General features: G+C 45.5%; 2 protein-coding genes across 2 annotated transcripts; both read left to right on the top strand.

Annotated features, from left to right (window-relative positions):
• Positions 1 to 52,154: 52,154 nt before the first annotated feature.
• On the top strand, positions 52,155 to 53,933 carry LOC125549106 (esterase PIR7B). The gene is made up of 3 exons (XM_048712594.2): positions 52,155 to 52,583; positions 53,226 to 53,366; positions 53,529 to 53,933. The coding sequence occupies exons 1-3, from the start codon at positions 52,197 to 52,199 to the stop codon at positions 53,820 to 53,822; spliced, it is 822 nt and encodes a 273-aa protein (XP_048568551.1). The 5' UTR covers positions 52,155 to 52,196; the 3' UTR covers positions 53,823 to 53,933.
• A 10,662-nt stretch (positions 53,934 to 64,595) lies between these two features.
• On the top strand, positions 64,596 to 66,530 carry LOC125549105 (aspartic proteinase nepenthesin-1-like). The gene is made up of 3 exons (XM_087515947.1): positions 64,596 to 65,031; positions 65,067 to 65,208; positions 65,587 to 66,530. Exons 1-3 carry the CDS (start codon positions 64,596 to 64,598, stop codon positions 66,269 to 66,271), a joined length of 1,263 nt encoding a protein of 420 aa, XP_087372073.1. The 3' UTR covers positions 66,272 to 66,530.
• The last annotated feature ends 5,559 nt before the right edge of the window (positions 66,531 to 72,089 follow it).

The following is a 72,089-nucleotide window of genomic DNA, read 5'->3' as shown; positions in this document are numbered from 1 at the left end:
TCCACAACGGGCGGCAACCCAGAGGCTTATCAGGCATGCCACCTGGACTCCGCCGCGACGTTCAAACTTTTTTAGGGGGAAGTCGGCCTTAAGCAAGTCCGGCTCCAACTAGTCGGCTTGATAGAAGACGGCTAGCGAGGCGCAGATCCAACCGCCGAAAAGAAGAAACTGTTGAGGCTCCTTGACATATCGCCCTCGGTGCCTCACCAGCTTCGGGGACTACTCTCGGAGTAATGGGCCACGGGTAGGCTAACCCAGGCCCAGAACCTTTCAAGACATCGGGGTAGGCTGCACCCCTCAAGACCCCAGGACGAAGAGCCGCCTTATGAGAGTCGGCTGCGAGGCAGCCGACTGCCCACTCGCGGCCGAGTCCCGAGGACGACTTCAGGATGAGTTGACTCCTGACTGGCGACTTCCAGAGAAGCCGGCCATGGGGAGTCGGCCCGGGACGCCAACAACCCCCATGCCCTCATAAAGAGGGACGGGACAGGGAGTGGCCATATTAAGGTCCACTCCCACCCTTTTCCAAGGGCAGGTGTGGCCACAGTACGCCGTACCCGCGGAGATCTCCGCCCGGCGCGACACTGTTGCCATACTGGCCCTGACGTCAGCCCCAGAGGGCGGAGTCTTGTGCCCACGACGGCATGCCGGTATGACCCAGGGACGACGGGTCCCACCAGTCGGTGGGTGTACGGAAGACGGCGAGAGCGCCACAAGTCGGCCCAGTTGGGAGTCGGCCCCCAGGAGTCGGCCGGTCCCTCCCACGGGCCCCGCGCGCCATTAACCAGACGCGACAGGGAGTGGCCACAGTGATCGTCCGCCAGATGGCGGAGCTGTCGCCACGACCCCATGACCAAGCCCGCGTCATTAGAGGCACGGCTACAGTAATCTACAGCCGGCAAGACGCGCCCGTGGCGGACGCGGCCTGTCGGCTCCGTACCGAGCCAGTCGGCGGGCCCCAGGAGTCGGCGGATAAGATGGCGGCCAGAGAGACTGACGGCTGGGCCCGCGTCCAGCCGGATTACCATTGTACCCCTGGGGGGTAGGCCTATATAAACCCCCCAGGGCACCCATGCAAAGGGTTGGAATCCATTAGCATTAGACCAGATCATATAGGAAGGAGAGAGCTAGCCTTGCCTTCCCCTACCTCCAGGAAATAGCTCAAGGAGCAACCGTGTACACACTTTGCCATAGTGATCATGCGGAGACCCCGCAGAGCAGCAGTAGGGGTATTATCTCCACGGAGAGCCCCGAAGCTGGGTAAGATTCGCCGGCATGCATGCCTTCGCCTTATCCCGTTTCCAGGCACCGGCGACGTTCTACTCGCCCCCACCATGATAAGCCATCCTTTGGCATATGTCGCACCCAACCCCTGACAGACAAACAAGAAAAATGCTACAAAGAAGAAGCATCACCATCGCACGGGGTCAGGTGGCTACCTGAAAGTCCGGCCGTTGTGGGACAAGGCTGAGAATGACCTCATTGCTAAAGGGATCGAACCAGAGACGCGTCGCTGGCCAGACCGTTGCAGGACTTGGTTCTTCGGGGTTGGGGGAAAATTGGACCCTGTAACAAGGAAGTGTGTTTGGACCAACGAGCAGCTGAACACACCCATCGAGAAGCTTCAGGAGTATATCGAAAAGGCGCAGCAAGGGACGTTCGTTCCGGACAGAGAGAACGACGAGCTCACAGAGGCCCACGGAAATCCTGAGCACCCCGGACGGACACGAGGCACGCCAGGCTCCCTTTTCGTGGAAGGCTGGATTTCCCAACGCAGGCGGTTACAAACGCCAGGAGAGGAAGAAGAAAAAGGAGTTAACCCAACTACAGGCGCTGCACGCAAGGGTACAAGAGCTAGAGGAACGAGACGAGGCCCGCAACGCGCGACCTGCCGAAGCTGCTACACCCGAAGCTACCCCGCCATCTCAGCGAAGAAGCAGCGTGGCTTCCACGGAGCTGCTTGAGGAGCCTGTCTTCATGGCTCCTGCTAGCTACCCCGTGGATGCTATCACGGAGTCTCAGAATTGCCACCTTATGACGCAGTGGATGGAATTCAAAGTCAAGGCGGTTGTTGGCTCTGTTGCACCTCCTAAACCTGGCGCAACTTTTCACTGCCGGCCGATTCCAGAAGGATATGCTAGGGTGATGGTGGATGAAATCATAGAAGGATTTGAGGACCTCCAGCTTGACCACCCTACGGGTGACGGGGAGACTCGGCTGGGTTCTTGTCTGAAGACTCCATGCCTATGGCAGAAGGAGCTCAACAACCTTCGGAACTGGACGCCTCCGCCTCCTCCTCCTCCGGTGAGTCAGGGCACTCCGCCTCCTTCCCCGCCTCCTCCTCCGGCGAGTGATCAGGGCACTCGGCCTCCTTCTCCGGCGTGTGGCGGCACTCCACCTCCTGCTCCTCCTGCGCCGGCACGCCCGAGCAGCCACCAGCCTCCTTCTCCGGCGCGTGGCGGCACTCCGCCTGCGCCGGCGTGCCTGAGCAGCCACCAGCCTCCTCCTTCTCCGCCTCGCCAGCAAGGGCGGAAGAGACACGCCGCCGCCCCGGCTGCTCTGGCGCATCGTAGTCCTTCTCCTCTGCCTCGTAAGCAAGCACGAAAGAAGACAGCCGTAGCCGCTCCGTCTGCTCCGGCGTCTAGCAGTACAATCAGAGGCAGGCAATACAGATTCGGTCCACCTCTCAAGCCTCTAGAGAAGTTACCATACGAGAGGACCGTGGGAAGAAAATGCGAAGATCGTGGAAAAAGAAGTGAATGACTTCTTTGAAGGGGTGAAAGCAAAGAGACATACACCTCCGGAGGAGAAGGTAGACCGGGTGAAAGCAAAGCGCACACTCGATGCCCTGAGAAAACCACCAAAGTCTCCGCCGAAAACCAACTATGAGCGCATTACTGCAAAGGTATATATCGAAGCGGAGCGGTCGGGAAATACTATCAGTGATCGAAGGTTAGCAAAATGACGAGTTGGGGAAAAAATTGCCCAGCTCGGCGAACAAGCGGACCAATCGTGCCCCCCGCTCAAGGTGCCTAGCGATATCGTCGCTAATGATCCGGGGATGGTGCCCGGTTATAGCAATATTGAAGATTACCAGCCTGACAATGTACATTATGATTTCTTGGAGGAGGAAGAACACCAATACCATTACGGGAAGCCTGTTGTCAAAGATGAAAAATCTCTAACAACGATGATGCGAAGATTCCATGATTGGTACATGAAAACCTGTAGAGAGTCTGGGGGGACGAATACTTTGTATCTGAGAGTTAAAGAGGAGCACGATGATGTCTACTACACAACCTTCTTCTTGTAGACGTTGTTGGGCCTCCAAGTGCGGAGGTTTGTAGGATAGTAGCAAATTTCCCTCAAGTGGATGACCTAAGGTTTATCAATCTGTAGGAGGCGTAGGATGAAGATGGTCTCTCTCAAGCAACCTTGCAACCAAATAACAAAGAGTCTCTTGTGTCCCCAACACACCCAATACAATGGTAAATTGCATAGGTGCACTAGTTCAGTGAAGAGATGATGATACAAGTGGTATATGGATAGTAGATAATGGTTTTTGTAATATGAGAATATAAAAACAGCAAGGTAACTAATGGTAAAAGTGAGTGTAAACGGTATTGCAATGCGTTGAAACAAGGCCTAGGGTTCATACTTTCACTAGTGCAAGTCCTCTCAACAATAATAACATAATTGGATCACATAACTATCCCTCAACATGCAATAAAGAGTCACTCCAAAGTCACTAATAGCGGAGAACAAACGAAGAGCTTATGGTAGGGTACGAAACCACCTCAAAGTTATTCTTTCCAATCAATCCATTGGGCTATTCATATAAGTGTCACAAACAGCCCTAGAGTTCGTACTAGAATAACACCTTAAGACACAAATCAACCAAAACCCTAATGTCACCTAGATACTCCAATGTCACCTCAAGTATCTGTGGGTATGATTATACGATATGCATCACACAATCTCAGATTCATCTATTCAACCAACTCATAGAACCTCAGAGAGTGCCCCAAAGTTTCTACCGGAGAATCACGATGAAAACGTGTGCCAACCCCTATGCATAGGTTCATGGGCGGAACCCGCAAGTTGATCACCAAAACATACATCAAGTGAATCACGTGGTATCCAATTGTCACCACAGATACGCACGGCAAGACATACATCAAGTGTTCTCAAATCTTTAAAGACTCAATCCGATAAGAGAACTTCAAAGGGAAAACTCAATCCATTACAAGAGAGTAGAGGGGGGAGAAAACATCATAGGATCCAACTATAATAGAAAAGCTCGCGATACATCAAGATCGTGCCAAATCAAGAACACTAGAGAGACAGAGAGAGAGAGAGAGAGAGAGAGAGAGATCAAACACATAGCTACTGGTACATAACCTCAGCCCCGAGGGAGAACTACTCCCTCCTCGTCATGGAGAGATCCGGGATGATGAAGATGGCCACCGGAGAGGGATTGCCCCCTCCGGCAGGGTGCCGGAACGGGTCTAGATTGGTTTTCGGTGGCTACGGAGGCTTCTAGCGGCGGAACTCCCGATCTATTGTGCTCCCCGATCGTTTTAGGGTATATGGAGATATATAGGAGGAAGAAGTGCGTCAGGGGGGCACGAGGGTGGAAGGAGTGCCCAGGGGGTGGGTGCGCCCCCTGCCTCGTGGCCTCCTCGTAGATCCCCTGACGTGCACTCCAAGTCTTCTGGGCTTCTTCTGATCCAAAAATAAGTTCCATGAAGTTTCAGGTCAATTGAACTCCGTTTGGTTTTCCTTTTCTGCGATATTTTAAAACAAGGTAAAAAACAGAAACTGGCACTGGCACTGGGCTCTGGGTTAATAGGTTAGTCCCAAAAATCATATAAATGCATATAAAACATCCAAGGTTGATAATATAATAGCATGGAACAATCAAAAATTATAGATACGTTGGAGACGTATCCGCATCCCCAAGCTTAATTCCTGCTCGTCCTCGAGTAGGTAAATGATAAAAACAGAATTTTTGATGTGGAATGCTACCTAACATATTTATCCATGTAGTTCTCTTTATTGTGGCAAGAATATTCAGATCCATAAGATTCAAGACAAAAGTTTAATATTGACATAAAAATAATAAAACTTCAAGTATACTAACCAAGTAATCATGTCTTCTCAAAATAACATGGCCAAAGAAAGCTATCCCTACAAAATCATATAGTCTGGCTATGCTCTATCTTCACCACACAAAATATTTAAATCATGCACAACCCCGATGACAAGCCAAGCAATTGTTTCATACTTTTGATGTTCTCAAACTTTTTCAATCTTCACTCAATACATGAGCGTGAGCCATGGACATAGCACTATAGGTGGAATAGAATGGTGGTTGTGGAGAAGACAAAAAGGGAGAAGATAGTCTCACATCAACTAGGCGTATCAACGGGCTATGGAGATGCCCATCAATATATATCAATGTGAGTGAGTAGGGATTGCCATACAACGGATGCACTAGAGCTATAAGTGTATGAAAGCTCAACAAAAGAAACTACGTGGGTGTGCATCCAACTTGCTTGCTCACGAAGACCTAGGGAATTTTGAGGAAGCCCATCATTGGAATATACAAGCCAAGTTCTATAATGAAAGATTCCCACTAGTATATGAAAGTGACAACATATGAGACTCTCTATCATGAAGATCATGGTGCTACTTTGAAGCACAAGTGTGGTAAAAGGATAGTAGCATTGCCCCTTCTCTCTTTTTCTCTCATTTTTTTTATTTTTATTTGGTCCTTCTCTTTTTTTATGGAATCTTTTCTCTCTTTTTTATTTGGGCTTCTTTGGCCTCTTTTATTTATTTATTCTCGTCCAGAGTCTCATCCCGACTTGTGGGGGAATCATAGTCTCCATCATCCTTTCCTCACTGGGACAATGCTCTAATAATGATGATGATCACACTTTTATTTACTTACAACTCAAGAATTACAACTCGATTCTTAGAACAAAATATGACTCTATACGAATGCCTCCGGCGGTGTACCGGGATGTGCAATGACTCATGAGTGACATGTATGAAAGAATTATGAACGGTGGCTTTGCCACAAGTACGATGTCAACTACATGATCATGCAAAGCAATATGACAATGATGGAGCGTGTCATAATAAACGGAACGGTGGAAAGTTGCATGGCAATATATCTCGGAATGGCTATGGAAATGCCATAATAGTTAGGTATGCTGGCTGTTTTGGGGAAAGTATATAGTGGGTGTATGATACTGGTGAAAGTTGTGCGGTACTAGAGAGGCTAGCAATGGTGGAAGGGTGAGACTGCATATAATCCATGGACTCAACATTAGTCATAAAGAACTCACATACTTATTGCAAAAATCTATTAGTTATCGAAACAAAGTACTACACGCCTGCTCCTAGGGGGTAGATTGGTAGGAAAAGACCATCGCTCGTCCCCGACCGCCACTCATAAGGAAGACAATCAATAAATAAATCATGCTCCGACTTCATCACATAACGGTTCACCATACGTGCATGCTACGGGAATCACAAACTTTAACACAAGTATTTCTCAAATTCACAACTACTCACTAGCATGACTCTAATATTACTATCCTCATACCTCAAAACAATTATCGAGTATCAAACTTCTCTTAGTATTCAATGCACTTTATATGAAAGTTTTTATTATATCCCTCTTGGATGCCCATCATATTAGGACTAGTGTCATAACCAAAGCAAACTACCATGCTGTTCTAAAGACTCTCAAAATGATATAAGTGAAGCATGAGAGTTCATCTATTTCTACAAAATAAAACCACCACCGTGCTCTAAAAAGATATAAGTGAAGCGCTAGAGCAACAACAAACTACTCCGAAAGATATAAGTGAAGATCAATGAGTAGTTAAATAATTATTTAGCTATGTGAAGACTCTCTAAAATTTAATAATTTCAGATCTTGGTATTTTATTCAAACAGAAAGCAAAGCAAAAGAAAATGACATTCTAAGAATGGCAGACATCATGTGAAGAAGCAAAAACTTAGGATCAACCGAAACTAACCTATAGTTGTTGAAGAAGAAAGGTGGGATGCCAACCGGGGCATCCCCAAGCTTAGACGCTTGAGACTTCTTGAAATATTATCTTGGGTTGCCTTGGGCATCCCCAAGCTTGAGCTTTTGTGTCTCCTTAATTCCTCTCATATCACGGTCTCCCTAAATCTCAAAAGCTTCATCCACACAAAACTCAACAAGGACTCGTGAGATAAGTTAGTATAAATCAATGCAAAAACCTTATCATCATCTACTGTAGCAAATAAAAAAAATTATTATTCAACATTGCATACTAAATACCTCTGCATATTTAATAGTCCCATCCTCAAATAGAATCATTAAGGAAACAAACATATGCAAACAATGCAAGCATAACAACAATCTGCCTAAACAGGACAGTCTGTAAAGAATGCAGCTAGATCCATACTTCCCTAACTCCAAAAATTATGACAGAAAATTCCCACTATAGTAAATTTATCAGAGCTTAATATGCAAAAGGTTTCAACATTTTATCACATTCTGAATTTTCTAGGGAATTATTGCAACAGCGGTAAACTTTCTGTTTTCAAACAGCAACATGAAGACTTGTAAAATAGGCATTGTAAAGGCTATCAATGCCACTTTTATTGAAATAAAAGATGCAAAAAAATTGTTCTAAATAACAGCAAGCAAATCATAACAAAATAAATTGACTCTCCAAGAAAAACACATATCATGTGGTAAATAAAAATATAGCTCCAAGTAAAGTTACCGAAGAACGAAGACGAAAGAGGGGATGCCTTCCGGGGCATCCCCAAGCTTAGGCTATTGGTTGTCCTTGAATATTTCCTTGGGGTGCCTTGGGCATCCCCAAGCTTAGGCTCTTGCCACTCCTTATTCCATAATCCATCGAATCTTTACCCAAAACTTGAAAACTTCACAACACAAAACTTAACAGAAAACTCATAAGCTCCGTTAGTATAAGAAAGCAAATCACCATCATAAGGTACTGTAATTAACTCAGTATAAATTCATATTGGTGTAATATCTACTGTATTACAACTTCTCTATGGTTCATACCCTCCGATACTACTCATAGATTCATCAAAATAAGCAAACAACACATAGAAAACAGAATCTGTCAAAAACAGAACAGTCTGTAGTAATCTGGATCAAACGTATACTTCTGGAACTCATAAAATTCTCAAATAAATTTCTGGACGTGAGGAATTTATCTATTAATCATCTAAAAAAATAATTAACTAAATATCACTCTCCAATAAAAAAATGGCAGCTATTCTCCTGAGCGCTAAAGTTTCTGTTTTTTACAGCATGATCAACAAGACTTTCCCCAAGTCTTCCCAAAGGTTCTACTTGGTGCAAACACTAATTAAACACATAAAATCACATCTAAACATAGGCTAGATGAATTATTTATTAATAAACAGGAACAAAAATCAAGGAACAAAATAAAATTGGGTTGCCTCCCAACAAGCGCTATCGTTTAACGCCCCTAGCTAGGCATGATGATTTCAATGATGCTCACATAAAAGATAAGAATTGAAACATAAAGAGAGCATCATGAAGAATATGACTAGAACATTTAAGTCTAACCCTCTTCCTATGCATAGGGATTTTGTGAGCAAACAACTTATGGGAACAAGAATCAACTAGCATAGGAAAGCAAAACAAGCATGACTTCAAAACTTTGAGCACATAGAGAGGGAACTTGATGTTATTGCAATTCCTACAAGCATATGTTCCTCCCTCATAATAATTTTCAGTAGCATAATGAATGAATTCAACAATATAACCATCACCTAAAGCATTATTTTCATGATCTACAAGCATAGAAATTTTATTACTCTCCACACAAGCAAAATTCTTCTCATGAATAATAGTGGGAGCAAACTCAACAAAATAATTATCATGTGAGGCATAATCCAATTGAAAACTAAAATCATGATGACAAGTTTCATGGATATCATTATTATTTATAGCATACAAGTCATCACAATAACCATCATAGATAGCAACTTTGTTCTCATAATCAATTGGAACCTCTTCCGAAATAGTGGATTCATCGAAAAATAAAGTCATGACCTCTCCAAATCCACTTTAATAAATATAATCATCATAAATAGGAGGCATGATTTATAATAATAAATGTGCTCATCAAAACTTGGGGGACAAAAAATATCATCTTCATCAAACATAGCTTCCCCAAGCTTGTGGCTTTGCATATCATTAGCATTATGGATATTCAAGGAATTTATACTAACAATATTGCAATCATGCTCATCATTCAAAGATTTAGTGCCAAACATTTTAATGCATTCTTCTTCTAACACTTTAGCACAATTTTCCTTTCCATCATACTCACAAAAGATATTAAAAAGATGAAGCGTATGAGACAAACTCAATTCCATTTTTTGTAGTTTTCTTTTATAAACTAAACTAGTGATAATACAAGAAACTAAAAGACTCGATTACAAGATCTAAAGATATACCTTCAAACACTCACCTCCCCGGCAATGGCGCCAGAAAAGATCTTGATGTCTACTACACAACCTTCTTCTTGTAGACGTTGTTGGGCCTCCAAGTGTAGAGGTTTGTAGGACAGTAGCAAATTTCCCTCAAGTGGATGACCTAAGGTTTATCAATCCGTAGGAGGCATAGGATGAAGATGGTCTCTCTCAAGCAACCCTGCAACCAAATAACAAAGAGTCTCTTGTGTCCCCAACACACCCAATACAATGGTAAATTATATAGGTGCACTAGTTCAGCGAAGAGATGATGATACAAGTGGTATATGGATAGTAGATAATGGTTTTTGTAATCTGAAAATATAAAAACAGCAAGGTAGCTAATGGTAAAAGTGAGTGTAAATGGTATTGCAATGCGCTGAAACAAGGCCTAGGGTTCATACTTTCACTAGTGCAAGTCCTCTCAACAATAATAACGTAATTGGATCACATAACTATCCCTCAACATGCAACAAAGAGTCACTCCAAAGTCACTAATAGTGGAGAACAAACGAAGAGATTATGGTAGGGTACGAAATCACCTCAAAGTTATTCTTTCCAATCGATCCGTTGGGCTATTCCTGTAAGTGTCACAAACAGCCCTAGAGTTCATACTAGAATAACACCTTAAGACACAAATCAACCAAAACCCTAATGTCACCTAGATACTCCAATGTCACCTCAAGTATCCGTGGGTATGATTATACGATATGCATCACACAATCTCAGATTCATCTATTCAACCAACACATAGAACCTCAAAGAGTGCCCCAAAGTTTCTACCGGAGAATCACGACGAAAACGTGTGCCAACCCCTATGCATAGGTTCATGGGCGGAACCGGCAAGTTGATCACCAAAACATACATCAAGTGAATCACGTGGTATCCCATTGTCACCACAGATACACACGGCAAGACATACATCAAGTGTTCTCAAATCTTTAAAGACTCAATCTGATAAGATAACTTCAAAGGCGAAACTCAATCCATTACAAGAGAGTAGAGGGGGGGAGAAAACATCATAGGATCCAACTATAATAGCAAAGCTCACGTTACATCAAGATCGTGCCAAATCAAGAACACGAGAGAGAGAGAGAGAGAGATCAAACACATAGCTACTGGTACATACCCTCAGCCCCGAGGGAGAACTACTCCCTCCTCGTCATGGAGAGCTCCGGGATGATGAAGATGGCCACCGGAGAGGGATTGCCCCCTCCGGCAGGGTGCCGGAACGGGTCTAGATTGGTTTTCGGTGGCTACTGAGGCTTCTGGCGGCGGAACTCCTGATCTATTATGCTCCCCGATCGTTTTAGGGTATATGGAGATATATAGGAGGAAGAAGTGCGTTAGGGGGGCCACGAGGGGCCCACGAGGGTGGAGGACGCGCCCAGGGGGGTGGGCGCGCCCCTGCCTCGTGGCCTGCTCGTAGATCCCCTGACATGCACTTCAAGTCTTTTGGGCTTCTTCTGATCCAAAAATAAGTTCCGTGAAGTTTCAGGTCAATTGGACTCCGTTTTTCCTTTTCTGTGATATTCTAAAACAAGGTAAAAACAGAAACTGGCACTGGGCTCTGGGTTAATAGGTTAGTCCCAAAAATCTTATAAAATAGCATATAAATGCATATAAAACATGCAAGGTTGATAATATAATAGCATGGAACAATCAAAAATTATATATACGTTGGAGACGTATCACACGACCTCATTGGAATTGATTTGTTGACTGTTCCATTTGAGGAGTTCTTCCAGTGGTTCAATCAAAAGGCCGTCGATAAATTAACGGTCACTTGCTACTGTCTGTAAGTACTACTTCTGTCATTAAGTCTCTACATATAGCTCAGCTCTTTCATTGCATGTATATATGATTATCCTCACTATATTATGCAGATTGAAGATCGTCGAGTGCAGAAAAGAAGAAATGTATGATATTGGGTTCATTAACACAAATCTCATAGATAAATTTGAGGTTGAAAAGAACGCCGATGATGCTGAGGCCAACTTGCTCAAATCATTGACAGTAAATCAAAACAAAGATAAAATACTCTTTCCTTACAACTTCGCGTGAGTGTTACTGTCTTGTGCATATTCGGTTTCCCTTATTACTCGAGCGAGGTTATAGTAATGTAGTTGATGAGTTATGCATGCGTGCGCAGCTTCCACTATATTCTCCTGGAGATTAAGCTTGAGCAGGGACTAGTAATCGTCTTAGACTCGAGACGAAAATCTCCCGAGACCTATGCGGACATTGTTGGGGATCGTAGCAGAAATTCAAAATTTTCTACGCATCACCAAGATCAATCTATGGAGTAATCTAGCAACGAGGGGAAGGAGAGTGCATCTACATACCCTTGTAGATCGCTGAGCGGAAGCGTTCAAGTGAACGGGGTTGATGGAGTCGTACTCGTCGTGATCCAAATCACCGATGATCCTAGCGCCGAACGGACGGCACCTCCGCGTTCAACACACGTACTGTTGGGAGACGTCTCCCACGCCTTGATCCAGCAAGGAGGAGGGAGAGGTTGAGGAAGAAGTCCAACAGCACGACGGCGTGGTGGTGGAGGAGCTTGTGATTCTCTGGCAGGGCTTCGCCAAGCACCATGGAGGAGGAGGAGAAGGGGGGCCGGCCCCCCTAGATCCCATCTAGGGTTGGGGGGGGGCGGCCAAGGGGGGGAGGAGTGCCTTGTTGGGGAACGTTGCAGAAAACAAAACTTTTCCTACTCGTTTCACCAAGATCCATCTAGGAGTTCATCCAGCAACGAGTGATCGGATACATCTACATACCTTTGTAGATCGCGAGCGGAAGCGTTCAAAGAACGGTGATGATGTAGTCGAACACGACGTGATCCAAATCACCGATGACCAAGCGCCGAACGGACGGCACCTTCGCGTTCAACACACGTACGGGACGGGAGACGTCTCCTCCTTCTTGATCCAGCAAGGGGGAAGGAGAGGTTGATGAAGATCCAGCAGCACGACGGCGTGGTGGTGGATGCAGGGCGTCACAGTAGCAGGGCTTCGCCTATACTACAAGAGAGAGACGTAACGGGGAGAGAGGGAGGCGCCAGGGGCTGGTGTGTCAAGTCCCTTCTCTCCCCCACTATATATAGGAGGGCCAAGGGGGGGTGGTGCGCCAGCCTAGGAGATCCAATCTCCTAGGTGCGGCGGCCAAGGGGAGGTTTCCCTCTCCCCCAAGGCACCTAGAGGTCCCTTCCACCATTGGGACTCTTCCCTTAAGTGGAACCCTAGGCGCATGGGCTTTTGGGGCTGGTGCCCTTGGCCCATGCAGGCCAAGGCGCACCCCCTACAGCCCATGTGGCCCCCCGGGACAGGTGGCCCCACCCGGTGGTCCCGGTACAATACCGATAACCCCGAAACTTGTCCCGATGGCCGAAACAGCACTTCCTATATATAATTATTTACCTCCGGACCATTCCGGAACTCCTCGTGACGTCCGGGATCTCATCCGGGACTCCGAACAACATTCGGGTTACTGCATATACATATCTTCACAACCCTAGCGTCACCGAACCTTAAGTGTGTAGACCCTACGGGTTCGGGAGACATGCAGACATGACCGGGACGACTCTCCGGTCAATAACCAACAGCGGGATCTGGATACCCATGTTGGCTCCCACATGCTCCATGATGATCTCATCGGATGAACCACGATGTCGAGGATTTAATCAACCCCGTATACAATTCCCTTTGTCAATCGGTATGTTACTTGCCCGAGACTCGATCGTTGGTATCCCAATACCTTGTTCAGTCTCGTTACCGGCAAGTCACTTTACTCATACCGTAATGCATGATCCCGTGATCAACCACTTGGTCATCTTGAGCTCATAATGATGATGCATTACCGAGTGGGCCCAGTGATACCTCTCCGTTATATGGAGTGACAAATCCCAGTCTCGATCCATGTCAACCCAACAGACACTTTCGGAGATACCCGTAGTGCACCTTTATAGTCACCCAGTTACGTTGTGATGTTTGATACACCCAAAGCACTCTTACGGTATCCGGGAGTTACACGATCTCATGGTCAAAGGAAAAGATACTTGACATTGGAAAAGCTCTAGCAAACGAACTACACGATCTTGTGCTATGCTTAGGATTAGGTCTTGTCCATCACATCATTCTCCTAATGATGTGATCTCGTTATCAATGACATCCAATGTCCATAGCCAGGAAACCATGACTATCTGTTGATCAACGAGCTAGTCAACTAGAGGCTTACTAGGGACATATTATGGTCTATGTATTCACACGTGTATTACGATTTCCGGATAATACAGTTATAGCATGAATAAAGACAATTATCATGATCAAAGAAATATAATAATAATACTTTTATTATTGCCTCTAGGGCATATTTCCAACAGTCTCCCACTTGCACTAGAGTCAATAATCTAGTTACATTGTGATGAATCGAACACCCATGGAATTCTGGTGTTGATCATGTTTTGCCCTAGGGAGAGGTTTAGTCAACGAATCTGCTATATTCAGGTCCGTATGTACTTTACAAATCTCTCTGTCTCCATCTTGAACATTTTCACGAATGGAGTTGAAGCGACGCTTGATGTGCCTTGTCTTCTTGTGAAACCTGGGCTCCTTGGCAAGTGCAATAGCTCCAGTGTTGTCACAAAAGAGTTTGATTGGCCCCGACGCATTGGGTATGATTCCTAGGTCGGTGATGAACTCCTTCACCCATATTGCTTCATGTGCTGCCTCCGAGGCTGCCATGTACTCCGCTTCACATGTAGATCCCGCCACGACGCTCTGTTTGCAGCTGCACCAGCTCACTGCTCCACCATTCAACATATACACGTATCCGGTTTGTGACTTAGAGTCATCCAGATCTGTGTCGAAGCTAGAGTCGACGTAACCCTTTACGAGGAGCTCTTCGTCACCTCCATAAACGAGAAACATTTCCTTAGTCCTTTTCAGGTACTTCAGGATATTCTTGACCGCTGTCTAGTGTTCCTTGCCGGGATTACTTTGGTACCTTCCTACCAAACTTACGGCAAGGTTTACATCAGGTCTGGTACACAGCATGGCATACATAATAGAACCTATGGCTGAGGCATAGGGGATGACACTCATCTCTTCTATATCTTCTGCCGTGGTTGGACATTGAGCTGAGCTCAATTTCACACCTTGTAACACAGGTAAGAATCCCTTCTTAGAATGATCCATATTGAACTTCTTCAATATCTTATCAAGGTATGTGCTTTGTGAAAGACCTATGAGGCGTCTCGATCTATCTCTATAGATCTTGATGCCTAATATATAAGCAGCTTCTCCAAGGTCCTTCATTGAAAAACTCTTATTCAAGTAGGCCTTGATGCTGTCCAAGAGTTCTATATCATTTCCCATCAAAAGTATGTCATCTACATATAGTATGAGAAATGCTACAGAGCTCCCACTCACTTTCTTGTAAACGCAGGCTTCTCCATAAGTCTGCGTAAACCCAAACGCTTTGATCATCTCATCAAAGCGAATGTTCCAACTCCGAGATGCTTGCACCAGCCCATAAATCGAGCGTTGGAGCTTGCACACCTTGTTAGCATTCTTAGGATCGACAAAACCTTCTGGCTGCATCATATACAATTCTTCCTTAAGGAAACCATTAAGGAATGCCGTTTTGACGTCCATTTGCCATATTTCATAATCGTAGAATGCGGCAATTGCTAACATGATTCGGACGGACTTCAGCTTCGCCACCGGTGAGAAAGTCTCATCGTAGTCAACCCCTTGAACTTGTCGATAACCCTTAGCGACAAGCCTAGCTTTATAGATGGTCACATTACCATCCGCGTCTGTCTTCTTCTTAAAGATCCATTTATTTTCTATGGCTCGCCGTTCAACGGGCAAGTCAGTCAAAGTCCATACTTCGTTTTCATACATGGATCCTATCTCGGATTTCATGGCTTCTAGCCATTTGTTGGAATCCGGGCCCGCCATCGCTTCTTCATAGTTTGAAGGTTCACCGTTGTCTAACAACATGATATCCAAGACAGGGTTGCCGTACCACTCTGGTGCGGAACGTGTCCTTGTGGACCTTCGAATTTCAGTAGGAGCTTGATCAGAAGTATCTTGATCATCATGAATAACTTCCTCTCTAGTCGGTGCAGGCACCTCAGGAACATTTTCTTGAGTTGCGCCATTTACCGGTTCAAGAGGCAATACTTCATCAAGTTCTACTTTCCTCCCACTTACTTCTTTCGAGAGAAACTCTTTCTCTAGAAAGGATCCATTCCTGGCAACAAAGATCTTGCCTTCGGATCTGAGGTAGAAGGTATACCCAACAGTTTCTTTAGGGTATCCTATGAAGACGCATTTTTCCGACTTGGGTTCGAGCTTTTCAGGTTGAAGTTTCTTGACATAAGCATCGCATCCCCAAACTTTCAGAAACGACAACTTAGGTTTCTTACCAAACCATAATTCAAACGGTGTCGTCTCAACGGATTTCGACGGAGCCCTATTTAAAGTGAATGCGGCAGTCTCTAAAGCATAGCCCCAAAAAGATAGCGGTAAATCGGTAAGAGACATCATAGATCGCACCATATCTAATAGAGTGCGATTACGACGTTCGGACACACCGTTACGCTGAGGTGTTCCAGGCGGCGTGAGTTGTGAAACTATTCCACATTTTCTTAAGTGTGTGCCAAATTCGTGACTCAAGTATTCTCCTCCACGATCTGATCGTAGAAACTTGATTTTCCTGTCATGTTGATTTTCAACCTCACTCTGAAATTCCTTGAACTTTTCAAAGGTTTCAGACTTGTGTTTCATTAAGTAGACATACCCATATCTACTCAAGTCATCAGTGAGGGTGAGAACATAACGATAGCCACCGCGAGCCTCAACACTCATTGGACCGCACACATCAGTATGTATGATTTCCAATAAGTTGGTTGCTCGCTCCATTGTTCCTGAGAATGGAGTCTTGGTCATTTTTCCCATGAGGCATGGTTCGCACGTGTCAAATGATTCGTAATCAAGAGACTCTAAAAGTCCATCTGCATGGAGCTTCTTCATGCGTTTGACACCTATGTGACCAAGGCGGCAGTGCCACAAGTATGTGGGACTATCATTATCAACCTTACATCTTTTGGTACTCACACTATGAACATGTGTAGTAATACGCTCGAGTTTCATTAAGAATAAACTATTGACTATCGGAGCATGACCATAAAACATATCTCTCATATAAATAGAACAACCATTATTCTCGGATTCAAATGAGTAGCCGTCTCGTATTAAACGAGATCCTGATACAATGTTCATGCTCAAACATGGCACTAAATAACAATTATTGAGGTTTATAACTAACCCCGTAGGTAAATGTAGAGGTAGCGTGCCGACGGCGATCACATCGACCTTGGAACCATTCCCGACGCGCATCGTCACCTCGTCCTTTGCCAGTTTCCGTTTATTCCGCAGCTCCTGCTGTGAGTTACAAATATGAGCAACGGCACCGGTATCAAATACCCAGGAGTTACTACGAGTACTGGTAAGGTACACATCAATTACATGTATATCAAATATACCTTTGGTGTTGCCGGCCTTCTTGTCCGCTAAGTATTTGGGGCAGTTCCGCTTCCAGTGACCCTTCCCTTTGCAATAAAAGCACTCTGTCTCAGGCTTGGGTCCATTCTTTGACTTCTTCCCGACAGCTTGCTTGCCGGGCGCAGCAACTTCCTTGCCGTCCTTCTTGAAGTTCTTTTTACCCTTGCCCTTCTTGAACTTAGTGGTTTTATTCATCATCAACACTTGATGTTCCTTCTTGACTTCTACCTCTACTGATTTCAGCATAGCAAATACTTCAGGAATGGTCTTTACCATCCCCTGCATATTGAAGTTCATCACAAAGCTCTTGTAGCTTGGTGGAAGCGACTGGAGGATTCTGTCAATGACCGCGTCATCCGGGAGATTAACTCCTAGCTGAGTCAAGCGGTTGTGTAACCCAGACATAGTGAGTATGTGCTCACTGACAGAACTATTTTCCTCCATCTTACAGCTGAAGAACTTATCGGAGACTTCATATCTCTCGATCCGGGCATGAGCTTGAAAAACCATTTTTAGCTCTTCGAACATCTCATATGCTCCATGTCTCTCAAAACGCTTTTGGAGCCCCGGCTCTAAGCTGTAAAGCATGCCGCACTGAATGAGGGAGTAGTCATCAGTACGTGTCTGCCAAGCGTTCATAGCGTCTTGGTTCTGTGGGACGGGTGGATCACCTAGCGGTGCTTGTAGGACATAATCTTTCTTGGCAGCTATGAGGATGATCCTCAGGTTCCGGACCCAGTCCGTATAGTTGCTGCCATCGTCTTTCAGCTTGGTTTTCTCTAGGAACGCGTTGAAATTGAATACAACGTTGGCCATTTGATCTACAAGACATATTGTAAAGATTTTAGACTAAGTTCATGATAATTAAGTTCATCTAATCAAATTATTAATGAACTCCCACTCAGACTAGACATCCCTCTAGTCATCTAAGTGTTACACGATCCGAGTCGACTAAGCCGTGTCCGATTAACACGTGAGACGGACTAGTCATCGTCGGTGAACATCTTCATGTTGATCGTATCTTCCATACGACTCGTGTTCGACCTTTCGGTCTCTGTGTTCCGAGGCCATGTCTGTACATGCTAGGCTCGTCAAGTTAACCCTAAGTGTTTTTGCATGTGTAAAACTGTCTTACACCCGTTGTATGTGAACGTAAGGATCTATCACACCCGATTAACACGTGGTGCTTCGAAACGATGAAATGTAGCAACGGTGCACAGTTAGGGGAGAACACTTCTTGAAATTGTTGTAAGGGATCATCTTATTTACTACCATCGTTCAAAGTAAACAAGATGCAAAACATGATAAACATCACATGCAATCAAATAATAATAGTGACATGATATGGCCAATATCACATAGCTCCTTTGATCTCCATCTTGGGGCTCCATGATCATCCTGTCACCGTCATACTCATCGACATGTAAGTTGTGATTCCTTGTACAATAGCATGAACATCTCATACATCACATATAGATCATTCATCATTCATCACAACTTTGGCCATATCATATCACAAAGCACTTGCTGCAAAAACAAGTTAGACGTCCTCTAATTGTTGTTGCAGGTTTTACGTGGCTGAAGTAGGGTTCTAACAAGAACGTTTTCTTACCTACGTGAAAGCCACAACGTGATTTGTCAACTTCTATTTACCCTTCATAAGGACCCTGTTCATCGAATCCGCTCCAACTAAAGTGGGAGAGACAGACACCCGCCAGCCACCTTATGCAACTAGTGCATGTTAGTCGGTGGAACCGGTCTCACGTAAGCGTACGTGTAAGGTTGGTCCGGGCCGCTTCATCCCACAATGCCGCTGAAGCAAGAAAAGACTAGTAGCGGCAAGAAAGTTGACAAATCTACGCCCACAACAAATTGTGTTCTACTCGCGCAAGAAGAACTACGCATAGACCTAGCTCATGATGCCACTGTTGGGGAACGTTGCAGAAAACAAAAATTTTCCTACTCGTTTCACCAAGATCCATCTAGGAGTTCATCCAGCAATGAGTGATCGGATACATCTACATACCTTTGTAGATCGCGAGCGGAAGCGTTCAAAGAACGGTGATGATGTAGTCGAACACGACGTGATCCAAATCACCGATGACCAAGCGCCGAACGGACGGCACCTCCGCATTCAACACACGTACGGGACGGGAGACGTCTCCTCCTCCTTGATCCAGCAAGGGGGAAGGAGAGGTTGATGAAGATCCAGCAGCACGACGGCGTGGTGGTGGATGCAGGGCGTCACAGTAGCAGGGCTTCGCCTATACTACAAGAGAGAGACGTAACGGGGAGAGAGGGAGGCGCCAGGGGCTGGTGTGTCAAGTCCCTTCTCTCCCCCACTATATATAGGAGGGCCAAGGGGGCGTGGTGCACCAGCCTAGGAGATCCAATCTCCTAGGTGCGGCGGCCAAGGGGAGGTTTCCCTCCCCCCCCCCAAGGCACCTAGAGGTCCCTTCCACCATTGGGACTCTTCCCTTAAGTGGAACCCCAGGCGCATGGGCTTTTGGGGCTGGTGCCCTTGGCCCATGCAGGCCAAGGCGCACCCCCTACAGCCCATGTGGCCCCCCGGGACAGGTGGCCCCACCCGGTGGACCCCCGGGACCCCTCCGGTGGTCCCGGTACAATACCGATAACCCCGAAACTTGTCCCGATGGCCGAAACAGCACTTCCTATATATAATTCTTTACCTCCGGACCATTCCGGAACTCCTCGTGACGTCCGGGATCTCATCCGGGACTCCGAACAACATTCGGGTTACTGCATATACATATCTTCACAACCCTAGCGTCACCGAACCTTAAGTGTGTAGACCCTACGGGTTCGGGAGACATGCAGACATGACCGGGACGACTCTCCGGTCAATAACCAACAGCGGGATCTGGATACCCATGTTGGCTCCCACATGCTCCACGATGATCTCATCGGATGAACCACGATGTCGAGGATTTAATCAACCCCGTATACAATTCCCTTTGTCAATCGGTACGTTACTTGCCCGAGACTCGATCGTTGGTATCCCAATACCTTGTTCAGTCTCGTTACCGGCAAGTCACTTTACTCGTACCGTAATGCATGATCCCGTGATCAACCACTTGGTCACCTTGAGCTCATAATGATGATGCATTACCGAGTGGGCCCAGTGATACCTCTCCGTTATATGGAGTGACAAATCCCAGTCTCGATCCATGTCAACCCAACAGACACTTTCGGAGATACCCATAGTGCACCTTTATAGTCACCCAGTTACGTTGTGACGTTTGATAGACCCAAAGCACTCTTACGGTATCCGGGAGTTACACGATCTCATGGTCAAAGGAAAAGATACTTGACATTGGAAAAGCTCTAGCAAAAGAACTACACGATCTTGTGCTATGCTTAGGATTAGGTCTTGTCCATCACATCATTTTCCTAATGATGTGATCCCGTTATCAATGACATCCAATGTCCATAGCCAGGAAACCATGACTATCTGTTGATCAACGAGCTAGTCAACTAGAGGCTTACTAGGGACATATTATGGTCTATGTATTCACACGTGTATTACGATTTCTGGATAATACAGTTATAGCATGAATAAAGACAATTATCATGATCAAAGAAATATAATAATAATACTTTTATTATTGCCTCTAGGGCATATTTCCAACATGCCTCCCAAGTCAAGTGGAGGCCCTCCCCCTTAGGGTTTCCCCTCTCCCATGCGCATGGGCCTTGGGGGGGCTGGTGCCCTTGGCCCATTAAGTTTAGGGCGCCCCCCTACAGCCCATGCTGCTGTATTAGACGTGGTGGAACTTTTTCCGGACCTTCGGAATCCTCCGGAACCTTCCGGAAGCTTCTCGGTACAATACCGGAAAAAACCGAACTTTTCCCGGAACCCGAACAACAACTTTCCATATATAAATCTTTACCTCCGGACCATTCCGGAACTCCTCGTGACGTCCGGGATCTCATCCGAGACTCCGAACAACATTCGGTAATCACATACAAGTCTTCCTAATAACCCTAGCGTCGGTAACGAGAGGGGGAGGGCGCAGCCTTGCCCCTTCCTCCAAGGAAGGGTGCGGCCAAGGGGGGGAGGAGTCCATCCTCCCCAAGGCACCTCGGAGGTGCCTTCCCCCTTTAGGACTCTCCCCTCCTCTTGTCCCTTTGGCGCATGGGCCTCTTGGGGCTGGTGCCCTTGGCCCATATAGGCCAAGGCGCACCCCCTACAGCCCATGTGCCCCCCCGGGGCAGGTGGCCCCACCCGGTGGACCCCCGGGACCCTTCTGGTGGTCCCGGTACAATACCGGTGACCCCGAAACTTGTCCCGATGGCCGAAATAGCACTTCCTATATATAATTCTTTACCTCCGGACCATTCCGGAACTCCTCGTGACGTCCGGGATCTCATCCGGGACTCCGAACAACTTTCGGGTTACCGCATACTAATATCTCTATAACCCTAGCGTCATCGAACCTTAAGTGTGTAGACCCTACGGGTTCGGGAGACATGCAGACATGACTGAGACGTTCTCCGGTCAATAACCAACAGCGGGATCTGGATACCCATGTTGGCTCCCACATGTTCCACGATGATCTCATCGGATGAACCACGATGTCAAGGACTTAATCAATCCCGTATACAATTCCCTTTGTCTATCGGTACGATACTTGCCCGAGATTCGATCGTCGGTATCCCAATACCTTGTTCAATCTCGTTACCGGCAAGTCTCTTTACTCGTTCCGTAACACATCATCCCGTGATCAACTCCTTGGTCACATTGTGCACATTATGATGATGTCCTACCGAGTGGGCCCAGAGATACCTCTCCGTCACACGGAGTGACAAATCCCAGTCTCGATTCGTGCCAACCCAACAAACACTTTCGGAGATACCTGTAGTGTACCTTTATAGCCACCCAGTTACGTTGTGACGTTTGGCACACCCAAAGCACTCCTACGGTATCCGGGAGTTGCACAATCTCATGGTCTAAGGAAATGATACTTGACACTAGAAAAGCTTTAGCAAACGAACTACACGATCTTTGTGCTAGGCTTAGGATTGGGTCTTGTCCATCACATCATTCTCCTAATGATGTGATCCCGTTATCAACGACATCCAATGTCCATGGTCAGGAAACTGTAACCATCTATTGATCAACGAGCTAGTCAACTAGAGGCTTACTAGGGACATGGTGTTGTCTATGTATCCACACATGTATCTGAGTTTCCTATCAATACAATTCTAGCATGGATAATAAATGATTATCATGAACAATGAAATATATATACAATAATAACTAATTTATTATTGCCTCTAGGGCATATTTCCAACAGACATGACTAAAATGCTCGAGAAGTAAGTTCAATCGATCATTATCACACCATATCGGCAACTTTTTGTTCATTTCCTGATATCAAGTAATTTTTTTTGTCTCGCAGGGTTTGGAAAGTATTCACCGCACACCATATAGGGTGCATGACCATGAAAGGTATCATTCATGTAAACAGAATAACCATTATTCTCTAACTTAAATGAATGACCGTATTGCAATGAACATGATCTAATCATATTCATGCTCAATGCAGACACCTGATAACATTTATCTAGGTTCAACACTAATCCCGAAGGCAGATGGAGCGTGCGATGGTGATCTCATCAACTTTGGAAACACTTCCAACACACATCGTCACCTCGCCCTTAGCCAGTCTCCGTTTAGTCCGTAGCTTTTGCTTCAAGTCACCAATAATAGTAACTAAACCGGTATCCAATACCCAGGTGCTACCAGGAGTACTAGTGAGGTACACATTAATAACACGTATATACTTTGAAGTTGCCAGCCTTCTTATCTACCATGCATTTGGGGTAATTCCGCTACCAGTGACTGTTCCCCTTACAATAGAAGCACTTAGTCTCGGGTTTGGGTTCAACCTTAGGTTCCTTCACTGGAGCGGCAACTGGTTTGCCATCCATGAAGTTTCCCTTCTAGCCCTTGCCCTTCTTGAAACCAGTGGTCTTGTTAAACCATCAACACTTGATGCTCCTTCTTGATTTCTACCTTCCGCGGTCTTAAGCACCGCGAACAGCTCCGGGATCAACTCCATCCCTTGCATGTCATAGTTCATCACGAATATCTAGTAGCTTAGTGATAGTGTCTAGAGAACTCTATCAATCACTATCTTATCTGGAAGTTTAACTCCCACTTGATTTAAGTGATTGTAGCACCCAGACATTCTGAGCACATGCTCACTAGCTGAGCTATTCTCCTCCATCTTGTTGGCAAAAGAACTTGTCAGAGGTCTCACACCTCTCAACACGGGCATGAGCCTGAAATCCCAATTTCAGCTCTTGGAACAGCTCATATGTTCTATGGCGTTCAAAACGTCATTGGAATCCCGATTCTAAGCCGTAAAGTATGGTGCACTAAGCTATCAGGTAGTCATCAGAATGTGTCTGTTAGGTGTTCACAACATCCACAAACGACGTTGTAGGGGTTTGTACATCGAGCGGTGCATCAAAGACGTAAGCCTTCTGTGTAGCAGTGAGGACACTCCTCGGACTACGGACCCAGTCCGCATTATTGCTTACAATATCTTTCAACTTAATCTTTCTCTAGGAACGTATTGAAACAGGGAGCTACAACGTGAGCTATTTATCTACAACATATTTGCGAAGACAATTTAGACTATGTTCATGATAATTGAGTTCATCTAATCAAATTATTTAATGAACTCCCACTCAGATAGACATCCCTCTAGTCATCTAAGTGAAACATGATCCGAGTCAACTAGGCCGTGTCCGATCATCACGTGAGACGGACTAGTCAACATCAGTGAATATCTCTATGTTGATCGTATCTTCTATACGACTCATGCTCGACCTTTCGGTCTTCCGTGTTCCGAGTCCATGTCTGTACATGCTAGGCTCGTCAAGTCAACCTAAGTGTATTGTGTGTGTAAATCTGGCTTACACCCGTTGTATTCGAACGTTAGAATCTATCATACCCGATCATCACGTGGTGCTTCGAAACAACGAACCTTCGCAACGGTGCATAGTTAGGGGGAACACAATTCTTGAAATTATTGCGAGGGATCATCTTATTTAAGCTACCGTCGTTCTAAGCAAATAAGATGTAAAACATGATAAACATCACATGCGATCAAATAGTGACATGATATGGCCAATATCATTTTGCTCCTTATGATCTCCATCTTTGGGGCTCCATGATCATCGTTGTCACCGGCATGACACCATGATCTCCATCATCGTGTCTTCTCGAAGTTGTCTCGTCATCTATTACTTCTACTACTATGGCTAACGCTTTAGCAATAAAGTAAAGTAATGACATGACGTTAAGTTGACACGCAGGTCATAAATAAATTAAGACAACTCCTATGGCTCCTGCCGGTTGTCATACTCATCGACATGCAAGTCGTGATTCCTATTACAAGAACATGATCAATCTCATACATCACATATATCATTCATCACATCCTTTTGGCCATATCACATCACACAGCACATGCTGCAAAAACAAGTTAGACGTCCTCTAATTGTTGTTGCAAGTTTTTTTTACGTGGCTGCTATAGGTTTCTAGAAAGAACGTTTCTTACCTATGCCAAAACCACAACGTGATATGCCAATTTCTATTTACCCTTCATAAGGACCCTTTTCATCGAATCCGATCCGACTAAAGTGGGAGAGACAGACACCCGCTAGCCACCTTATGCAACTAGTGCATGTCAGTCGGTGGAACCAGTCTCACGTAAGAGTACGTGTAAGGTCGGTCCGGGCCGCTTCATCCCACGATGCCGCCGAATCAAGATAAGACTAGTAACGGCAAGTAAATTGACAAAATCGACGCCCACAACAACTTGTGTTCTACTCGTGCATAGAAACTACGCATAGACCTAGCTCTGATACCACTGTTGGGGATCGTAGCAGAAATTCAAAATTTTCTACGCATCACCAAGATCAATCTATGGAGTAATCTAGCAACGAGGGGAAGGAGAGTGCATCTACATACCCTTGTAGATCGCTGAGCGGAAGCGTTCAAGTGAACGGGGTTGATGGAGTCGTACTCGTCGTGATCCAAATCACCGATGATCCTAGCGCCGAACGGACGGCACCTCCGCGTTCAACACACGTACGGTTGGGAGACGTCTCCCACGCCTTGATCCAGCAAGGAGGAGGGAGAGGTTGAGGAAGAAGTCCAAAAACACGACGGCATGGTGGTGGAGGAGCTTGTGATTCTCTGGCAGGGCTTCGCCAAGCACCATGGAGGAGGAGGAGAAGGTACGAGGAGGGAGGGCTGCGCCAGGTTCAAGGGTCTGGCCACCCTCCCACCCCTCCACTATTTATAGGTGGGGGAGAGGGGGCCGGCCCCCCTAGATCCCATCTAGGGTTGGGGGCGGCGGCCAAGGGGGGGAGGAGTGCCTCCCAAGTCAAGTGGAAGCCCTCCCTCTTAGGGTTTCCCCTCTCCCATGCGCATGGGCCTTGGGGGGGCTGGTGCCCTTGGCCCATTAAGGTTAGGGCGCCCCCCTACAGCCCATGCTGCTGTATTAGACGTGGTGGAACTTTTTCCGGACCTCCGGACCCCTCCGGAATCCTCCGGAACCTTCCGGAAGCTTCTCGGTACAATACCGGAAAAAACCGAACTTTTCCCGGAACCCGAACAACAACTTTCCATATATAAATCTTTACCGTCGGACCATTCTGGAACTCCTCGTGACGTCCGGGATCTCATCCGGGACTCCGACCAACATTAGGTAATCACATACAAGTCTTCCTAATAACCCTAGCGTCATCGAACCTTAAGTGTGTAGACCCTACGGGTTCGGGAACCATGCAGACATGACCGAGACAACTCTCCGGCCAATAACCAACAGCGGGATCTGGATACCCATGTTGGCTCCCACATGTTCCACGATGATCTCATCGGATGAACCACGATGTCGAGGATTCAATCAATCCCGTATTCAATTCCCTTTGTCCAGCGGTATTGTACTTGCCCGAGATTCGATCGTCGGTATCCCGATACCTTGTTCAATCTCGTTACCGGCAAGTCTCTTTACTCGTTCCATAACACATCATCCCGTGATCAACTCCTTGGTCACATTGTGCACATTATGATAATGTCCTACCGAGTGGGCCCAGAGATACCTCTCCGTTTACACGAAGTGACAAATCCCAGTCTCGATTCGTGCCAACCCAACAAACACTTTCGGAGATACCTGTAGTGTACCTTTATAGCCACCCAGTTACGTTGTGACGTTTGGCACACCCAAAGCACTCCTACGGTATCCGGAAGTTGCACAATCTCATGGTCTAAGAAAATGATACTTGACATTAGAAAAGCTTTAGCAAACGAACTACACGATCTTTGTGCTAGGCTTAGGATTGGGTCTTGTCCATCACATCATTCTCCTAATGATGTGATCCCGTTATCAACGACATCCAATGTCCATGGTCAGGAAACCGTAACCATCTATTGATCAACGAGCTAGTCAACTAGAGGCTTACTAGGGACATGGTGTTGTCTATGTATCCACACATGTATCTGAGTTTCCTATCAATACAATTCTAGCATGGATAATAAACGATTATCATGAACAATGAAATATATATACAATAATAACTAATTTATTATTGCCTCTAGGGCATATTTCCAACAGACATGACTAAAATGCTCGAGAAGTAAGTTCAATCGATCATTATCACACCATATCGGCAACTTTTTGTTCATTTCCTGATATCAAGTAATTGTTTTTTTGTCTCGCAGGGTTTGGAAAGTATTCACCGCACAAGCTCCGGGACTGTCGGGGGAGCTGCGATGGACATACCCGAAAGTAAGTAGTACTAGCTAGCTAGTTCCGCGCATCTCGATCCCATTGATTCTAGCTACTTTCATCAATGCCATTTATAATGCTTCATTATCAGTTTGATTGACCTCTATTTCTCGTAAAGTGCTTGTGGCAGGAACATGGGAATTATTTCTGTGGATACTACGTGTGTGAATTCATCTACAACGCGACTTGCAAAGATAAGCGGGGCTACTCTAAAAGACAATTTGATGTGCATAAGCAATAATATTCACAATTTCATTTTATTACACCATCATTTCTGTTGAATTTCATTCATATATATGTATTAACCCCCTTCTTCAAATTAGACGTGGGAGATGCGGAATGAACTCCTACCAGAAGATCACATGAAAGTAATTCAAGAGGAATTAGCGGGATTCTTTCTTGACCACGTCATCAATAAAGCCAGAGAATACCATGTGGAACTTGATTTCAGATGCTAGGGGATTGTAGCAGATCTTACATATTGTATATGTATGTAGCCAGTAGCGTCGGATAGATAATACAAAAACTTGTTGTTCGACCAATCTCTCGGAGAAGGAGAGGTCGGTCACTTCTCTCGGTATGCATGACGAACTTCTGAACTTAATGGTTTCCTTCATTTTCTTACTAGCTAGCGTGTCGAGGGCCTCTCTATACGTATAGTACGTAGCGTCGACTAAGCACGGAGATAAGAGAGGACACTTCTCTCTATTAATTAATTAGCTACCTAACACAATATGTGAAACACCTTAATTAACCATACAAAAACCCCAAATTCATCCCCCTTTCAGAAAAAAATAATAAAAACCCTAGCCCCTGAACAGCTGACGGGTGGATGCCTATTGGTCCCGGTTGGTGCCACCAACCGAGACTAAAGGCCCTCCTGCCTGGGCTCGCCACAGCGGCCACGTGGAGGCCCATCTGTCCCGGTTCGTATAAGAACCGGGACTAAAGGCCAAGGGCATTAGTAACGACCCTTTAGTCCCGGTTCCGCAACCGGGACAGATGGGCCTTATGAACCGGGACAAATGGCCCTGTTTCTACTAGTGCTGGTGCTAGCCTCGAATGGGGCGACGACCGCTGCTGGACAAGGTTCTCCACCTATCCATAGTTTTTGGGCTCCTACCTCAAAATCCCAACCCACGAAATCTCTAGCAAGAGCAATAAAACAAGTACTTGGCCCAATTCTTGGGGTAAGTCTAGGTAAGGCCATGTGTGCTCCTAATTGGCACCTTATGTGCTAGTGATGGAAGGAGCGCCCGCATGCCGCCTGCTCATGGGCCGGCCGAATAAACAGGGTGAGCAGCTCACGCGGTTTCCCTGGTTCACTCATTTGGTTTCTAGTTGAGCGGTCGAACGCTCACTAGTGGCGTGGTTGAACATTGAATTTAAAAAATTCAGAAAATTCAGAGAAAGTTCGTGAGTTTGAAAAAAGTTTTGGAATTTGAGAGAAATATATAAAAAATGAACAAGTTCATGGATTTGGAAAAACTTCATAAAATTCTAAAAAAATCATAAAACTAAAAACTTTCGTAACTTCAAAAGAGCTCGAATATTTGAAGTTTTTCCATGAATTTGAAAAAATAGCTCACAAAATTTTAAAAATCCCGCGTATATGAACAAAAAAGAAAACAAAAAATAGGTCCATGAAACCAAAACGTCAAAAAGAAATAGAAACCGACTAGAAGCTTCCAAAAACCGGTTGGCACAGTTGAACATTGCCTTTTCAAATTTTTTTTCACAAAATTCAGACAAAGTTCACGAGTTTTGACAAAGTTCATGAATTTCACAAAACATTATGAAAATGATAAAAGTTCATGAATTTGAAAAATCTTCATATAATTAAAGAAGATCCTGAAATTGAAAAGGTTGATAACTTCAAAAGGAGTTCATGGCTTTCAAAAAAAGTTTGATAAAATAAAATAACAAAATTTGCGAAAAAGTTCACGAATTTGTAAAAGTTATGCGCTTTAAGAAAAACACACAAAAAATTAAAACTAAAAACTTGTCAAGATGACCAAAAGAAAAACTAAATCGACTAGAAGCTTCCCAAAACCTGTTTGGAAGCATCTGGCCTGAACGAGCTTCTCCATTAAAACTGCCTTAGATGGGCTACCTATTTAATCGGTGCCACTTATTGAAGGAACGCTCGCACGTCGGCCGCTCGTGAGCCGACCCAATAACTGGGGCCTAAAATCTAAAAATGGCCGCGCACTATTTGGTTGAATGGAGCGGCTGCGTTCCGCATGCATGTGACTGTTAATATTTTTTGTCTTTTAGTGCATGTGGATATTAGTATTGAATGTGTTCACACTGATTACTTTATTCCAAACAGAGCAGATCCATACATATTCATTTTGAAGTTTTAAATTTTAAAAAGTCATATCTTTCAAACCGCGCGTCGGAATTCAGATCCGTTTTCACTACTGGAACTCTTGTGACGAGATCTTTGAAACTAGATCCCGCATTAATATGTTTTGATGAAATTTTTTTGATGCCAACTTTGGTGCTATATGATGCAACTTTAGTACTGTATTGTGCAACTTTAATACTACATCGTGCAACTTTTTGCAAAACCAATTTTTGAATCTGCATGATTCAACTTTCTATGAGATTGCAGTCTAGCAACCATGACAACTTTAATGTTTAGTTGGCAGGACTATTGGCACACACATACGCTCAGTTTTCGCGGCAATGTAGTTTAGTTGCACACACATTGATATTTAGTTGGCAGGACTTGTTACACACACATATGCTCAGTTGGCGTGGCAATGTAGTCTAGTTGCACACATATTAATGTTTAGTTGGCAGGACTATTGACACACACATATGCTCAGTTGCCGCGACAATATAGTCTAGTTGCACACACATTGATGTTTAGTTGGCATGACTATTTGGCACACACATATGCTCAGTTGGCGCGGCAATGTAGTCTAGTTGCACATATATTGATGTTTAGTTGGCAGGAAGATTAGTTCGTCAACGTATACCCATGCGGGATCTAGTTTCGAAGAGCACGTCGTAAGGGTTCCAAAAGTGAAAGCGGATCTTAATTTTAATGTTTGGTTTAAAAATTATGGCTTTTAAAATGAAAATGAACTCTAATTTAATGTGTTTACACGTGGGTGTCTTTCAATCCGTAATTAAAAACATGTTGCATGCCTTTTCTACCCCTTTTTATGATGAGAAAGAATCTTTCCTTTTTTTGTTTAATGGGGACATAAACGATAAAAGTGACGGCCACTGCGGAGCGCTAGCGAGCGCCCTGCCACTCGCTAGACACGTCCTAACTGGGGCTAGTAGCGCACTCGATTCCGTGGTTCAGTCGGTTTACTCGTTGCGGGTTCACACGGTGCCTAGTTGGCAGGTTGACCATTTTTTGAAAAACAATTAGTGAAAATAAAAATGTTTATAAATACTGAAAAAATCGTGAAATTTTTAAAAATTCATAAATTACAACAAATCATGAAAAAATCACAAATTTGAGAAAAGTGCACACAATCATGAAATAAAAAGGTTCAAGTATTTCTGAAAAGTTAGTTGATTTAATAAAAGGTTCGAAAATTTGAGAAAAACTTGACGAATTAGAAAAAGTTTGCACTTAAAAAACACAAAGGAAATGAAAATTTAAAAGGAAAAAACCAGGTCCAAGAAAAAAACCAGACCATAAATTTCCCGAAACTCGCTCGGAAGCTACCTAAAACAAGATCGAGCTTCTCTGCTACAGCTGTCTTAGACGGGAATGCCCATTGCGATCGGCGCGTGAGCATTCACGCGCCATTCGCTCATCGGACGACCCAATAAACGGTGGAGCAGCTTGATCGGTTCACTCAGTTCACTTGTCTCTCATTCGTTCGGTTCCCAGTTGACCATTGACCAGTGGTGTAGATGACCATTTCACTTTCAAAAAAGTCATGAGTCTATTAAACATTTGTGAATTTGAAAACCAATAAAAAAAGCTGATGACTTTGAATAAAGTCCATATTTTAATAACAAATTGAAATTGGAAATGTTCATAAATTTGAAAAATCATGAATTTGTAAAAAGTTCATGATTTTTTTTAAAAGTCAGAGGTGCAAAACAATTGTTCGCTAGTTTATTAGAAAACCATGAAATAAAAAAGTTCACAAAATTTGAGAAAAGTCCGCGCTTTGTGCAAAAATAAAATCAAAGAAATGAATATAAAAAACCATTCCAGAAAACTAAGACGAAAAAAATAAAAATAAATGTCTGAATGCTTCCCAAAACCTGCTGCGAAGCTTCTGGAAGCTTTCCAAAACCGGGACGAGCTTCTCTGCTACAACTATTTTTAGATGGGCCTGCCCATTGTGCTTGAGTTTGGGTGCCACGAACGGTGTGATCGAAAAAAGGAGTTAAATTGGCCGAACGCAAGGTCGACGGGGTATGTGCGAGGTTGCGAGAACACTTTAGTTGGCGCTTAAGACGTTGAATACGGTTTGGCGAGGGCGTTGGTGTAAGAGCGAGCTGTAGACCTAAACAAGCTTGGCAGAGGTTCGTGAAGATGGAGAGAAGAAGAACAGAGAGCGGATCAAGTTAGAATATCCGGATTCTACCCTATTATTTCCAATAAAAGGAGTTCTAAAGGAGTGAGCTGTAGACCTAAACAAGCTTGGCAGAGGTGTGTGAAGATGGAGAGAAGAAGAACAGAGACCACGTGCATTTCCTTCTATGAATGCGGAATTCTTTGGGCCAATGGGGGACAATAACAAAAAACCGCCAACATTGAGGACATGAAACAGTTCATCTCCACATGTGCATTTCCTTCTATGGATGACCTTCACGGTGATCACAATGCGGACATGATCATCAAACACATGTAGCTGCGGATCACGAGAGTGTTCGACACATAGCTCCGCCGGATCAGTATAATTGCAGCAAATCTGTCAACTCTTCAAAAAGAACGGATGATGTGGTGGCAAACCAAAGATATCGGCACCAGAAAGGAGATTGTCCCACTGTCTTTGTTGTTTGTTCATACAGGAGAGACATTAAAATTGCTATGTCTAACAAAATTAGCCTGCACATTTAGACCCCGTTCGGGAGCTCTCCACGGCCAGCTTCCTGAAAATAGCGGAGTGAAGCCAACCGAACGCATCAGCTCCGAGAAGCCAGCTCCGGGAGAACAAGAGCACAGCAATGTTATTTTCTGGAGCAGCTGAAGCCGAGCTTCACGAAAACGTGAAGTAGGAGTTGCTCAAAATAACATACGACTGCCCTTCCGAAGTGCCATAGACGAAACGTTTTCTCACTACACCCCAATATGAATCGTTTTCTGCGGCTACAGCCTGGCCCGAGCGTGCCGAACGCTCGCTCGCTCCCCGAGAAGCTAGCTAGCGTTGGCTTCACCAGAGGCTGGCTCGTTTGGGAAGCCTCCGAACGGAACATCCCTCCAAATTTGTGGGCAATTACTTCATCTGACAAAGTGGTACTGACGTGTAGAAGCAGAACGGAACATCCCTCCAAATTTGTTTAGCTAGAATATTTTCCTATAATAATAAAGCACGGATTGTCTTTATGGGTTCACTGTCACAATACGCTTCTTCTCGTGAATTTACGCTTTCAGTTTTTCTCTCCAACACGTCTATATTTATTTTTCTATATCCAAGGTGGTCCTAATCTATCGATATATCCCCCGCTGCGTTGTTGTTTTTGTCCGCCCCGTCTCCCCGCTTGTGTTTGTTTCCTACACGATACACCAATCTCCACAACCCTAGCTGCCGCCTCTAACCATCCAATAAATACTGGCTCTTGAAAGAGAAGGCAAAAGGTGGGTCCGGCGGTAGAGGCGGGCTAGCAGATGGAGCCATCGGACGAGAGGAGGCATATGATGAGGCAAATTCCACAAGGTGTGCTTCATCCCTCCTATCGACCGTGAGCGAAAAGGATGGAAGACGAGGCCTAGGCGGCAAACATTCGGAACCACTTGAGAAGCGAGCCCAGAGGTCCGTGGCGCTTTCTGGCAACGCTCGAGACCGTCTGTCGCCTATGCGCCCGCCTAATCTATCGAGTGAATTAGCAGTTCTTGATTGGAGAGGAGGAAGAAGGGAACATGAGGACGAGACGTCCGTTGTCTAGCAGCAGACAAAGGGTTTGACGAGGATAGCGGGTGTGCCGCGTGCGTCCGGTAATTGTGTCCGGCGAGCGTGACGTGCGATACGCGCTCATGTGCACCACTCGGGCGGCAAAGCATGCTGGCTGGTTGCATGCATCTCTGTTGTCATGTGCATGACGTTTGTCCAGCATGCTAGGCTTGGTGTGCGTAATTATCTGATGATCTGCTCTCTACACAAGCCACGGTCCTTCGGCATCAAGAACAACATGCATCAAGAAGGAAGCATCTCTGGGGTTTTTTTTGTTCGCTTCAGTGCTCTGGTACGCATCTCTAATTGTGTGATTGCATAGTAGGAGACGAGAGGTGGGCTGTGACTTGAACATATGGTCTGGTCATCTTGGTGTCATTTGTGAACTACATTGGCTATATTTCTTTGTGTTAAAAGAAGCATGGAGTAGATATAGATAATAAACATAGGAAGTAACATGAGGGAGAATTCAGAGTCATAGCTTCAGTTCAGGGTATTGAGCATATATTTTACAAATTCTTTTTTTAATGGAATATATTTACAGATTCAATTCAATCCTAGGAAGCATCAAACATGTTAATATGAATTCCTCCAAGAAAAGATATTTGTCTATATTTTTTTTGATGAAATACGTTTTGATGCGAGTGCCACGCAAAAAATATATTTCTTAACTAAAAAGTATGAGCAGATTATGCTTGCTGCATTATTATTTTTGAATAGATGTTTTCTGCAACTATCACACTCGATTGGTTAGCTTGCTGCTGCTATTACTTCAGATTTGTTGATATTGCTATTTATTTCATGTTCTACTTTTAAATTTTAGAATGTACCACTAGTGCAGAACCGGGCAATAGCACCGGTTCATAAGGCCCTTTAGTGTCAGTTCGGTAACCGGCACTAAAGTGTGGGCACTAAAGGTCCCCCCTCCCTTCAGTATCGGTTCAGCACGAACCGGTGCTAAAGGGCAACCACGTGGCAAGAGCCAGCTCCGGGGGCAGGGAACCCTTTAGTACCGGTTGGTGACACCAACCGGTATTAAAAGGTTAAGGGGGTTTTGGGTTTTTCTTTTTTATTTAATTTTTTCTTTTCCATTTAATTCTTTTTCGTTTACTGATATTTTATGATACTACATATTGTACACGTTATGCATATATATAAATAGAATTTCTAGTAGAACTGATCATATATATATATATATATATATAGTGTTACTATTCATCACCCAGGATGCAGAATAAGTTATTCTTCACCCGAGGTAATCTTACGATCATTTCATAATTAAATTACATTTCGAATTCAAATAGTTACATTCCTATTAATTCACTACGTAAAATTTGACATAAAAAATAAAAATATAGGTCATAAGATAAGAAAATTTACAGTTTATGTGTATTTTAGATTATGTTTTTACATTTGTAATTTTACACAACATAAAATATTTTTTACGGTGATTACATATTTTCTTACTGTCCCTTTTTGCGTCGAAAATAAGACAAAACCTACGAAACGTAAAATTACGGTGCATTAATGGTAAAATAGAGGGGGGTGAAGAATAACTATTCCTCATCCAGGGTAACAAATAGTGTGACCCTATATATATAGATATATATATATACACACACATATATATATATACGTATATATATACACACACACATATGTCTCACAACCATATATATACAATTAGCTAGCTATATACAATTTCTCCTAATTGGTGCCTTCGGAGCACGATAACAATTAGAAGTGGTTCATGGGGGCGGTAGCGGGTAATAGTATTCTCTTTTGGGATCTATGACCTGGTCGAGCAAAAATCCCGCTATTTTCTCTTGAATTGCTTCTATGCGCTCCTTTTTTAGGAGCTTCTCCCGCACCTCTCTGAACTGTTAAGAAGAAGATCAATATGCATGTGTATTAGTTGTGTGACTAGATATATCGATAATGGTGTAAAAATTCTGAATAGTGTTCTGACAAACGTACCCACTCCTGTCTTTAAGATCTGCTCCTTTCGGACGCCATCATGCGAATGTTCTCGCAAACGTAGTATGCACACATATTATTTCCCGGCGCCTGCTTCAGGGCCTTTACGAGAATGGAATTTGATCAGATAATAATTAATCAAGCATGATAATTAAAGAGATGACAGCTAGCTAGTACTACTTAATTACTTACCTTGGGTCGATACCAATTTAGATTTCGTTTTCATTGGCCTGGAGTGACGCTGATGAACTTTGCCCAAACCCTGCCCGCCGACAAAGAAAATGAATAAATGGGTTATTAAATAGTTGTTATCAGGAAATGACGAACTAATTAAATAGGCCGAGATATAGTTAATAATGATTGAAATTACCTGTTGACTATCCCCTTCACGATGGTGTAGTCACTTGCTTTTTTAAGTAGTGAGTCTAGTACTTCAACTATTCCTTCATCAACTTTAATGATTAACAAGATCGAGTGAAATCTGCATGCACACACGTTTGTATGTCTTAATTAAGCGGGCATATGTAAGAAAAAACATGTAGCTAGCTAGTAGGCAAAAACAGAATTTGTAGTACAAGACAGTGTGACTCACTCGAATTTGTAAGGAAGTAGTATATCTTCATTGTATTTGAGGCGCTTGAAGAACTCTAGCATGCTTTCCTCTACACTTTTTTCGTAATATGGATCTAATTTCCATGTGTATTCATTAATGGTATTTGGGTCAACAAACCCAATGCCATAGCGTCCACCTTTTTTTATTTCATAAATCTTCATCCTGCATAATACCACAGAAAAGAATATAGTGAGGATAATTACAGGTAATGATTGATCAAAATGATCACTACAGCTAGCTTGAGACTTAAATTACAGAAAGAAATCACTTACAGACAATAGCAACTGACGATAGATTTGTCGAGTGCGTCTTGATTGTATAACTGAAATAGTTCTGAATACTCAACGGACACATCTTTCTCATGGTAGTAATGATCCTTCTTGACATTCACCATGAGGGACTCTTGATTGGAAATCTTTGTAATGTCCATGTACCATTGATGCAATTCATACATTCTCGTTGGGAGCTTCTTGGCATTGTCTGGCTCGACCAAAGGTTGGCCCTGGACATATTTCCGTTTTATTTCCTCCTCTCTAAGCGGAGGCATGGGCTCGATGTCGAGGAGTTGTCCAACAGTGATCTTGAGGATTTCAGCCTGCTCAATATGCTCCTCGGTTATTACCACATCGCCCAGCTCGAGAACGTAAACGGTTTGCCCACAATAATATTGGGCGTGCCTACTCTCATGTGTTGTTGGCACAACAAGCGAGGGGATTGATTGCGCCGCCTGTTCTCCCAGCTGGGGAACGGTTTTACCGCATGTTTTGCCAGCTGATTTGCTCGAACTTGAGCTCGCCTCTTTCTGTAGACGTGCTCGATTTAACTTCCTGAGGTGGCGCTCATAGTCTGTGTCAACAGGCTTGAGAGCTGGTGGTCTAGCCATACGAATGAAGTGGAAATCTTTTCCTCACGCACTTTCTCCCTTGGCGGCGGTGGCGGTTTCGGTGCAAAATGGGCTTCCACCTCGGCCTTCGATATGGCTGTGTTTTCCTCCTCGGACTTGTCGTAAGGCCTCTGCGGAAGAGTCGCGAGGCTGCTTGGACCATATTGAAATCGCTTGCCTCCGCCTGTACCTCCAGTACTACCTCGACTTGTACCGCTACGCACCATAGATGAGGCGGCTCTCTTCCGTGAATGCTGAGGCGGCGAAGACGGCTGACGTGGCTGAGTTGGAGGAGGAGGAGTGGCCTGAAGCTGTGTCGGACTTGGAGGAGGAGTGGCCTGACGCTTTGCCGGACTTGGAGGAGGGGAAGTGGCCTGAAGTTGTGCCGGACTTGGAGGAGGAGTGGCCTGACGCGTTGGTGGACTTGGAGGAGTGGGAGTCTACTGACTCGGTGGCGGACTTCGACGAGGAGTCGGATGACGCGGTGTCGGTGGCCTTCGAAAGATGATGCAATCCTTTCTCCATAGGATGATACGATGGTTGGCCTCTCCCAGTGTGTGCTCCTCGTCACCTCCAGGAATGTCAAGCTCTAGCCCCGAATATTGGTCCACCACCTCATCAACCAAGACACGAGCATAGCCCGCTGGAATCGGGTTGCAATGGAAAGTTGCCTCGGGGGGATTTGTAAAAGCAACGGCGTCCGCCACCTTCATGGATATGTTCTTCATTTTGAAGTGTAGCTCGCAGTTAGTGTTCTCCATGATGTCATCCACTGGGTAGCTATCCAGTAATGCGTCGCCCGGGGCGGAACCCACGCTGCTTCTCGGCATGGATGGGACGGTGCTATCCAATGCTGGATCATCCGCTAGCTGCTGCAGCTGCTGAGACCCCCCTTACTGGCTAAGTGAGTCGATCTGCTCCTGCTACCGCTGGAATTTGACTGTCAAGTCCGCGTGCGCTGATTCTAGGCCTTGAAGGCGTTCATAGTCCAGCTTCCTCTGCTGCTCCTCCATCTTCCTCTTCTTCTCCTCCGTAATCTTCTTTCTCGCACGGGTTCTGTAGTCGGCGTTCATGTCCGAAAACCCCTCATACCACGGAATAGCGCCCTTGCCTCGTGTTCTTCCCGGCTGTTCAGGATTTCACAGGGCACGCGTAAGCTCGTCGTTCTCTCTGTTGGGCTCGAACACCCCCGATCGAGCCTCTTCTATTGCAACAAGTAGCTTATCTTCGGCTCCGTCCAGACATGCCTTCTTCAAAACTTTGCCTGTCTTCGGGTCCAACTCCCCCCATGCGCATAGAACCAAGTCCTGCACCTGGGGGGCAGCTCAATGTTTCTGTAGTGACACCTGCATCCTCCATCTCTTTCTCAGACTTATCCCACTTAGGAATTCCCACCGCATAGCCACCCGGCCCCAGCTTATGGAACTTATCCTTTTTTGCGGCATTGGCCTTATTTATTCTCGACCATTCCTTAGATAATTCCGAATCCTTGAATTTCACGAAATCGTCCTAATGAGCACTTTGCTTCTCTAGTGTTCCCTCGAATACTGGAGTCTTCCTTCCTCCCTTGACGTACTTGTCCCATACACGATTCTTGTGGTTGTTGAATGCAACCGCCATCTTCCTAAGAGCAACGTCCTTGACTTTCTCCACATCTGCATCTGTGAAATGATCTGGTAGGGTGAAATGTTCCATGAGCGTTTCCCAAAGCAGAAGTTTTTGTCTGTCGTCGAAAAAAGTAACTCCTGGACGTGGCTTTGCAGGCTCTCTCCATTCTTGAAGGGAGATCGGGAGTTGGTCCTTCACAAGAACTCCGCACTGACGAATGAACTTGTCCGCAATCTTCTTAGGCGCTAATGGTTCGCCATTAGGTTTGATGGCCTCGATATTGTACTTTACGCCCTCCTTCAACATTTTTTCGGGCCTCGTTTCCTATTGCCTGAAGATTTGCTCGATCCGGATGGCTGAAAGAAGAAAGATCGATTCGTTAATATATCTTCAAGTCATTTAAAACATGTGATGATCACTAGATGCCTGCTTATATAAATATATATACCTCGCCGGTCTTTGTTGTTTCAAGATCAACATTTTCTTCGTCATGTTCATAGTTCATGACTTCATCAATTCGGTCGTCGCGATCGAATATCATATCACCCTCCCCGGTGTTGTTTAGATATTCGGAGCCGTCATAATCTTATTCATTCTGATCATCATCTGGCCCGCGAGGATTGCGTATGATATTGAACAGGGCCTCTTCTCCCTCTCTGTCGGTATTGTCCGCCATAGGTTTTATTTAACTAATGCAAAATAAATATATTCAAATTACAATGCATGGATGCAATCAATTAATAAGGAAAAACTGAATCAATCATAGTACATAATAAGCATCATCGAATATAATCTCGAATGAGTCGTCTCGAATAATAGATATAATCTCGAATACATTGTCTCGAATAATAGATATAATCTCGAATATATCGTCTCGAATAATAGATATAATATCGAATACATCACTAGCTAGCTAGCTAGAAAGCTAATAAAGATCGAATACTAGAGAGTAATCTAGGCCACTCGCGGTTCCTGAGGTGCGGGCGGTGGACACCCAAAGAGAAGGAACCATCACTGGATCATAGCTCGGGTGATCTCCCAAAAGAACCTGCCAGGTATTGGAGAACCTGACGTCCATAGCAGCCATGTAGCGATGGGCGTGCTCGTCCTCCTCCCTGACACGACGACGTACCACCTTCGGCGGGGCTGGCTCCCTCCGCACCGAAAGTGGCCCACACAAACGCCACCAAAGGAGATCAGGGTCAACAACGGGACCCGGGGCCGAATTCCTCACCAAGCGTCGCGCCCCTGAAGGTAGCACCTCCCAATGCCAGCCCGGCGGAGCCCAGTCCCGGACATGGGTCCTCTGAAGCAGGACGTCATCGCGAACGGGTCGACGGCGAGGATGCGGGCCGGGCATCGTCGACAAAAAATACTATATGCCGCAAAAGTAACATTTTTTAAATGATTGGATTGTGATTTCTAACATTTCTATAACTAAAATTGTATAACTAATTTTTCTTTAACATTTCTATATAACTAACATTTCTATAACATTAATACAGAAAAACTAGCATTTCTATATAACTAACATTTCTATAACATTAATACAGAAAAAAACTAACATTTCTATAGAACTAACATTTCTAACACAGTTCTATATATAACTAACATTTCTATAACATTAATATAGAAAAACAGAAAAAAAAAACTAAAAACTAAAAACTAAAAACATTGTGTGTGTGTGTTTGTGTGTATGTGTGTGTTTGTGTATGCATGTGTGTGCAGAGGCGACGGCGACGGCGACGGCGTCGGCGGCGCGGCGGCTTCGATTGGAAGGGGAGAGGGGGACAGGGGCTCACAGCGCGGGCGAGAGGTCGAGGCGACGGCGATGGCGACGCGGACCGGTGCGGGGACGGGGACGCGGGAACGGGGATGGGCCGGCGACGCGGACGGCGTGACGGGGGCGGCGCGGAGTCGACGGGGACGGCGCGACGGGGGTGGCGACGGCGCGGGACTGGGCGGCGGCGATGAAGCAGAGGGAAGTGGAGAAGGAAACTGATGAAGCAGAGGGCGGCGGCGAAGAAGCCAGACGATACCTTAATACTGAGCAGGCATTCAAACAAGATTTCCTTCTCTTCTTTGGTAAGCACTACTAGGAAAAGGCCTACTAATGGCGCACCGGTTTTGCCTACTAATGGCGCATCACTGGTGCGCCATTAGTAGCACGCCACTAGTAATTTTTACTAATGGCGCACCACTGGTGCACCATTAGTATCTGGTATACTAATGGCGCACCAACTAGTGCGCCATTAGTATGTAACAGCATGCGCCATTAGAGTGCCTCCCGGGGGGCCATACGTAAGCATGGCTTTGTCATACTAATGGCGCATTCTCTGTTGATGCGCCATTAGTATCCTTTGGCATACTAATGGCGCACCTGGTGGTGATGCGCCATTAGTATGAATATTTGGTTTTTTTTCCTTTTCTAATTTTTGCGCAGGTTATAAAATATATTATTAGACAGAATATAAAATATATTATTAGACAGAATATAGACAGCAACATCAGATTCATCGAATACAATAGAAGATTAATCTCCGAATACAATTCATCATATTAGTCTCCGAATTCAAAAGACCGAACAAAGATAAAACATTACAAGTCTCAAGACCGCGAGTATCGAGTTTGTCTTCACATTACAAGTCGATATCGATCATCTAAACTACCATCACATAAAAGAGAGCTGTGGTCATCACGATGAGCATCATCGCGATCAAACTGGTCTTCATCCGGTTCCTCCAACGCTCCCTCCTCTCTCCCGCTAGATAGCGGGCGTATCTAGATTCGGCCTCCGCCCTAGTGGTGTACCCTTTGTAACTATTACCGCTGAAACGGTGAACCTGTCTCCGACACTCCTCCCAGTCGTCGTAGACTCCGGGAACCTTACCCTTGTACACGACATACGACGGCATCTCTATGCACAAGCCAAACAACAGACAATACATAAGCAATATGTAAGTATGCAACAAAAGGATCGGAAGAGAAAAGCAAGACATTAATAGCACGATTCATGATCCTACTAATAAATAGCATCGATTACATCTAAGTTGAACGACTGTCCAAACCAAAGAGACATACGAATTCATTAAAGTATAATTACAACATGAGCCAATCAATGTTTCAGAACTACACATCACTACTTTCGACTCGACTCATCAGACAGGAACGTGGATGAAGCCGCCGTCTGTCATGATGGTCGTGAAATCGCGGTCGTTGTCACCCTGCATTTGTAGCATTTCATCTATCTCACTGTTGGACGGTTGATATCTGAGGAAGAACTGCCCCGAGATATGAAGGACATCTTGATGGATGATGTCCGCAAACTCCGACTGGATGCGAAAGAATTCTTGTCTGAGGTCCGCGTCCTAGACTGCCGACAAGCTCGTGGCCCAATCTTTGAGATTATCTGGTAGCAGAAGTTGATGATGGTCCCTTACGATCGCCCGCATGTGATGGAGGGCGTAGTAGGCATCCTTCTGACCGCCAGGCGGCTGCTTGACGCAGCAGAACTTCGTATTGTGTGAGAACATGTGCTTGCCGTACTTACGAATTGCCCTGGTGAAGGTGCCTCCAGATTTGGCGTAGGCGGGGAGAACATTATCAAGAACTTTCTTGACATTTGTGTAGTCTATCTTGGAGTTACGGTTCGGGTCTAAATACGTGGCCATGGAATATTTCGGGCTTAAGAGGATGAGTGTGCAATGTGTGTCACTGCACAGAACACGGAATGTTAGAAAAAAATGATCGAAATCTAAGAAATCATATGTTACGGGGCGGTTAAGGGATGACTTACTCGGGAAAGTAAGGCACAAGGAAGTTATCCTTATCTGGGTTTGCCAGAATGACGCCTTCGAGGTGTGAACTCGCAACTTGGCGGTCCCCAGCGCTGCTCAAGTTCTTGGCACGCATGTAGAAGGGGTCGACTATCACGATGTCCGGGGTCTTGTCTCTAATGATCCGCATCTCCATACTCAGCGAAAACAGCCGAACGAAGGTGTAATGCAGCGGATGAAGGTTAAACATAGCAAAGATGTCATCAAACCACAGGACGATCGTACCCCCGATGTCGCCATCCACAAAGCCCTTGCCCTCTGGCACCTTGGCCACGAAAACCGGGTATGCCACATCCTTCTCTCTGAGACGCCGCTTCTCCAAAGAAAGAACACTGTCGTGCAGACTCCGCATAGCACCGGTTGCAGCATTCAGCATATTTGGCGGTAGCATCGCCCTACCCGCCACATGCACCCTCCTCGAGATATCCTTAGGTGAAGGTGGCCCGTCCTGAGCACGGATCGAACTCGGTGCCGGCTGGCTCGCACCGGCGCCCCTGTTAGTCTTTCGTTTCCGTCCCTTCTTCTTGATCTCCTATAATGGGACCGAGTTCTGCTCACAGACCGCCTTCTTGAGCGTGTTGGGGCTGATAATATTTCGCACCTCAGCTATCTGAGGCTCGGTGAAGGCGGGAGCTGGAGGCGTGTCCTGAGAACTAAACGCCAGACGACGCCTGTTGCAATTGGATTTCTCCGCCGTACCAGCTAGATCGCGGTCGTCTTGGTTGGGTTCTTGAGAAAGAGGCCCGCAGAACTCGTTAGTGTACCCATGTTCGGCAAAGTACTTATCAACTTTGGTAAAAGTACCGTCGTCGTTGTCGTCGCCGTCCGGATCCTGTGCCATAGGGCTGTCCGGATCCTGTGCCATAGGGATGTCCGGCAGGTCCGGTAGCGTTGCGGCGTTCTTGCCATGGCTTGGCGCCGGCACGACTGGCGGTCTTGTCTGTGGGGTGGTGTCCTCGCCCCCAAACGAATCTGGCTCTTCGGCCAAAGCAGGGGCCAGTTTATGCAGGTGCTGAGGGTTATCTCATCTTCTTCGTCGGCCCCAGCAGGTCGAATCGGAGGTAACAGCTCGTCGCAGCCTGGCAGCACCTGAACCACTTCAACCCTATACATTGTGGGTGGCATCGGATTACCGTGGAACATGGGGTTGCCCGGTTGAACGATTCTGCCCTTGGCGACATCGACCAACTCGGCACCCACGAAATGCAGAAGAGTGCAAGGAACGTCAGCGGTGCCCTGCGAAAACATGTACAGGGCGTCAGGGATGCCCAGTCAAAGGCAAGGAGATGAAGTCATCGGCTGAGAGGCTTGGTTACCGTGATGCCGTCGAGCTCGGCTAATGTCGAGGCACCGCCAACGGCGGGCGTGCAACTGACGGAGGGGGCGCTTGCTGGCGAGGTGCCGGCCGGCGTACACCCGGGTGCATTAAGCTTCAATGCCCATGCCGGCGCCGGAGACACGAATACCGCCTCCGCCGGAGACACCAATGGCGCCGCCGCCGGAGACACCAATGGCGCCGCCTGCGCGCTGTGCGAGTTGCTGGCCGTGAAGCTGGGAATCGAGGGAGGCCCCTGTTGGCCGCCCGCAATCCACGTCGTCGGTCCATGAATCAACGTAGGCACCATGGCGTTGAGCGTCGTTCCAAGTTGTTGTTGCACTTGCTCTTGGACAAGCTCCGGAATCCGCGCCACTTGTGCCTTGAGTTCTTCAACCTCGCGCGTCTGGCTTTCCGAGCTGGTCTTTTTCTCCTTCCGCACACCAGCGGTATAGTATGACCCCCATTTTGTGGACAAGCCTTTGCCGGCCACACGACCAGCTGATGTCAGCTTAGTGAGCTTATCCTTGTTTTTCATTACGTTCAACGCCCTATTTAAAGGGGTGTCGAAAGGGGAGCTCTTAGACGACCCCGCGCTACTGCTTTCAGTTTCCTGCGAAAGGAACATGAACCATTTAGAAATATTGGGGATTAATTAGAGTGCAACCATATGGAGCTAATTACGCGGGGGTGTATTCCTTACCAGAAGAAGCTCAAGCGCCCTGGTCTTCGGATCCGTGGTAAGCTCCTTTGTTATCGGGTCCTCCTTGTACCGGGCCCTGACATAGTTCCTGGTCTGCTTGTCACCGCTGTATTTCTCGAAGCGGGGCGGTAGGCCTTGCTCGGCACGCTCCGCGTCCTCCTTGTCCCATATAGGCTCCGCCACTCTATAACCGTCGGGACCGAGTTTGTGTTCCCCTAAGTTCAACTCCCGCATTTCTTTCCCCCACTGACTTGATTCGGAGGTTGCGTTGCTCTCGCACTTGATCTTGAACTCCTTGTACTCATCTTCGCTCATCAAAGGATATTTCGCCTTGATCTTCTCATAACTATCACCTTTATCAATCATTTTCTTCACCGCGCTTTTCCAAGTAGACAGGGCCGTGCTCATCTTCGTGAAGGCGGCATTGTTCACTTTATTCCCTGAGAGGCGTGTGTTTTCAAATTCGGCGGGGAACTTGTATCGTTCGTGCAGCTTCGTGAAGAGGAGGTTGCGCAAATTCCCTCGGTCCTTATGCCTAAGGTTCTCGGTGTTGATCGAGGCGGTGCTCCGGAGAATGCACCCGAGCTGAAGCGAGTACCCCTTGACTATATGTTTGGGCTCCGTTGGATTCCCGTCGGAGTCCACTTGAGTGAATTCCTCCTTGAGGGTGCGGAGCGCATTCGGGCGCCGGTCCTTCCTTTGCTTCTTCGGTTGGCTGCCATCTGTGTGTGCGCCGCCATCATCAGTGGTGGCATCCTCGGCGGCACCATCAGTGGTGTCATCCCCGACGCCACTAGGGGTTGTGTAATCAGGATCGGTGTCTTCCGCGGCGTCCTCATAGCGGTGAGGTTGTTCCTCCATCTCCTGGGACAGCTCCCAGAATTTCTTGCTGCCCGAACCACCGGCCTCATCGTTGTGGGCCATGTTTCGCTCTAAATAGGAAAAAAGTTTGGTCAAAAAGTTGGTTATTGTCAAGGACCAAGATCATGGTCTCATCATTTAGGGTTTGTCGACACCGAGGCACCCTAAAAGCCTAAGCTTTCATCATTTAGGGTTTGTCGACGCCGAGGCACCCTAAAAGCCTAAGCGTACATCATTTAGGTTCTCATCGACACCGAGGCATCCGGGGCAGCCAAGTTAAGTTTTCATCATTTAGGGTTTATCGATGCCGAGGCACCCTAGGTTGGGCCTAATCACTTGGCACTAATCACTTGGCTCTATTGCCACCTATGGTTTAATGCAGTAAGAATAAAGGGGCAGTTGATCCTACTTAACTAAGTACTAAGATACCCCGGCCCATGCATTAGTAGCAAGTACCTCATATGTCCGATTTTTAGCAAAGTCATGCTAAAATTCACGGAAAATTTCAGCATGACCTTTGCTGAAAATAGGACATATGGAGTACCCGAATTTGCCGGAACAAAAGTTAATCGACATTCCGGCAAACTCAAGGGCCTCTCGGGGTACCTGCAAAATCATCACGACACAATGGTCGGAGACAAAACCTATCCATAGACCATATGGTCCTCTGCTTTCATATGGACAAAAATCAGCTCAACTTATGTGAGCTTCCATTCCAGATATAATATGTCACCCAACAAAAAATTATAGTGTATGGATCATGGCATTTTTTATTCTACATTTTTATTCTATGGATCATGCCAGGAAATTATAGTCTATGTCATTTTCTGAAACATATTTTTGCCATGGCAATTTTGAATCAATAGACATACTTCTCAAAAGATGCATGATGAAATTCTGGTGCCCTTGACTTACTAGTATTTATCTCTTATGACTGATGAATGTGCATTGAGTCCAGAAGCAAAGACTCTACAGTGAAATGAAAAAAACCTTGGAAATATATTTATGATAACTCTAAATGGATCAGAAGGTGCAGATGCACTTGTAAAAAAAAGTATGCATTTGCAGCAGCTTTGTTCTGATTATGACACCATTCTGTTAAGAAGGAAAAATAACATTATCATCCCAATTCATGGTTGACCAGTTCAGAACTAATGCACATTGACCACATAATATTATTTTGCAACCACTCAGTTTGTCCTTGACTGGGACACTTGAAGCACAAAACAACTAATGCAGAGCTAGGTCTACTTTGGTTCTGATGCATAGGTCTACTCTGGTGCATATGTGGGGTTTTTTACTTACAAAATACAAAACTTCTATTATTGTTTTTATTTTTAACCAGAGCCTAACCACCTCTACAGTTTACAAACTAATTCGGGTAATCACTAATCAAGAAGATTGGTGATACATATGATGGAATTGTCAGTTTAGTGTTCCACTATGATGCATTGGTTCACCTGTGATTTCCTGATGGCACCGGCCATACCTTTGGTCATTTTCGTTGTAAATATTCCAGAGTTTGACTGCAATGATGCTTAAACAGCAAGCTATTATCTTACTGATCTTGTACATATCTCCAAGTCTCTTGGGATCTTGTCCAATATTTTCTAAATGAGGCGATAGCTAAGGAAAACTAGTTCAGGCTTCTTGCTCCAGCTGGCAGACAAGTTAATGTAGAACTCTATTTTTTTCTTAGCTGGCACAAGTTTGTCTAGTGTGAACCTCAACTAATAAAATTGTTGTGTGTTAGGACCATACACTAGAAAGCCTCACTGTCTGGCTTTCAAACTGTTAACCTGTTGTACTGTAAGTATAAAAGATAACAAACTAACATATGGAGATTGTGAGAGAACCTAGAAAAATGCACTCCTCTTATAGTGATGCACAAACTAGAAACTGTATACCAAACACACAAATAGAAACCCAGCTCCGGGAACTAGAGTAGCATATTCAGTAAATCAACTTGTAGTGGGAAGTACAGCAAGTTAAATCAAGTAGTCAAAGACAATAGGATTAGTGTACTGAACCACGGAGCAGAGGTGGAGCGGAGACCGGAGTTGAGGTGGCCGGAGTTGAGGAAGACGACGGCGACCCGAGGAAGAGGACGAGGTGGATCTGGTGTTGTGCGGCTCCTTAGCGATGGCGGATCCGGTGCAGTCCCCCTCCTGGATCGGCTGCAATGCGAACAAGGACACTGTTACTGCTCTGCTCTGCTCTATGTAGCAAATCGACAGTAGCCAAGAACAGACCTTCCCAGCGGCGAGGTCCCGATGCGCAGCGCCGACGAGATGGCGGACCCGGCCTTGCTCCGCAGCCACGGCAGGAAAGCACCGTCCTCCTTCACCTGCGGGGCGGCAAATTTGATTTCATCGACATTCAGCAAAGGGGCGGGGGGGCGGGGGGATTTCTTCCTCTCTTTCTTTGCTTGCGGTGAACCCTAGCTAGCCCAGATAGCTCACCTTGGGGATGGCTGCGAGGGGAGCCGGAGCGGGTGTGGAGCGGGCGCGGGGGTCGTCGGAGCGGGCGCGGGGGAGCCGGAGCGGGTGTGGAGCGGGCGCGAGGGTCGTTGGAGCAGGTCGGGGCCGGCAGCGGTGGCGGCGGCTAGGAACCCTAGCTGTCGCGCTCGGGAGGGAAGTTGACGCAGGCGGGGCCGCGAGGGGAGGGGGGCGACGAGGGCGCGGGCGCGGGCGGAGGGGGGACGGTGAGGGAGGTGGTCGGGAGCGGCGGGGGAAGCGAGCACGGCCGGGGACGGCGAGCACGGGGGAAGTGGTGGGCGGTGGTGGTCAGGCGCGGGTGAGACGAGGCAGGGGAGGGATTAGAGAGAAATGAAGATTGGGGATTTTAGTGTGGGGGAGGCTTAGCAATGGCGCACCATCCAGGGGTGCGCCAGTAACTATTTTTTTTTGTATATCAATGGCGCACCACCCAGCGGTGCGCCATTAGTAATTATTATTATTATTATTATTATTATTTTGCATCGAATAAGTTTTTAGAAAATGAATATGAATATGGAATAGTAATAATTTTTTATAAAAATAGTAATAATTTTTTAAAAAATATCATCAAATTTGTTATTTGAAAATATTTATGAATATGAAAAAATATTATCAAATTTGTTATTTGAAAATATCATCAAATTTGTTTTTTTTGGATTTTTAGTTGCATTCATTTGTGAATTGGTAAAACATTTATGAATATGAAAAAATATCATCAAATTTGAAAAAATATTCATGAATTCAAAATGTGCCCATGAAATTTAAAAATATTCATGCATGAGTTCAAAAAATATTACTGTTTTGCAAAAAAGTAAAAAATATAAATATATATATACTAATGGCGCACCGTCTAATAGTGTTACTAGTTTAAACTAGTAATGGCGCATTGTGAAACGGTGCGCCATTAGTAGTTTTGCAAAAAAAAGAATAAGAAAAAAATTACAGTAATGGCGCACTCTCTGCCAGGTGCGCCATTACTAGTTAGAACTAGTAATGGCGCATTGTCTACCTGATGCGCCATTAGTATGTATGGAAAAATGGAAAAAAAAATTAATACTAGTGGCGCACCCTGTTTCTGGTGCGCCATTAGTGTCTTCCACACTAATGGCATATCACCAACAGGTGCGCCATTAGTATATAGTAGTGGCGCATTGCTTCCCTGGTGCGCTATTAGTATCAATCCTATCTATAGCCCTTTTCCTAGTAGTGAAGAGCGTAGCTTGCATGACCCTGATGTATGTCGTCTTTTCCGTGCATACGTTGCTGGTCCTCCCGTGCCTCAGGTGTATCTTTTGTCTTTCCATACACGCCCAAGAAGCCAAGCAGGGTCACACAAAGATTCTTCGTCACGTGCATCACGTCGATTGTGGAGCGGACCTCTAGGTCTTTTCAATAGGGCAGGTCCCAAAATATAGATTTCTTCTTCCACATAGGTGCGCGTCCGTCAGTGTCATTCGGAACAGGTTGTCCATCAGGACCCTTTCCAAAGACCACCTTTAAATCCTTGACCATATCATGTACATCAGCACCAGTACGGTGGCGAGGCTTCGTTCGGTGATCCGCCTCATCTTTGAAATGCTTGCCTTTCTTTCTTACGGGATGCCTGCTCGGAAGAAATCGACGATGTCCCAGGTACACATTCTTCTTACAATTAGCCAAATATATACTGTCGGTATCGTCCAAACAGTGCGTGCATGCGCGGTATCCCTTGTTTGTCTGTCCTGAAAGGTTACTCAGAGCAGGTCAATCATTAATGGTCACTAACAGCAACGCCTTTAGGTCAAATTCTTCCCCCATGTGTTCATCCCACGCACGTACACCTGTTCCATTCCACAGTTGTAAGACTTCTTCAACTAATGGCCTTAGGTACACATCAATGTTGTTGCCGGGTTACTTAGGGCCTTGGATGAGCACTGGCATCATAATGAACTTCCGCTTCATGCACAACCAAGAAGGAAGGTTATACAAACATTGAGTCACAGGCCAGGTGTTATGGTTGCTGCTCTGCTCTCCAAAAGGATTAATGCCATCTGCGCTTAGACCAAACCATACGTTCCTTGCGTCATCTGCAAACTCCTTCCCGTACTTTCTTTCGATTTTTCTCCACTGCGACCCGTCAGCGGGTACTCTCAATTTTCCGTCTTTCTTACGGTCTTCTTTGTGCCATCGCATCGCCTTGGCATGCTCTTTGTTTTGGAACAAACATTTCAACCATGGTATTATAGGAGCATACCACATCACCTTGGCAGGAATCTTCTTCCTGGGGCGCTCGCCCTCGACATCACTAGGGTCATCGCGGCTGATCTTATAGCGCAATGCACCGCATACCGGGCAAGCGTTCAAATCCTCGTACTCACCGCGGTAGAGGATGCAATCATTAGGGCATGCATGTATCTTCTGCACCTCTAACCCTAGAGGGAAGACAACCTTCTTTGCTTCGTACGTACTCTTGGGCAATTCGTTGTCCTTTGGAAGCATATTCTTTATCATTACCAGCAACTTTCCAAATTCCTTATCAGATACACCATTCTCTGTGTTGCATTGTAGCAATTTCAGTGTGGTGCCCAGCTTTTTCTTGTCATCTACGTAATTCGGGTACAACAATTTTTTGTGATCCTCTAAGATGCGCTGCAACTTCTTCTTCTCCAAATTTTGTGCAGTTTCTCTTTGCATCGGCAATGGCCCGACCTAGATCATCAAAGGGCTCATCCGATGCCTCTCCTTCAGCTTCTTCCCGCATTGCCGGCTCAGCTTCTTCCCGCATTACCGGCTCAGCTTCTTCCCTCATTGTTGTATCATCGTATTCAGGAAACCATGGCCAGGATAGCTGTCGTCGTCCTCTTCTTCTTCATTGTCTTCCATCATAACCCCTCTTTCTCCGTGCTTGGTCCAAACATTATAGTGGGGCATGAAACCAGACTCAAACAGGTGGACGTGAATGATTCTTGATGTAGAGTAATTGTGACCATTCTTACAGCCAGCACATGGACAAGGCATAAAACCATCCGCCCGCTTGTTTGCCTTAGCCGCAAGCAGAAAAGTATGCACGCCATTAATGAACTCGGGAGAGCATCGGTCATCGTACATCCATTGCCGGCTCATCTTCAATACACAGCACCGAAAACACCAAATTAATACAATACATAAAGTTCATACAACACTTAAATGCAACAAACAAATAACTCTCTAGCTAAAGAATTTAAATGCAACAAGAAATGCGATCAAGATCGCAACTAAGGTAACAATTGATCCAACAACATAATGATACCAAGCCTCACTATGAATGGCATATTTTCTAATCTTTCTAATCTTCAAGCGCATTTTCTCCATCTTAATCTTGTGATCATCGACGACATCGGCAACATGCAACTCCAATTCCATCTTCTCCCCCTCAATTCTTTTCAATTTTTCTTTCAAATCCTCGTTTTCTCTTTCAACTAAATTTAACCTCTCGACAATAGGGTCGGTTGGAATTTCCGGTTAAACTACCTCCTACATACAAATATCTATGTCAGCTTGATGGGCATAATTTGTCATAAACACGAAATGCAACAAATAGTTTTAGAAGAGAATATATCACATCCGAATCATAACAAGGGCGAGGGCCGACGGGGACGGATATCAAAACCATGGCACTATGTATAACAAACAACGTACGGGTAAGATAATTATACGAGTAACTATATATCCAAATCACACAAACATCAACTTTTTATATAACATTTCATGAACAAGTGGCTCACCACAAGGTGGTGCCGGCGACGGGACGGTGCGGGCGATCGACGGTGGTTACGACGGAGATTTAGAAAGCACTAAGTAAACCACACCTACATATGCAAACTAAGTGTTATTTTGACCTCAATTTGCATATAAATCAAATACTACCACATATAATTCCTCCCAAATTACTAAAACCCACAATAAATCACTATATAAACCAATGCAAGAGCTAATCTAGCAATGAGAGATGAAAGGACAAAGTTGCTAACCTTTGTGATCATTTGAATGGATGGGGGCCTGCAAATCTTGACAAATTTAGGGCAAATTTTGTGATGAACTCGAGAGAAAGAAGGAAAGAACAGAGGAGAGGGAGAGGGGAAAGAGGGAAGAACAGAGTGCTGGTGGACGAAGGGTTTATATAGGACGACCTTTAGTACTGGTTCGTGGCACAAACCGGTACTAAAGATGCTGGAGGGGCCCCACTCTGACAACATCCTGCCACCACTCTCATTAGTACCGGTTCGTGGCACGAACCGGTGCTAAAGATTCACCACGAACCGGTACTAATGATGTCCGCCCGCCTAGCCGGAACCGACACTAATGGACACATTAGTGCCGGCTCAAATTCAAACCGGCACTAATGTGCCTCATATTTGACCATTTTTCTACTATTGTACCAATAGTCATCTAAAGAATGAATCTATTTACTGGGAATCATACACATGCATGTCCTAATCAACGATCCATGCATTGTCTTATGGCATAGTTGCTCGACCTGGCCCATTCATAAAAACCGTTGTTTTTTTTTCATTGCAACGCACGGACATTTGTGCTAGTTTTCAGTAATGTTCACATCTGCCTTGCGTCACCACCAGTCAAGTCTCTTGGCTCGTCTACCTATCTTGTTGATCAAGTTGATGCCATGCAATTTAGTACTCGATCCCGAATATAAAATTTTCTTCTTTTGACCCATGGGCACGAACGTCCAAAAGCAAGTCGTCACATTTTTCTTGCAGCAGAAGCTGATAACTGATAAGCGTTCGAGCAAGCCCAATTTGCACTATAAATATCGGTCCGTGTGCGCGGCAACAAAAATCCAACACAAAACCAAACAGGTTTTACGCTACGCAAGAAATGGAGAGCACCCAGAGCAACAGTGTGAGGAGCCATTTCATCCTGGTGCACGGCCTCTGCCATGGGGCTTGGTGCTGGTACAAGGTGGTCGCGGCGCTCGAGGCCGCGGGGCACCGCGTCACGGCGATCGACCTCGCCGCTTCGGGTACCCACCCGGCGCGCGTTGACGAGGTGCACTCGTTCGAGGAGTACTCGCGGCCGCTGCTCGACGTGGTGGCCGCGGCGCCGGCGGGTGACGGCGAGAGGCTGATTCTGGTCGGGCACAGCCACGGCGGCCTCAGCTTGGCGCTAGCCATGGAGAGGTTCCCCGGCAAGATCGCCGCCGCCGTGTTCGCGGCCGCCGCGATGCCGAGCGTCGGGAAGCACATGGGCGTCACCACCGAGGAGGTATGTCAATTCTGGATGGTTTTCTTTTTGTTATTCTCTGTTGAGTGTTGACCAAAACATCCCCTCTCTATGTCAGTTCCCTATGTTGGTGAGGCCGGCAAGCTCATCTTAGTCAAATATACAAAATTTGATATGTTTTCAATATATAACTTCAACAACAAGTTTCTGTTGTAACATGTGTACATTTTATAATAGTCGATAAAATTACAACACTACAAACATATTACCTCCGTCCTAAATTAGTTGTATTAGATTTATCTAGATACAGATGTATCTAACACTATATACATCCGTCTTTAGACAAATTTAAGACAACTAATATGGGATAGAGGGAATATATTCCAAAATGTATATGTACATGTCTTTTCAAGTATCTAATAGTACCTCCGTCCTAAATTAGTTTTTTTAAATTTGTCTAGATACAGATGCATCTAAACACGTTGAGATACATCCGTATCAAGACAAATCTAAGATAACTAATTCAGAACGGAATGAGTACTAATGAAAGTTATGGGTAATCAAATTATAAATGTTTGAAGGAGGTTATGAACCATTTTTTGTTGGAATATAAAGGTTGGTCTCCGACTCTGTAACTCCAATATTAATGCTAATTTTTATCTTATCTTGTGTTGATGGAATTAGTTCATGCGAAGAACATCATCGAAGGGACTACTCATGGACTGCGAGATGCTGCCAATCAATAACAACGAAGGTGCAGGAGTTGCAATCATAATGGGCCCAGACTTCTTAGCACGCAAGTATTACCAGCAAAGTCCACCTGAGGTGCACAACACGATTTAACATCCTATTGATCTCCCATAATGAACTAATCTCATCAACATGATTCTCTGAAATATTCGCAAAGATAGATATACTATAGCAATGAACTCTTCGCCTTACCAAATTTTAGCAGACCCAGTGATTCAGTTCACAATGTTGATGCAGGATTTGGCCCTGGCAAAAATGTTGGTGAGGCCGGGAAACCAGTTCATGAAGGATCCAGTGATGAAGGATACAAGCCTGCTCACGGATGACAACTACGGGTCGGTGAAGAAGATATACGTGGTAGCCAAGGCTGATGGCTCCAGCACCGAGGAGATGCAGCGTTGGATGGTGATGTTGAGCCCTGGCACGGAGGTCGAGGAGATCGCCGGAGCTGACCATGCCATCATGAGCTCTAGGCCTACGGAGCTCTGTGATGCTCTGGTCAAGATCGCCAACAGCTTAAATACTTGCTAAAGTGTACGATATATATCCCTGGAAATCAATGTATGCGTGTACACCATTTTCATCTAAAAATAAATATGTTCAGTGATACTATTAAATCAATGAAAACGATGTTAAGTAGTATTACCTTCATCCTAAATTACTTGTCTTAGATTTGTTTAGCTACGGATGTATCTAACACTAAAACATATCTAAATACATATGTATCTAGACAAATGCAAGACAAGTAATTTGAGACGAAGAGAGCAATATTTTTTTCTGCGAGTAAGTTCAACACAAATATGTCAAATATGCTTCTGATCATGATGTGATTACTTACTGGAAACCATTCTAATAAAAAAAAAACTCTGTGGAAGCCAGGTGTTGATGTTCCAAAAAGATGGGACACTGATATTGGCTAAACATTCGGTCTGGGGAGGGGCCAGACAGAACGAAATGTTTGGTACAATCATTACTCCTTGACAATTGATTTCGTTCGATAGGGAAACCCTCACAGCCTGAACGCCTACTCAACGCCCCTACCTACAGGATGTATCCTTGTAAAAGATAATTGGAAAAGGCCCAGTAGTTAAACAAAACGAAAAGATGAGATTTTTTCTATGACAAATAGAAGTCCAGTTTTTGTTGTGCTAAGAAATAAAATGCCATCAACTTAATAAACCAGAAAATTGCCATGGATAAAAAAGTTCTTTTGCAATGGCCCAAAAGGAAAAATTTGTGGCAATTTCCATCTGTACATACATGGTGCCAAAAAAATCGATTAAAATTGTGAGGTAAATTTATAATGTAAGTGAAGACAAAATAATGTGGATTAAAAATTGCTATACACGCAGAACACAAAAAAAAGCGTACAAAAATGTTGTTAAGTAGTAGTTGCCGTGTTTTGATAAGCAAATTTACCATGGTCCCATGAAGGCAGAAAATTCCCTTGAATGACTCAGATTTGCCATGGATGTATATTAAATTTTCCAATGTCGACAAAAATAAAATTGCCATGGCAAAATAGAAATAAAAGTTGCCATGAGCGCCTAAATTAAACTTGGCATGCATGTTGAAGTAAATTTCCATGGTAAAATGCAGGTAAATTTGTTGTGAGAAAATTAAAAAGTAAATTGTTCCATGGTTGAAAAGCAATGAAACATGCCATGGTCCAAAAAAGTGTAAAGTTGCCATGTTGTATAAACTACATTTGACATTGTCCATAAAAGTAAAGATGCCGGGTCAAAAAAATGAAAAGTAAAAAAATATATGCCATGAGTGTTTAAAATTAAATTTGGATGTATGATAAAGGAAAATTTCCATGGCAATATTGGTAAATTTGCCATGCCAAAAAAAATGTAAATTGCCATGTACAAAATGTCATGTTGTGTATGCTAATTTTTTAAAAACATTGTTGTGCATGTCAAAACACACAAACAAAATTGCCATGGCAAATGCATATTAAGATTTGCCAAGGTGTTTTAATTATAATTGCCATGCTTTGAGTGAGAAAAAATTGCCATGTATGCATGAGTGTAGTAAATAACATCGTGTCGATGTAGTCATATCATGATAAATGATGAGAGTCGATGTTGTTATGATGACACATGTCGATGCATGTACAACTAGCTAGTGTCAGCGCCAAAAAAATTGTGCCAGCGAAAAAATGTGGCAACGAAAAAATAACAGAAACAAAAAAGAATACCCATGCAACTAAGTATTTGATACGGAAGGGTTTGAGAAAAAGAATACACATGCAACTAATTATTTTATATGGAAGGGCTTGAGAAAATAATACGCATTCTAATAATACATAATATAGCAGCAAAAGAGTCTGTGCGTTGCAATGAAAGAGAAAAAATACCGCATGTCTCTAACACAATAACCATGACTGAAGATCCCAAATAGGTCCCATCTGTGTTGCGCATATCCTCTCTCTCTCTCTCTCTCTCACCACATAAGATGAGAAATCCGCTTTCTTCCGCTGGAGGTTTTGACGAGACATGCATGTGTCATTATAGATGGTTTATTTCGTCTCTAAAATGATTTTGCGGAGGTGTTGATTTTCAATCCGGATCTACACCGGTACGAAAGAAAGACGGATTGTGCACGTCGCTTAAGTTGCACACTAAATAGCATTTTAAAATTGTTCAACAAACAAAACAACATTGTATTAAAATTCTACACATTTTTTAATTAATTTCCAAATATAATCTGTCAAAATTGGAGTTAGGGTTTAAACTATATGGGTATATGTTTAAACCATTTTAATATTCCTAATAAAACATTATTTTCTACATGGACTGCTGGTTGTTAACTAAAATATGAGGGTGGTTTCTGTATGGCTCCTCCCTTTATTTAGAAAAAAGGCACGAAAGGCCCGACTTTAAATTAATGAAGCCATCAACCGGTTAGAATACAATGATGCTAAATTACAACGGCAAAAACTTGACAAAAACCGAAAAATTACATGCATATCTCACTACGACCAAGAAGCAGCAGCGAGCAGAGCATGAGAGAAACGAAGATCAAGCCACCGGAGATCATGCACAGCCAGAACCGCAGAACAGAAGCACTCCAATGACAACAATTGATATGGACAGAAAGAACCAGGTCCTTGAAGGAAACCGTCGACTTTGCCGCCCGCCGCTTCGGACCACTCCCGAAGGGGAGACCACTATATCCCTTTCATCCAGACGTGCCACACACATGGATTCCCACCATTGGCCGGCAACCCACAAGCAAACAAGGCAAGGAGGCGCTAAAAGATGCGGAACGACGAACTCGTCACCAACAAAGCTCACAACCAGGAGAGCTGAGCACCGCCACCACCACCAACCACCATGCAGCAGGACCGCATTCCCCGACCACCCTATGAACGACGCCTCCAAGGAGGACCGAGACGCAAGAACACCTCCGATGTCTGGCCAAGAGGTTTGGGTCACTCATGTACCGCCCGAGAGGGGTGACGCGAGAGCCAGGGGAGTCCCGCACTCATCCCATTATTAGTAGGTAGTAAATGTAGGCAACTTAGAGAATCTCCAACAGACGCGTTATATAAGCGCCGCATTGAAAAATTAGTGATTTTTGTGCGCACTACCGTTTCGGGCGCTCCAGCGGAGGCCTAAAAACCACGTGCGCGGCGTAACTAGTTCAGCGCACGGGTCGAAACGCCATCACGCGCCGTTTATTTGCAACACCCACTCCCGCGCGCTGGACACTCGAGCGCCTACTCACAACTTCCACCTACCCCATCCAGCCAGACGCCGCCACCCGCGCCACCCCATTTGTCTCGGTGACCGTTCTGGCGCTTCCCCGGCCTATCCTCGCGCCGCCGCTGCTTCCTTCGTCTCTCTCTAGTCGCCGCCGCGCCTCGCGCGAGGCATTCCTTCGACGAACAGCGCCTGGCCGCCCACTGCCGCTCGTCGCCCATAAGGTGTTCAACAAAACGCTTGCAAAGTATGTATTGCTTCAACTTCATATTTTTTTACATGAATTTAGTGCATGTTGTTTGTAGTTTTTATAGCCTAGTTTAAATTAAACATTGTAGACGAGTTCGCCATATGATTCTTCCGAAAAAGAATTTGATATTGAAGAGAAGGAGGATCTTGCAATGATCCTAGCTATGCACATCAACAAAAAACCGAAGCACGGTGGTTCGGTTATGGGTCGGCGGAAAATTTGGAGGAATAGAATCGATGCCGACAATAGGTTGATCAGGGACTATTTTGCGGATCCTCCGGTGTACCTCGAGTCGTACTTCCGGCGCCGTTTTAGGATGAGCACCGAGTTGTTTAGGCGCATTGCAGAGAAACTAGCGAGTCATGACCGGGTCTTTTTTGGCAAAGGAGGAATGCCGCCGGAGAGCTCGGGCATAGCACCTTTCAGAAGGTGACAGCCGCTTTGCGTATGTTGGGATACGGTATCCCCGCTGATCTAGTTGATGATCACTTGGTCTGTTGGCCATGGGTGAGAGTCAAGCCATCATGTGTATCAAGTGCTTCGCAATCGGAACTGTGCAAGTGTTTTGCCAGGAGTATTTGAGATCTCCCAATGCCGAAGACACCGCAAGGCTATTGGAGATGAACAAAGCTCGCGGCTTCCCAGGTATGCTTGGCTCAATAGATTGCATGCGTTGGAGTTGGAAGAATTGTCCTAAGGCATGGCATGGCCAATTTCATGGCAAAAAAGGGGTTCCACTATAATCCTTGAAGCGGCGGCCGATCAAGAGATTTGTATTTGGCATGCTTTTTTTAGAATGGCTGGATCTTTTAATGACATCAACATTGTTAATCGGTCATCACTGATGAATAAGATTGCAAATGGTGAACTGTCACCGGTGTAGTTTGTAACAAATGGTCATACATACAACTATGGCTACTATCTTGCGGATGGCATCTACCAAAAATGGCCAACATTTGTGAAGCCGTTGAAAAATCCAGAAGGTAAGAAAAATCTTATTTCCACAATGCTCAGGCAGCGGCTAGAAAAGATGTGGAGAGAGCTTTTGGGATTTTGCAAGCCCAATTTGCTATTGTGAGAGGACCGGTTAGATTTTGGGATCAAAAGATACTTTGGTACATCATGCACACTTGTGTGATCGTGCACAACATGATTGTCGAGAACGAGCGTGGCCAAGATGTAGACTACTCTCACTATGATCTCTTGGAACATCCCGTGCAAGTGCGGCGGAGGGCTGACAGGGTGGCCCGTTTTGTTGCCTCCTATCATGCCATTCAACGTGCCGAAACGCATGATGATCTTCAAAACGATCTCATCAAGGAATGGTGGGCATGAAATGGCCGACAAAATGCATCATGATTTGTGCGTTTGATGTTGTATTGTTAAACTATTTGTTATACTGAACAATAAACTATTTGTTTGAGTTGTAATAATAAAATTGAACTATTTATTGTTGATTTATTTTGTTTGTGTTTGATCTTCTTGGTTGTGTTTGGAGTGCATATGTTGTTTGTGCGAGAGCGCGCGTGCGTATTTTTGCAGCACCCGCTGGAGCTACTCACGCGCTCTAATGTTTACAGCGACCGCTAGAGCCAGCGCTTCGCGCCGCGCAAAAACAGGCGATCGGCGCGCTGCAAACGCTTTTTTAGCGCTCCGCGCGTTGGCCGGTTGTTGAAGATGCTCTTACAAATTTGAATACGAACATACATGCCTATTGATTTTCGAATAAATATGACTGCAAGTATACCCACGCAAAAAAGATGGTATAAATAGAGTTACGTGTGTTTTAAAGAAAATCTAATAGTGTCGGGTTTAAATTAGCCTCCGAGCCTGAGGGGAACAAAGCCTTTTCCCATATGGTGTGCCGGAGTAAATAGGATGCTTTTCTTGGAGCCTCGGCGATAGTGTTCAATAATATCGATGATCCGGCGACACTGGAGGCTTTGGCTATTCGAGAGGGACTGGCTCTGGCAGAAGATTTGAATCTAAATCAACTACAGCTTGCTTCGGACTGTGAAGGAGTGGTACAAGATGTGAGGTGTGGAACTGCTGCTAATTTTGGAGCGATCGTCAATGAAATACAATTAAATTCAATGTCTTTCGGTTTCTGTAATATAGTCTATGAAAGTAGGAGCTCATGTATAGCGGCCTGCTCCGACCAAATACTTGTAATACCTTTCCTCTTATAAATGAAAAAGAGAAACTGCTTCGACAGCGTTTCGTCAAAAAGTAGGAGCTCAAATATTGAGGCTCACAATCTAGCGAAGCACGCATTAAAGTTAGGGCTTGGCCGCCATGTTTGATTGGGTCAACCTGATGGTATTCATTTCATTCCTGTAAACATTATAATGATTTGAATAAAGCTTCGCGAGATTGTCTAAAAAAAAACCTAGCCCGGCTGGGTCGAAATACCCTCTCCAGATTTCCGATCGGCAAACCGGAATCAAACCTAAACTCGAAGCCGACGTACGTCCCCATCCGGGCAGATCGCATCGCATCGCCGCCGACGGTTTAGACGATGGCAACCGCGACCGGCTGTCCGACCTCCCCGAGACCCCGACTACCTCCTCCGGCGCATCCTCCACTTCGCCCCAGCCAAGGAGGCCACCTCCACGACCGCGCTCTCGCGGCGCTGGCAAACGCCGCTCTGGCGCCCCTCTGGCGCCGTAAACCTCGAGACGCGCGTCGAGGACTACGAGTACCGCGACCGCTACGGCGGTTATCGTGAAGAAGACAAGGCCATCTTCTTCTCCCGCCGCGACGCCTTCCTCTCTGCGGCCGTGGCGGCGCTCGACGGCGCCCAGCACGTCACGAGGCTCACCTTGCGCCTCGAGTCCGAGCGCGAGCGCGACAAACCGGTCGGCGAGTTCGTGCACAATGATGAAGACGACCGGAGGTGGTCCGACCGGGACCACAGCGTGATCACCGTCTTGCTCTCCCACCGGGCGGCGCGTCGCATCGAGGAGCTCCGGTTCATCGCCAATGACTGGAGCAGCGACACGTACCACGACGGCGAGATCTGCTGCTGGAATCGGGTGGGTGTATACACCCTCACCCTGGACTCCCTGCCGTCCAATAACCTCCGCGTGCTCGACCTCACCAACTGCTCGGGGCTCTACCTGCCGACCCATGCCGCCGCGGTCATGCACTCATGCTCCCGCGGCTATCATCGCTCCGACTCAGGCACTGCACCCAGTACCTTGAATCTCTTCAGGAAGTCATCGACGTCGCGCCGGCGCTCACAGTGGTCCGCCTCGAGTCCGTCCTTATCAAAGTGACAGACGACGCGACTTCACAATGCGACGCCGCCCGGGATTGGGGCTACGACGGTCTCCCGGCTCCCAAACAGGCCGCACGCTGCCGCCTCCGATGCCCAGCGGCCACTGTGCTCGCGCTCGAGGACTGCAAGTGGGAGGAGGATGAGAACCTGAGGCGCCGCCGTCACCACGGATACTACGACGATGACAAGACCACGCCCCTCATCGCGGTGGAGATCGACTCACCGAGGCTGCGTCGCTTCCGGTACATGGGGCTTCTCCGGCCATTCACATTCAGTCCACGGCCGCCGGAGTTGGAACAAGTGGACCTGCATTTTTTCACGGAAAAAAAAGAGGAACATGGATCCATGCGGCAACCTTGAAACCTTCTGGCGATTCGTTGGGAGCTTCACCAGCACCAAGAAGATGAATCTACGGCTGAACCACCTTGAGGATGTGGCCGTGCTCAACGAGGCGAGGCGGGTCGAGCTCCTGCCGGCCTTCCGCCGCCTTGAGTGCCTCGAGCTGGAAGGGGTGCGCAGGGGGAGAGGCAAGGCAGCGGCGGCAGCCATCGCAAACCTGCTCCGCTGTAGCAACGCACTCCATGACCTCAGGATCAACCTCACCACGGAGCACGAGGACGCCTACAAACAAGAACGGTACATTACTGAATTCTTGGAATGGAAATTTCGACACGACCGCGACAAGTCCATGGATCGTTTCGACTGTTGTGACGATTCCTTTTCTTCGGAAGGAGATGAAGAAACCATCAGTGTTGCCTATGACGATGTACCTGAAATCCCAGGCTTGAGTCGACGCTCCTTCGAATGCTTGCAGAGCTCGCTGAGGAGAGTGGCCTTGCAATTCTTGCCGGAGAAGTTGAACTGTCTCGGTATCAAGCTGATCAAATTCTTCGCTGAGAATGCAATGGTTCTTGAAGAAATGCACATCGATGCTGGAAACGGAAAGTTATGCGAGCATGTGAATCACAAGATTGAAACATGGATCACCCATTCATCCAAAAGCAGAAAGTTAGGAGGCCCAAGCTTTATGATCTTACCCTTCAAGAGATGATGACTCTACAAAGAATGCGAGAATTTTGATATGTTATTAAAGGTAGTACTGTTTTTCCTAAGAAGGATTATTTTTTGACATTGTTTGTTTTGAGGTTGCTTATCACATACACCATGTGGTTACTAAGAAGGAATTGTTATTTCCTACGAGCTGGACGCGGCAACAATGTGGTGGCACGGTAATTCAGTGTCTTACACAGTGCTAGTCAATATTTGACCAGAATCAACGAAAAGAAAGAAGATAGCAACTGCACATCTTTGTTCTACCCTGCTATGTCAATATCAAGACAAAATCGCAAGTTCCAAAAATATATACTACTAAAACAATGCCCGTGCGTTGCAACAGAATATAAATATTCTAGTACGTTAGCTTGTGATTTATCTGTCAATAATAATGTGATTGTGTAAATAAATATTTATCAAATTCTGACCATGAATTACCTTATATTTTAATTAAAAGTTTGGTAGGTAAATTAAAATAGAATTGATTCAGAAGGTAAGTAAATTAAGGTAATTGATTATCATATAAATAGAAGGTTGGACGAAGGGATGGTGGAAAGAAAGGTGAAATGAGAAATTATTTTTAAGTAGTAGAGACATGCGTAATGAAGACTTTGACGACTACTTGTAATTAGTTGAAAGACTCTCATCATCTGACAATCGAAGGTCAACTGCCAACCACTTAACTATGTACATAAACATATTACTTTTCACTCTCCATTACGCATGCAATTTGGATGGGCGTGGATGGACACGCAATTGGTTTAAAAGTGCACAAGTTGTTTCTGCCAGCAAAGAGTGAGTCCTTTGTCAACTCTTCTGTCGATAGAACCTACTATAGTTGATGCTTCACAATCTACCCAAGGTTTGATACGGGAAACCTATCTTAATTTTAATTTTACATCTGCATCAAGATGTGAATTTATTTGGCAACTAGTTGCGCGGAACTGATCGCGAGTTTGAAATTCTTCTTAGAGTGGGAGTGTTTGTCGTTATTTGATCACCACGTCCGTTGTGTTCATCGCTCTACTGCTGCCACACCGTCCCCGTCCGTGCGCATGGGTGCTTGATTTAGGCCAGACCGGGCTGGATCTGCCGGCGACCTTGCAGGCTTCTTGGTCAGTGATATTTTGGGGATTTGTGTTTTGGCGGGAAAACCCTCGGACCAGCTTAGTAGTTGGGGCAGCAGCGTTACGTTGAGATTTTAAGGTGGATCTCAAGGTACCGATGGAGTGGTTAGGGAGACTTCTATGAGATTTTACTCCTTAATTATTGGCTTCATTTCTCAGCCACGTCTGTGTGGTGAAATCCTAGCTATGGATTTCCATCTCAGGATCAAGGTGCTGTTCTACTCAAATATATGATGCCTTTTTCAGTAGTACCAGGCTGCTAGCAATAATAATTCTGCAGTTCCCGCATTTTGAGTGGTTACTGAATCCACTCTCTGTGTCTCTCGTCTTCTCCATGTCCTATGAGCTGGCCGACACGCTAAGGGCATGTACGACGCATGTGCTTAGGCCGAACGCTAGGATCAAATTCCTGGCCGTTAGGTGTGATTCCCGGCCAAGTTAAGGAAATTAGCTAGCGTCGATGCCAGGGAAGTGCTCGGACGCTCCGGCTTTTTCGTGGTAGGATTAACCAATCTCCCCGTTCTTTTCTAACTGGCCTAGCGCCTGCTAGCGTTGTAGGAATGGATTCTAATGCGGGCGCTACAAAGGAAAATATTTTATTTAATTCCTGCTAGCGCCCATCTAAGCGCTGAGCATTGGAGATGCCCTAATTCAGTATCTTACGATACTTGTCGATGATTGCACAATGTCAATGAAAAATAAGAATATGCTCCAAAAAATATGTGTGTGATCGAGGATACGCCTGGATTCTTCCAGATAACTACCGTGTTGCCTCTTCATCTAACCAACACATATATGTTTGAATTAGGGACTGAGACTTTGGTGCCTGATTTTAATCAGCTGGTGGATGATCGAGCAACAAACTAAAATATACACGTCCATAAATATATGAATTTTCACTCGGCGCAACTTGCATGCAGGGGCGCCGGGCATTTTTAATCAGCTAGCTGTGTATCCGTCAGAAAATACACAGGTTGCTCCTTTCAGCCGAACAAGTCCTTTGTCTTTTTATTTTTGAGGGGAACAAGTCCTTTGTCTTTTTATTTTTGAGGGGAACAAGTCCATTATCTTTTTATTTTTGAGGGGAACAAGTCCTTTGTCAACTCCAGAAGATTCATTGTATACTTCATTCATCAGCGCATATTATTAGTCACAACAAACTTATGTTAATCTTATAACATACATATGGCGGTTGGTCATCATGATGCTGCTGACGGTTGGACCTCATCATGCTGCTGTTTGGAAGGACAGACGGAAACAAACACCACTGGTGTAGGAATCAAAAAGCTGTTTCCGTCTCAAGAACTAGTCATTTAACCAAAGGATTTTTTGGAGTTGCCCATTTTTTGCAGGTTATCCGCACAGTTTCATATTTGATCCACATGTGGTACTTCCTCCTCCTAGTGGAACAGTGGATACATATGGATTTTGGACGCAATCGTCTGATGGCAGTTATATATACCGGCTATTTTTCCACCAGGGTGGCTAGCACATTTTACACTTCAAATAGATGTGTAATAAAATCCGGTTGTGTGCATCACTTCGTTGCAGAGGCCGGGATGCCCACCTTTCATAAGAAACCTGTAAAATTCGAAATTTCGCTACTTAATGCTTCAGTTTTCATTCATGCTTATATTATTTAAAGACTACGAGGACGGGCACATGCATTATTGGTTTAGAAACCGTCAAAAGAACAAACCCCTTGCAACCTCTGATTTATAAGAACTTCCCGTATGCTTCATATACGCAACCATGCACGCTAGCATTCTCAATCTGTTTTTCTCTGGTGTGTTGGTTAGACAAACTTAAGTTAACGCTAGCATTTTCAGTCGCGAGACCACTATGGATCGGCCACCAGCAAGAAGAGCTAGAGGTGCGGTCGCCATGACGGTGCTGCTGCTCCTGCTCCTGCCGGGGCCTGCCTCGTCTCTGGCGGGGGCGGCGGTTGGGGTAATCGTCCGCTCGCCTTTCATGAAAAGGATCGCGAGCATCATCGTCAAGGAGGTAGCAAGCGCGGGCGCGTCCGCTCTGACGAAGGCCCTCCGCAGCTCCAACAAGGCCGGCCAGCTGGGCTCCGATGCCGCGGACGACGCCGGCATCATACTCTACAACGTCTCCGTCGGACAACAGACCTTCTCCGGCGTGGTCGACATCTTCAACGACTTTTTCTGGGTGCAGTGCCCGCCCGCTCCGGCGCAAGTGCTCTCCGCAGTCCCCTGCATCAGCGACACGTGCTCCAGCGTGCTCAGGAAGACCACTAACAACGACTGCGTCGACACAACGAGCAGCTGCCTGTACGCGTACGGGTCACTCGACGATGGCAGCTACAGCACCGGCTACCTCGGCTATGAGAAGTTCACCTTCGGTGCTGGACCGGGACGTCGCCCGTCTCCGGGAGCGTGGTGTTTGGCTGCAGCACCCAGAATACGGTGAAGGACGGCGCCATTGGGTTCAGCAAGGGCCCCCTCTCCATCCTGTCACAGCTACACATCACCAGGTTCGGATTCTATGTTAAGAGAGAAAAAAAACTATCAACGTCATCATTATTATGTGACATTATATATGTTATAAGATATATAAGAGAGAAACAAAAAACTAACAAAATCATTCAAGATGTTGATATATACTATTGATAAAACTTGGTCAAACTTTATAAAAGTTTTTGAAATAAAGGTTGTCATTACAAGAGCTTCAATCCAGTTAGTAATGTAAAAACGCTCTTATATTATAGGGCGTGTCTAGAGCATATCTAGATGACATAGGACTTAGATGTGCAATATTTATTGCACATCTAAATGTGCTTTAGCAAAAATGTATATTATATTATGGGACCGAGTGGGTAATTTTGAATCATGACTTGTGCATGCATCTGCAGGTTCTCCTACTTCCTGACACCCGACGACTCCAAGAGCTCGAGCTCCACCAGCGTGGTCCTGCTGGGCGACCAAGCCGTGCCGCAGACTAAACGTAGCCGCTCCACACCATTGCTAAAGAGTAACGTGTACCAGGACTTGTACTACGTTAAGCTCACCGGAATAAAGGTTGACGGTGAGTCGCTAAAAGGCATCCCGGACCGAGCGTTCGACTTCGCGGCGGATGGCAAGTCCGGTGGGGTGGCCCTGAGCACCACCATCGCCCTCACCTGGCTCCAGAGTGACGCCTACTATGCCGTGAAGCAAGCGCTAATGAGCAAGATAGACTCACCGGCCGTGAAAAGCAACAATGAGTTGGACCTGTGCTACGACACCAACTCTGTGGCCAAGCTCAAGTTCCCCAAGATAACTCTGGTATTTGATGGGGTGGACTCACCCGGGATGGACCTCACAACGGTGCACTACTTCTACAAGGACACCAACACCGGGTTCCAGTGCCTCACCATGCTGCCGATGCCCAAGGATTATCCTTTAGGCTCCATCCTAGGTAGCATGCTGCAGGCGGGCACCAACATGATCTACGACATCGGTGCCCGGCAGCTGACCTTCGAGAAGGCGGCGGCGGCGGCCCCACAGGTGCCACTCATGGCGATAGTCTCTCTCCTTGCGTGGGTGCTCCTCTTCTAGCTAGATAGTGTGTCAGCGATCAATCCTCCTGATTTAAATACTACCAGTGTTCGGTCCCTTAGCTAGTACAAAACTTTTAAGGGTTCATTCGGTTTGGAGGAAATCTAACCGTAGGAATTTAGAGTAGTATAGGAATTTGATAGGATGGCACTTGCCACCCTAAGGAATTGACTTGCCTCGTTCCTACGCGCAAAATGAGCTTTGAGTGGATGTGTAGTTTCCTCCAAAAGCATAGGAAATGAATAGTATTCCTACGAAATTCCTTTACGCATTTCCTACAAACCGAATGCATATATAGGAAATTTTCCTCTGGAATCCTTGTTCCCATGTTTTTCCTATAAAAATCCTCCAAACCGAATGAGGCCTAAGGTTGTGTTGACATAAAATATGCAGATATATAGTCTGCCTTAGGCCATGATAGTAAGACTAGCTGCGGTGTTTACGTATGGTTAAATAAGGACATAATGAATTCAAATGTCCATGTAAGATGCTTGCGTCGAGATATGAGAATATATATTGTCAACATATTATCCGTAGCATGTCTGTGAAACATGATGGTGCATAAACCGACCTCCCCACCAATGCAAGAAAAAGAGGGGATATGGATGTTTTACTTTGATTGACTTCATTTAGATGTTGTTCATCACAATCCAGAAAATGAATTCATTTTGTGATGCGGGTTTTCCCAATCTTCACTATTTGACCAATGAGGGAGAAGGGCGAGTTGGGACAAAGGTTGAGAAAACACGAAGCGGAGATAAATAGCAGAGCCTACTAGGGATGAACCCAAGAAGAAGTACCTATTGGTCAAGTCTTTGGATCCCAATGGTATAATGATTGAGAATTGTATATTTCATGTACTAGTATTATGGTGCATGATGTGTATTGAGATTTGTGCGTACCTGATTATTGAATTTGTTTGAAATCAAACAGGACTTGTTTCATATGGAGTACTATGTGTGCCAAGAGGAAGGAACACACCAGGCGATGACTTGTCTCGCTCCTCGTTTATGCGTCTCGATCGATGGCATCCAGCTCTATTGGTTATAGGGGAATCAACCCCATCTGTTATTCCTACATAAAAAATGCTACAGACACGGACTATTACCCCCCCCCCCCCACTTTGATTTGCACCCAATCAAAAAAGCCCATCTCAGCCTCTCTGTGAACCCTGTAAAAGAGATGCACATGTGTGTAGCATTGTTGTTCCTACATTAATGTAGTGGAGAAGATGAACGGGAGTGGAAGAAGAAGAGATAGGGTTGGGACAGTTAATTGGGGACATTGACTTGGTCATAGCACCGCAGCCAAAGAGCCGGTTAGGCAACTATTTGTACGTGGGTGCTATAGCTTGCTCCAAAAGAGCCATGTAAGGTAACCTGACTAATGGGTTGCTCTTTGCAAACTGAACTGTTGTGGACAGTAGGAACTAGTGGGGATCAATTTCTTAAGAATGTAAGATTACTCCAGCGTCTACTCACTAAATCACGTTCACATGACGATTAAAGAAGCTGGACTTATTGCAATGCAATTGTATATATATGCACGGATCAGTGGAACACCATCCTGGCATCTCCTACTGAGGGACGGCTGGTTGAAGAAGCTTCAAGCCTCCTCCTCCTCCTTGATATCTTGTACCAGCAGGCGACGGGTGCTCCATTGTTATTCCTTTATTAATTTAGTGGAGAAGAGGAACAGGAGTGGAAGAAGAAGAGATAGAGTTGGGAGAGTTAATTGGGGACATTGACTTGGCCATAGCACCGCAACCGAAGAGCCATTTAGACAACTATTTGTACGTGGGCCCTACAGCTCGCTCCAAACAAGCCATGTAAGGGGAATCGGATTAATTGGTTGCTCTTTGCAAACTGAATGATGATGTGGCATAAAGTTGATGTGGAGAGTGTGCATGGTCAGAGGATAGATAGTGGTGGGGATCTACTTCTTATGTAAGATTACTTCAGCGGCTACTCACTCAATCACGTTCACATCACGATTATAGAAGCTGGACTTATTGCAATTGCATATGAACGCATCATTCGAACACCAATTCTTTTGTACCTAAGTGCGCACAGATAATGAATGGAGAGGACAGATCCACACGGTTGGACATGCGGACGTAGGGAGGGTGATGTGCGACCAGTGGCGAAGCCATGCATGAGTTGTGCAGTCATTAGACTACACGGCTTTCCCAAGAACATCATACAATGAGTATATATCATGCAGAAAAAAATTCAAAAATACACACATATAACTACACAAGTTTGAATTGACTACACATGAATGAAATCCTGGCACCACTGTGTGCGACAGTGCCTTACCATGTGGTGATGCCCTCAATGGACTGGGCCATGGCCAACGCGAGCAGGCAGTCGCTGAACACATCCAGGTTTGAGGAGGGCGACGCCACGGGCGGTAGATGTTGTTGGAATTTTGCTAGTAGGCCTTTGGCCCAAAGCCCAACTAAAATTCTGAAATTCTCTTGGCCCATTCATGCACACATGTGAGTGGAGTGAGTGAGGCTAAAGTTTAGTCCCACCTTGGAAGTTGAGAGAGAGTTGCACCTCTTTATAAGGTGAGCTCTTCTACCACTTGTATGAGCATGAGAAGAGGAGACCTACGCGCGCGCTCCTCCTCCTCGCTCGCCGCGCCGCGCCGCGCCGCGGGTTGTGGGATTGAGCCGAGCCGAGGACAGAGCTATGCACGTTGTCTATATTTTTGCTGCATGGGAAAATTAATGAGTCATTAATTAATAATTAACGGACGCGTTAATTACTGAACCGTTTCCGATTCTTTTGGATCGTGACGACTCGGACGTGGGGTTTACTCCCACGACCTACCCGGTCCGCCCGCAATATATAGTCAAGCAGACGTCTACCCTAGCCGCCGCCGCTTCGTATGGTTTCTCATCACCGTTCCAGATCATTGCGCCGCCAAGCTAGTCTTCTCCATCCCTCCTTCCGGCGTGCACCGCGAGAAGGGACAGCAGGCCTCCGGAACCCCGCCTCTCATGATCCTGTACGGGAGAGGGGCGATCAGGTTTTTGGGGAGCGCACTCGCGCGACTGCTGGCAGCGACGACTTCGCGAACGACGACTTCTTCCCCGACCTCGGCAACCTCATCCTCGACGACATGGGCGACAACATCAACTCCGGCGGTGCTGCACCCGCTGCACCGTATGTGATTCTATCCTTCCTGTTCGAGATCGTGGTAGAATTCATGTTTCTAGTATGTGCCCTAGATGTGATATGTTCATCTGCTATGCTAGTTCGCATGATTAGTTTAATCTCTGCTGCTGTGGTCATGATTTATATTCTGTTTATTCGGATTAAATCTCGTAGTAATTTGCTCATATTTCCAACAATCCAAAAACCTGATTATAGGCAATTTACTCCGAGTGGTTTTGCTGCGCATTTGAAACCGCATGCCTTTAAGGGGGCGCAATATAAGAGGTGGCGCACGAGAGCAGTCTACTGGTTTTAGACCATGGGCTGCTATGATGACATCAAGGGCAAGCCTGAGGGCGATCTTAATCCAGCACAGCTGGAAGCTTTTGAGAAGATCGATACCCTCTTTAAAGGCGCTCTTCTGAGTGTTCTTGGTGACTCCATTGTGGATTCGTATATGTCGTTTGACAACGGCAAGGACATGTGGGCTGCGCTCAAGGCTAAGTTTGGTGCCTCGGACGCCGGCAGCGAGTTGTACGTCATGGAGCAATTCTATGACTACAAGATGACTGATGAGCGCCCTGTTGTACAGCAGGCTCATGAGATACAGTCGCTCGCAAAGGAACTTGAGTACTTCAAGTGTGTGTTGCCGGACAAATTTGTTGCCGGAGGCATCATTGCCAAGCTTCCACCTTCGTGGAACAATTTTGCTACTTCCCTGAAACACAAGACAGGAGTTTTCCGTTGCGGATCTCATTGGTACTCTTGATGTTGAAGAGAAGGCGAGAGCAAAGGACACACGTGCTCGAGTTGCTGAGGGAGGTTCTAGTGCCCACATGGTACAGAAGAAGAACTCCCAGCCCAACAAGTTCAAAAACAATAAGAACAAAACTCAGGGCAAAGGCAAGTTTGATACAAAGAACAAGCCATCACATTCTACCAACTTCAAGAAGAATTCTCATAAGAAGGGGAAGGGACTTTGCCATGTCTGCGGTGATCCTAATCACTGGGCTCCGAAGTGTCCTAACCGCTTTGAGGAGCGCGAACATGAGAAGAGCGGCAAGTCCGCTAATGTTGTCATCGGTGATACTGATATGAAGGAATCAGGGTACGGTATTTTTCCTACCATCCTTTCAGTATTTCAATCCCCTGATTGGTTAATTGACACCGGTGCCAATGTACATGTTTGTGCTGACGCCTCCATGTTTTCTTCTTACCAGGCAACAGGGACTTCACTCGTGCTGATGGGGAACGGGTCACATGCCATCGTTCGAGGTGTTAGTACGGTCGATCTGAAGTTTACTTCGGGGAAGACTGTGCGTCTGAAGAACGTTCATCATGTGCCGTCCACCAATAAAAATCTCGTTAGCGGTTCCCGTTTATGTCGAGATGGTTTTAAGTTGGTTTTCGAATCCAATAAAGTTGTAATTTCTAAGTGTGGGCAATTTGTTGGAAAAGGCTATGAGTGCGGAGGCTTGTTCCGCCTATCTTTGTCAGATATTTGCACTAAAGTTATTAATAATGTTTGCCACAATAATGAGTCTGATATTTGGCATTCACGACTGTGTCATATTAATTTTGGTTGCATGACGCGGTTAGCCAATATGAATTTAATTCCGAAAATCTCTACTGTCAAAGGCTCCAAGTGCCAAGTATGTGTGCAAGCTAAGCAACCTCGCAAGTCCCATAAGACTGCAGAGGCAAGAGACTTGGCGCCACTAGAGCTTATACATTTTGATCTTTGTGAGATGAATGGCATGTTGACAAAAGGTGGAAAGAGATACTTCATGACGTTGATTGATGACTCCACTAGATATTGTTATGTGTATCTTCTGAAATCAAAAGATGAGGCTTTGACTTTCTTTAAAAACTATAAAGTTGAGGCAGAGAACCAACTTGATCGAAAAATTAAACGGCTTAGGTCCGATCGTGGTGGAGATTATTTTTCCAATGAATTTGATCTGTTTTGTGCGGAACATGGTATAATCCATGAGAGGACGCCTCCCTACTCACCCCGGTCAAATGGGGTAGCCGAAAGAAAGAACCGAACTCTAACTAATATGGTTAACACCATGTTAGACACTTCGGGTCTATCCAAGGAATGGTGGGGGGAGGCGCTAATGACTGCGTGTCATGTCCTAAACCGAGTTCCCACAAAGCATAAGACCATGACTCCATTTGAGGAATGGGAAAGGAAAAGGTTGAAACTCTCTTACCTACGTACTTGGGGTTGTTTGGCAAAAGTCAATATACCAATTCCCAATAAGCGCAAGCTTGGACCAAAAACCGTGGATTGTGTTCTTCTGGGCTATGCTTTTCATAGCATCGGCTATAGATTTTTGATAATAAAATCTGAGGTATCCGACATGCATGTTGGTATGATTATGGAATCAAATGATGCAACTTTCTTTGAGGACATATTTCCTATGAAGGATATGTCGAGTTCATCAAATCAGGAGATACCTACTCCATCTAGTGAGGAATTCACTGTAATTCCTGAACCCACCATTGCGATGGAACACGTTGAGAACCCTGTTGAGGGTAACAATGGAACTCCTGTGAGGAGTAAGAGACAGAGGACTGCAAAGTCTTTTGGTGATAATTTCATTGTGTACCTCGTGGATGACACACCCAGGACTATTTCAGAAGCCTAT

Source organism: Triticum urartu, chromosome 3A, assembly GCF_056163025.1.
Source record: "Triticum urartu cultivar PI428250 chromosome 3A, HENAU_Tu73, whole genome shotgun sequence".
In the NCBI taxonomy this organism is placed as follows: domain Eukaryota; kingdom Viridiplantae; phylum Streptophyta; class Magnoliopsida; order Poales; family Poaceae; genus Triticum; species Triticum urartu.
The sequence above is the reverse complement of the archived record's forward strand: the minus strand, read 5'-3'. Positions and strand labels throughout refer to the sequence as shown.

Bases quoted from the DNA above. Each gene is read 5' to 3' on its own strand.
- LOC125549106 (XM_048712594.2), top strand. From the start codon at position 52,197: ATGGAGAGCACCCAGAGCAACAGTGTGAGGAGCCATTTCATCCTGGTG. The intron at 52,584-53,225 runs GTATGTCAATTC...TGATGGAATTAG, and splicing joins TGGGCGTCACCACCGAGGAG to TTCATGCGAAGAACATCATC. The intron at 53,367-53,528 runs GTGCACAACACG...ATGTTGATGCAG, and splicing joins ACCAGCAAAGTCCACCTGAG to GATTTGGCCCTGGCAAAAAT.
- LOC125549105 (XM_087515947.1), top strand. From the start codon at position 64,596: ATGACGGTGCTGCTGCTCCTGCTCCTGCCGGGGCCTGCCTCGTCTCTG. The intron at 65,032-65,066 runs GCAGCTACAGCA...GGCTATGAGAAG, and splicing joins GTACGGGTCACTCGACGATG to TTCACCTTCGGTGCTGGACC. The intron at 65,209-65,586 runs GTTCGGATTCTA...ATGCATCTGCAG, and splicing joins TCACAGCTACACATCACCAG to GTTCTCCTACTTCCTGACAC.